Raw genomic sequence first — 72,089 nt, 5'->3', positions numbered from 1 at the left:
TTGTTTTGTTTAATTTTTAATTTTTAATTTATTTGTTTTGTATTTGATCCTGCAGGAAACTCAACGTCACCTCAGTTAACTCTTTTTGTTTGAAATTCTTTTTATTTTTGCACATAAATTCATAAGTTTGATGGAACTCTGCTTGTGGGAATGATGAATTTATTTGTGGAGCAACAAAGATGGGATGAACAAAGCTTTCTGGGGATGTTGTCCAGAAATGATTGTTTTCGAGTGTTATCTTAATTAGGGCTCAAATATGTAAAATGTTTGTTTTTAGTTTGTATGGTTTTTCGTTTTTTTTAATATTTAATTGATAGGGCACAATTACAAACTTTGTGCTAACATGGATGGGAAAGTCGTCTGACAATTTTGTCAGAACAAGGGCACAAAAATGCTCTTATTTGTGCCAAGTCTATGAGCACAAACCACTATATGGTGCCCTCTAACCAAAGGTGACGCCCATAGAGGGCACAAATATATTATAGTAGTCGTATTGTTGCTATTGGTCTATGGGCACGTATGTTAGTGCCCTTAAGCGTCATAGGGCACAAATATATTTTGGTGCACAGTGACCATTTTTCTTGTAGTGCCTATTCGTTAGAAACTGATCCTTCTTAGGCTTACATTTGTTTATTTGAGGCAAGCAAACCCTGTTGCTCATCGATTAGTTCGTTTTGCTCTTCATTGTGACAATGATTGTACTTGGCTAGATGAACTTCCGTCCATAATTAGTGATCTTCTTGTGGAGGATGTCTCATTACCTTGTGCTAATTAGCCTTTTCATGCCGTGAATGAAATATATGCCGTCTTTTATTCAAAAAAAGGCTTGCACTTGTTGAGCTACTTCATGAACTTGTCTGCTAAACATTTTACATCAATGCAGACGCTTCAACTCTAAGTTATGCGAACAACTCGAAAAGTCCAACCAACAACTTTTTTAATATACCAGTAGCAAATTAGTAACCTTTTAACTTGTGAATTACCAATTCTTTAATCACTAATTAACTTAATTATATGTCAATTTCTTCTTTTATTTACCATATCTAAAATAACTCAAATATCTGTCTTACGTCACAAGCAATGAAGACTAGTCTCCAAGAAAGATGATGATTTGTTAAGATTAATCCCGAGTCCGTCCTCAAAAGATATGGAGAAATCATGTATAACCTCAAAAACCTTCATAACATTCCACACTTTTTTTTTATTTTTAATGAAATAGTGTTCAATTTCACACTCACAAAGCAAATATACAACTTCTAAGAACATGTTTAATAGTTTTAGGAGCTATAATTGATTTATGCTAACGTAATTGCTTAGTTTTATTCATCTTTGTTGACATGATTTGTCTTCAATAATGGGTTTTGTGGATGCAAATTTTCGTCTTCTTCTTCTTCTTGGACAAAATTGCACCTACAAAACAATTAACACCTTAGGTCAAGGCCAAGAGCCTCACGCGCCCACGATGAATTTGGGGGGGGGGGGGGAGAGGCCTTGGCTAAAGAACCTCCGATGCCAAAGTTAGAATTTAGAGAGAAAAGTATTTGGAGAGTTTGGGAGTTTTGCAAGAGTATCAACTTAGCTTTTTAGAAGAAATAGGGTCATATATATAGGGAATGAGGTGTTATTTGGTGATTCAATTAGCAATTAATATATTAATTAGGTATAAATATATTAATTGGCTAATTATCATAATAAAAGAAATGTGTTGGGAGGTTTTTGGAGGTTATGGAATGAGGATGGATGAGACAAATTTGAACTTGTTACCTATTTTGGGTACTCCTGATTTGGTTGATGGATGATTCTCCACTGCTCACGTGTAAGAGACCCGGTATGCCTTGAGGGTAAATTTGTCATCATCACCCAAAAATCCACGTGTCGCTTTGTGATTATTTTTGGCTCTACAAATGCCCCCAGACCTGTTGGGCTGCTCGTAGGAAAGTGCTGCAGGCGTATAGATCTTCTTGCTCTAGGAAACTTAGGACTGCTTCCTGTTTTGATGTAGTTTCCCTCTTTAATATGAAAATAGATCATTCTAGGAAAGAGAAATAAATTTCTCTCAAAGCCTATTTAAGTCCACCTTAAGTGGGTTATGAAATCAACTTTGGAGAGTGATTTATTCTACCCTACAAGAAAGAGAGAGACAGCTTAGAGGATATTTGTTCCCCCTCCTCTAGAAATCTTCTACATCTTGCATGTGCAAAAGACTGTCTTTCGTTGCTTTCTTCGTCTTCTCTGCGCCGCATCGATGTAAGGAAAACTTAATTCTCCTTGTCTTCTTCTTGGGAGGTGCTGTCGGGGTGGTGCGGCACGTTGGCTGGTAGGGGCTAGGAGTCGGCTTGTTATGGGCCAAGGATGTGGCGTGGCATGGGCAACGATTTAGGCTGCCATGTCTGGCCTGCTTGCCAAAAATAAGGAAACTGCTTGAGATTGATTTCTCAGCTACCGTAGATGGAGCAGTCAAGGATAAAGCTGCCAAGATCGGAGCTGCTGAAGATGAAGTGTCGAATGAGTGAACTGTTAAGTGCAAAAGTGGCTGCTGCCCCTGACCATTTGTTGCCTAGTTGATCTTCATGCATTCAATCTTTTAAGTTATATGGCCTTCTCGCACTGGAGAGCTTACCCAGATGGGTGTTAGGGAATTAGTTTACCCTCTCGCACTGGAGAGCAATTAGTTTACCTTCTCGCGCTGGAGAGTAATTAGTTTGCCCTCTCACACTAAAGAGCAATTAGTTTACCCTTTCGCGCTGGAAAGTAATTAGTTTACCCTCTCGCACTGGAGAGCAATTAGTTTATCCTCTTGCACTGGAGAGTAAACCCATATGGGTGTCGAGGAATTAGTTTACCCCCTTTCACTGGAGAGCAATTAGTTTATCCTCTCGCACTGGAGAGCAAACCCATATTAGTTTACCTTCTCTCACTGGAGAGCAATTAGTTTATTCTCTCGCACTGGAGAGCAAACTCATATAGGTGTCGGGGAATTGGTTTACCCTCTCTCACCGGAGAGTAGACCATTTTGGGTGTCGGGGAATTGGTTTACCCTCTCGCACTGGAGAGCAATTAGTTTATCCTCTCGTACTGGAGAGCAAACCCATATGGGTGTCGGGGAATTAGTTTACCCTCTCACACTAGAGAGCATGGAAGTCGTTGTCGTGAGTGCAGCTGAGGAAAACTGGACTACTGGGACAACCGAAATAATCTTTAGCCTGCGAGGTCATGTTTGGCTATCTGCTTGAGACTTCAAACTGCTTGTGGATATTTCGTAAGGGTGTAAGCGCAGAAAGCTGCTCCCAGAATTATTGTGCCATCATTAGTGTTTCGTCATGTGCCTTTTTGAGGCTTGGTTGACACGAGCCACATGGCAAGATCGACATGGCTGTGAGCCATAGTGCAAGATTGGCACAGTTATGAGCTATGGTGATAGATTAATGGCTGCCGGAAGCCGTGGAGCAGGCAGGTGTAGTTGTGAAATCAGAGATGGGGCTGGCTTAGGCTAGGTTGTGCGCAGCGGGATAAATTGTCTAGAGTGTTAAGAATAAGATCTGCCCCAGGTTCTTGGTAGTCGGGCTGGTGTGTCATTCTGGTACTCGTCTTCCCCCTGCGTGCCATTTGGCTGAGCTGCTGCGTTTGTCAGAACAGAAAAAATCTTTATATCCTGCAATCTATATGGGGTAGTCCCGTCTGCTCGATTTTGTCATTGAAAGATAACTCACTTATGTTGGTCATGTCTCATCAAAGCGCTTTGTCAATAGCTTCGTTGCGCGGGAAATCACGTACTCGGTCAGGAGTATCTCTACTTCTTCCTGAATTTTCCTTTGTTGGGGTGGCACAGCCCTCGGCTGCCCCCGGTCGTGACCTGCTAGTCTAAGCTGCTCTTCTATGTGTTTGGTTCATCTATGTCGTGGCTGCGGTCGATGTGGTATGTTTCTAGCAGGAGAGTGAGTAACTCGCAGGCTGCTGGTTGAACTTGAGTCGGATTAAGTGATTGTTTATCTCCGTCCGCTATGCTGCCTACTCCGATGTGAGGTGGATGACGCTCCTTACGGGTCTTGCCGCGAATGAACATTTCGCCTAAAAGGTTGCTCATGTTGATTATCGGAGTGTGGCCCTAACCGTGAATGCATGTTCGTTTATGGGCCTAATCGAGAGTGCATGCTCCTTCGCGCGGTAAGACGAGAGTATACGTTATCTCGAGGGCCTAGTCGGGAGTGTACACTGCTCGAACGCTTGGTTCGTAACTGGTCGAGTGGCTGCTTGTCGGGATGCTGCTGGAGAGGTTCTTTGTCTGCCCTTGTCCTACTTCAGAAGACTTTGTCTCCAGCACATTGCATCTTGGTGCGCTGCGAGAGTTGGTTCACCAAAGTCGTCTGCTGTGCAAGGGCGCTCGTCAACTCTATGACTTGTCAAGACAAGTATTGTTTGCCACTTGGATTGGAAGAGCTTGGAAGGAATGAGCCTCATTGAGCAGTGGAAGGGTGGTAGACTTTGGGCGTGAGATTTGAGTTGAGAAATGTCAGATTCACGGAAAAATGTGGTGAGAATGCCCCTAGCTCGATGGTAGGTCCAGATGGTTGAGATAATCTTGGGCCGACTTGGGCTACTTGGAAAGCTACGGGAGCAGACTGGGCCGCGGGAGTAGGCTGGGCCACAAGAGCAAGCTAGGTCGCAAGAGTGGGCTGCTTGTCGAGAGTAAGCTAGGCCACGAGAGCAGGTTGCTCGGCAAGAGCAGCTTGGGCCACGAGAGCAGGTTGCTCGGCGGGAGCAGGCTGGGCCACGGGAGTGGGCTGCTCTTCGGTGGGAGCAGGCTGGGCCGCGAGAACAGGTTGCTCGGCAGGAGCAGGCTGGGCCACGAGAGCAGGTTGCTCGACAGGAGTAAGCTGGGCCACGGGAGTGGGTTGCTCGGCGGGAGCAGGCTGCTCAGTGCGTGATGCATGAGAATGTGAGGCTTGGGCTCGGGCCCGTGCAAGCTTGGATGGCACGGCTTGGCCCATGGTGGAACCTCGTAGTGGTGGTACCACTCCGCCTATGACCACATTTAGCCTCATGGATCGCCGCGGTCCCATTTCTTGAGTATTAGAATTTTCACTTGTGAAATTTTCTAAATTTCTAGCCATTATATTTTTCTTATACATTTTATCAAAGAACCTTTGCAAATAAAAAATTCTAATAATAAGAACATATGAAAAATATTCAAATGGACTAGAAAATAGAGAAAAACCTTTTTATGCGAAAGTCTTTTACGAGTATGGATCTCAACTCTCAATGAAAGCACCAATTTGTGGATGCAAATTTCCCCCTTCTTCTTCTTGGACAAAATTGCACCTACAAAACAATTAACACCTTAGGTCAAGGCCAAGAGTCTCATGCGCCCACGATGAATTGGGGGGAGGCTTTGGCCGATGAATCTCCGATGCCAAAGTTAGAATTTAGAGAGAAAAATATTTGGAGAGTTTTTGGGAGTTTTGCAAGAGTATCAACTTAGCTTTTTAGAAGAAATAGGGTCATATATATAGGGAATGGGGTGTTATTTGGTGATTCAATTAGCAATTAATATATTAATTAGGTATAAATATATTAATTGGCTAATTATCATAATAAAAGAAATGTTTTGGGAGGTTTTTGGAGGTTATGGAATGAGGATGGATGAGACAAATTTGAGCTTGTTACCTATTTTGGGTACTCCTGATTTGGTTGATGGATGATTCTCCACTGCTCGCGTGTAGGAGACCTGGTATGCCTCAAGGGTAAATTTGTCATCTTCAACCAAAAATCCACGTGTCGCTTTGTGATTATTTTTGGCTCCACAAGTTTGAATTGGGATGCCTCGTATATACAAACTATGAAGCAAGCTTTTTATATTGTTACCGAGTTTTTTATATTGTTACCAAATGAACCGAAGAGCATAAAATTTTGCAGCGTGATTTTCCTCGTGTTTCTCAACTAGAGTTCGAGTATTGTCAATGATTTATGAAATTGATAGACTAACAAGATAATATAATACTACATCAAAGTGCCATTGAATCCATCAACTAATTGCCAAATATGTTGTTCTTGACCCTTTCATATAGGTTGACATTCTTGAGAATACTTTTTGCCCGACCTGGTTAGTCAACTATTTAACTTATTGACCTGAGATTCAGTGAATAATTGACCATATTATTTTCCTGGTAATTCAGGGGGTGGATGTAGGGTTTATCATTTCTATCATTTTTATTTCTTAGTAGAAAGAGGGTTTAGGGTTTATCAGAATTGACTTATGACATTTAAACAACTGTAACCATTTATCTATTGCATGCATGATCAGTTGGGCTTCGACTTGAAACAAACCCTTTTTTTTTTTTTTCACACAGCCAGTCATATACTTGTTAAAATTTATGTGCTGATTTGGATTTTAAACTTCAAAATGCTCAAACTTTAATTCCAAAGTTGACGCGATATTGTGGTGTATATGTAAGTAGAAATTTCGGACTTTGTTGTCTTATACATCGGATGGATCTTTCAGATCTAGTCATCGTAAATAGTACTCACCATCTGCATGTCGTCATACGAGCAGGACTCGGGATTTTAATAAACTCGTAATCTTTTTTTTTATGCTGTATAATGTATGAGTCTAACCTCAATTTCCTTGTCCTAATTATGCTGCTATCTAACTTCAAGTTCCTAGTCCTAATTATGATGCTATATAATAATAGAGATGAAGCAAAACGCGAGTTGCGTACAAAAGCTGGAAATAAAAGTGGCTATAATTTAAATGTATCTGTTGTAGCCATGGTGGAGTTAGGGGTGGATTTAAAAAACTAAAAATAAAAAAAAAGGAACTGAACCCCAAAACTGAAAAAATCAAACAAAAAAATGGAACTAAATGTGAGAACTGAACTAAACCGAAATTGGTTGGTTCAGTTTCTGTTTTTATGGTTCGAAAATCAAACCAAACCGAATTAAATATATATTAATTAATTAATTTATTTATGTTGGGTATTTAATTGTGAAGGACAATGTATGTCCATAAAGCATTTTAACAAAAAAAAAAAAAAACTTTAGAGAACACTCCATGGGAAAAGCTCTGTGTTTTTGCACAACGTTTTTGGAGGCACAAGTTCACAACTTTGAGTCGATATAGTCCACAGTTGACTAGACTCCAGTAACATTTTGTAATTGATGGAACAATTCCATTACATTATTTCCTCATATACCTTTTTGGATTTTTTCTCTCATTGATCTCTGATATATACAGTTACAAAGATATATTTACGACAATCATTTCAGCCCTAGAAGAAAATGGGTCAGTGTGATACTAGTAGGAAAACAAAAAACCAGCAAAGAATGTTTACACCAAGCAAAATCCCTCTTAGTGTGCACACACACCAATTCCTTTTGTGCCCAAATAGCCTCTACTGCAGCTGCTAATGCAAAAATTTCATAATCTGAACAAGTGAAACCGTGACCATGACCACTTTCACAACACTCATCCCACCTTTGCAGCCTTCTGTTTCTCTGCCTCTTTTCCTGTTTCCACATGATCTGCTTAACCTCGAGTCTTGATTCCTACTTGCAGTTTAGGAGGTTTGACACCTTCAAGAGCGTGTGGAATCACATTTACATACATTTTGCATTGGCTTGGATAAAACAAAAACTCCGCCAGTTTTTAGATAGCCAAAATTGGCGCTTACTCAGTGTAGCGTTACCTCTAATTAATGTACGGGTAATGCATCTGTTCGGGCAGGAAATCTCACGGGGAGGGGTCCCTGACTCAAGTACACAACTCCCCGAGGAGTTGGCATTTTGGTTGATTGTTGGGCTCCGGCTTGTTGAGATGCTACAAGAGAAGGACAAATTTAGTTCTGAAATGTGCCTTTGTGGGGCCTTAAGTGTAGGTCTTGAGGCTCGCAATCAAAACTAACTAAGTGCTAAGGCGTGCCACTGCCATCTCTATATAGCAGATGTAGAACAAGTGTATTTAAGCCAATTATTTGCGCCCCAAGTTATTCTGACTTCTTGTTATCAAAGGATTGTCGTAGATGGGTTAAATCTACATTAAGTTCTTTTTTGTGCCTTGAGATCAAGGACTTTTAGTTCTTTATCTTGTATGCTTAAAGGGCAGAGATCAAGATCTGATCAAGTCATCAGTTTTAATTACTTTTAATCTTCTTGTGACCATAGAACCACTAAATGAACCAGATCTGAGAAATGATGGAACTTTGGATCACCAAAAGACTAGAAATGACTTGAATATGTACTGGGGAATACATTATAACAATAGATCTATTAATTGAAAGACAAAACAAAGAGAGGCGGCAACCTTTCACCTTGTCGGGCAAGGTTGAACGTCGTGCAATTTCTTTGTTGTAGTTCTAAAGGGTTAGATACTAAAAGAGGGATGAAAGGTAAATGGGTTTACACAAGAGAATCGATACCACAACATTTGAACAAGGTAGCATAGCTTTTACATAGACAAAAGATGTCTTTCTAAAGGAAGTCTAAAGCTAAAAGGGTGCAAAATCTTGACAAAGCACAGCTTTTTGGATATTTGCTTGACTGAGAGGCAAGTTGTATGTTTGTTTGTTTGGTTGAGTGTCTTTGTCTCTGGGCCCTCTTCCCCTATTTATAGGTGAATTAGCCCGACTGTGCTTCTTCTGCTTTTGCCTGAAAGCAACTGGAGGGTAGTGAGTCATCAACATTTTTACATGTTCTGCCATTCGGAAAAGTGCTTTTGGGCCGACAGTTGGTTGATTTCCATCGGTTGTCGCTTCCCTTGTAAGCACCTAACCTTTGAATTTAATGGGGAGCCGTCATATGGTCATGAGACAGGTATCTGGGCATGACTCTGGGCCTCGGGCAAAATCTCCTCTATTGAGCTCTTTTGGGCTTTCTTCCCTTTAAATCCAAAGTTAAATATTAACCCAAACAACATCATTTCCCGGAATTAGTTCAACTATTTTTTGTTTAGATATCCAAATATGATGCTCTCTCAAGGTCCTCACCCCTCCCCTTTTTTCCAGTTCTCTTGAAGATGCTGCTTGGTCAATGCAAATACCACATTTGTTCACTTTTGCATACAAGAGACGTTTAGATAGTGCTTTAACTTCCCGCCACCAATCTATTTATTTTCCATTAAAAAAAATCGAACTGAAACCAAATAGAAAAAATTGAATCGAAAATAAATCCAACCGAACAACAGATCAAAAAAAAAACCAAACCAAACTAAATTGAATAATAATTTTGGTTTGATTTTAAAAAAGGGAACTTTAACGAAAAGTTTCCCGTACTGTTCACTTTAACGAAAAACCACATTTTTACACTAAAAAGTCAATCCTGATACCATTCACTTTACCCTGTATTTTGTCATTTTCGTTAAAACTCAAAGTTTTCAAACTCTTTTTATTAATTTTTCTTTTAAAAAAATACCGAACTGATTGGAACTGAACTCAGGTGGAGAGCGGCTAAAAGAAGAGAAGTGGCTCAAAGCTATAGCTAGGTAGACATGCAATGCGAGCAAACGTTGGAATCTCATGACAGCTTTGTGTGTCATATGAGGTCACACCTGTTGGACATGCAAATGGTAAGTTCTCTTCAATATTAATGCCACCACTTGTGATAGGGCTTTTTCTTCAATCCATTGTAGTTCGGCTTCAAATATTTCTCTCCCCTTAGTTTGTTTAATGTAGAATATAAATATCGTTCGGAATCAATTGCTTAATGTATTTTAATACAGAGTTTTCAATATATTTTGGTCTTTGTGTACTAAACTCCCAACTGTCAAACAAAACATAAACGAAAATGAAATCCAGCACCAAGTGGTATTCCAATCAAATAAGCAAAATTGCACAGAGGCACAGACTAATTTAATATAATTTTACAACAATTGTCAGATATATAATTTAATTAGGTTTTGGATTGAAATTTTCTAGTCGTGGTTTAGTTTGATAAAATTCAGGAACTAATGGAGATCTGCTAAGCAAGATCAAGCAGATATACAGAACACAAAGTACAAGACCAAAAGCATATATTATCATTTCAGACAGACAAAAGCATACAATGTGCTAGCTATTGCGAGTTGCACTTCAATAATTCATCGAGGAAGATGAAAATTATTGAAGAAGTCATTGGATCCCATCTCATCCTGCTATTTGAGCACTAGATATATACCAATCTAATTTCACCGTCATATATGTAGTATTACACATCTCTTGCATGCTTTCTTAATCTGTCAGTTATCTTTATTTATCAACAGTTCTCTATCAGCAAGGTTATTACTTTCTGGCTTCCTAAGATAACTTGCCCCTACTTTCAAGCTAACATCAATTTCCGCTCGTTGCGTAGATGGTCGGAGTATGTGCTTGGTGGAACCGGTCCTCTATCATTCTGTGTTTATCTCCCATCTCGTATATATAAGAAATATGTTGAGGGTGAATTTCATGTCAGGAAAATAAAAGACACTGCATGTGCTTATAAGTAATTGAATTACTTTTTATATTGTCAATCGGTGATATGGTAGAATCTCAAATTTTTTATAGTATCAGAGCAGATTGTACCATGTGTAAAGCCAATGATCACCGTGCTCATGTACCAAATCTGTGTTGTTTATGTTTTAGGCTCGAAAATTCCCACACGTGATGGAATGTGTTGAGAATAAATCTCACAACAGAAAAAATAGAGACATTACATACACTTATAAATAGTTGGATTAGTCTCTATATTGTCAATAAAATTTATGATGAAATGTCAACTTCGAATGATATATAACAAAGAATCTTGTGCAGATGCTCTGCTTAAATGTTTTGATTCCCAAACCAGTCAGGGTGTACCTCCCAAAGTTCTTAGTGATTTGTAAAGGAGTTATTTTACTTCATTGATTTAAGCCCGATTTAAAGGTGCATATAATATAAGTTGAATTGTGATCAGGCGCCACAGACGTAATAACTAAGATCTTCTCCTTCCAATGTACATTAAATAATAACATAAAGTAACTCCAAACTCGGCAATGCGATGTTGTATGTGTAAGTAACTTTTAACTAAGAGTATCTCCAAAATAGATGTTAAAATGTTCAATTACTCAATAACGGTAAAAAAAGATAGCAGTAATGTTTTTCAATTGAGAAGTCAAATTTGATGTGACATGACATCGAATGACATTGCTGCCAAATTTGACAGCAGCTTCAATTTTTTTAATTAATTATTAAATGCTTATTTTTAATTTTTATTAGTTTAAAGCCTTGCCTTTTAATTTCTTTTTATTACCAATGCAATGCTTAAATACTTTTATACCTTTTAATTCATTTTCTTTCATTACCAATGCAAGGCCGACATTCACCTCTCCCAGACCTTGCGTAAAGCGGGAGCCTTGTGCACTGGGTACGACCAATGCAAAGAAAAAAAATATGAAATTTTATTTTATGTTTAAAATTTGATATATCGGATAGAGAGTAAAACTTTAAAAGATATCAAAGTGCAACATAAGTTGTCAAATTTAGCTTTATGTTTAAAATTTGACATCTCCTTTGAAGATGGTCTACTTATGCCGAAATTTGTATGCACCGCCTAAAAGTTCTTCGGTGCAATTATTTCACTATAAAATTCTATAATCACGTAATAAGAAAGATATATAATTACGTAATAAGAAATATATATAAATGTACACTGATCATGAGGAGAAATATACATATAATTGTGTACAACTGTTGATACTGCAAAATTGGTTTATTTATGATTGTATTAACTAGGGATTTTATCTCTGACACAAAATAGTTCCGTAGAACAAAGATCCATTCTATGATGGGTAATGCTAGGTAAACCAATTTTTTAAACAAAATTTATAAACTAAATAATGTGGTACCAATAAGAAATAATCACGCTAATCAACACTTAAATAATAATCCAATCATCAACAACCACATAATTTAGTTTACAATATTTGGTTTAAAATTTTGATCTACCTAGCATTGCCCTTATGTAATATATGGTTTTTCTTTTCGAGTAATGCTAGGGAGCTACTAAATGTAGGCTAAGTTTTGTAAATTAAATGACATGAAGTTGATGATTGAATTATTAAATGTTGATTAACGTGCTTATTTTTTATTGATGATACAACATTTAGTTTGCAAATTTAATCCATAAATTTAGCTACCTAGCATTTCTCTTATATAAGATCGATGTACTCTCGAGACTAATATTTTGGTATATATTATTGTATATTGCCAGAAATAAAAAACAATGTTGATATATGTTTGATTGCAAATTAAAAAAGTCGCATGCAAGAGACAACATGAAAATTAAGATCCATTGCACACAAACAATCCCTCCAAATTAAAACCGAAATAAACTATACATTTTCATCAATTTGTTACTCTTAATACAGAGGTAGAGATTAATTCAACAAAATAAAATAACAAATTATTTTTCAAACGACAAACAGAAACAACAAAAGGGTAAGATCTACATGAACTGCATGTGCTGAAGCTTGATGATATTTGATAAGATTAAAGAGGTACATCTACATGAAAAGGGTTCGAGGCCGATCTGATCCAGCAACAGAAGGGTAGCTAGAGAGAGAAACTCCCATTGGAATAGCAAATGTACTCTCCATGAAAACCCTCTGGTGGAAGATCTCCAAGCTCGCCCCAGCTTCCATGAGGTCCTTGACCGTGTTCCTGTAAGACTTCTTGAGCTTCTTCAATATGCACAAGTAGTGAAGTTTCAGCCACCTTAGTCTGATCTTCTTAAGCATTCTAGCAAACACAACGCCTGGCCTCGGCTTTGGCCCACCAAGACGGACCAAAGGGAGTTTCCGGCGCCGGATGGGGAACCCGCGTGGTATAAGCGGCTGGCTTTGGCGGTGGAGTTCATGATCTTGAGCCATGTGGTTGTGTTGGGGTGAGGGGTGTGGAAGGCGTGAGGAGCATAGAGTAGGGAGAGGTTTTGATGAGGTTATGCATATAAAAGAATGAGTTGACTAAATAAGAACAAAAGCATCCTCTTTTCGGTGGGGTATGTGGGGCCATTAAATAATTAAGGTTTGAGATTTGTTTTGGAATCAAATCTGTGAGTATTTTTATTGAGAGAAAAATGATCAATTTCATAAAAGTGATTTCTGTACATACATTTTTACGCATTTATTTGGACTTCTTGTTCTGGATTTTTTTTGGATTTGAGAAAACTATTTAAGCACACTTTTCTTTTTCTTGAACATCTATATTTATTTATGTCGATTATTTTTTGTTTTGGTCGATCTAAAGCTAAAAACAAATAGACGTGTACGTGAAGAGAAAAACAAAAGTGTACAAAATTTGAAAAAACTTGTGCGCAAGAATTAATTTCCTATATTTATGAAGTTTTGTTTTGTCAAGATATTTAAGAGGACAATATTGTCCATTACATTAGATTGAATGACTTGAACAACATGCATTGTTTATGAGATCATATGTTAACTTTTTCTTTTCTTTATTTATTTTGTACAAAGTTTTCTATTTTTATCCCTTTTTATTGTTTTTAAGAAACTTATGAAATTCTTCGTGCAGATTGAGCACTGCACTTCTATGCATGCGTCCAACACCTGTACTGGAGTAGGAGTTGAAATATGCCACAACACCAAGACTCTCTTCTTCTTTTTTTCTCCTCTTTTCCTTTTCAGATATTTCATGTGAACGAGAAACATGAACATGTAAATTACCAAGAAAATGTATGTTATAGAAGAGAGATAATGAGAGCTGAAATTCAACGACTAAAACTTCAAAGATTGAGAGGAGCATAATTAACAATTTACGAATTTCAGTTGACAAATTCTGGTTTTATTAAAGAATAGCATAGAGATCGACAAGAATGAGTACTAATTAATTTTAACAAGCTTAACTATAGGTCAAAAGGCGCACATACGTATTTTTCCAAAAAAAAAAATAGGGTACATAAATATTTAGGTAGTAGGTAATTTGCAACCCAAAAAAAAACTAAAACCTTTTCTCCTCTAGTTGTTGGCCCTTTGACAGGGTTTGGGGTCGGCGGCAATCCTTTTCTCTACAATTTTTTTCTCCTTCATGCCTTATCCCGCGCCTCCCCCTTCTCCATCTCTTCACCCATTGTTTTGGAGCAACCCTCCATAATTTAATGGAGCTCCATCTCAAACCCTCTTGTTTGGGTTAATATTTGAACTTTGGACTTAAAGGAAAGAAAGCCCAAAAGAACTAACATGAGGAGACTTGCCCGAGGCCCAACACCAAGCCCAGCCATCCATCTCAAGACAATATGACGGCTCCTCATTAATGCAAAGGCTATGTGCTTACAAGAGAAGTGACAAATGATGGAAATCAACCTACTCTCAGCCCAAAGACACTTTCTAATGGAAGGACATGTAAAAAAGATGATGACTCACTGAAGTGCTTTAAGGTAAGGCCTGCAACAGCCAAGACAAAATGCCTATAAAAGGGAAGACAGGGCCTAGAGACAAGGACACTTAACCAATCAAACAAACAAGCATACAAACTCTGCTCTCAAGCCAGTTCGTAACTTCCAAACCCTGTTTAGCAATAGTTCCCTTAGGAGAACATCTTTTGTCTAGTGTAAAAGCTCTGCTACCTTCTTTAGAGGCCATAGTATCGATCCCCTCATGAAAACTTGTTTACCATCTGTCCATTTTTAGCACATGACCCTCTGTAATCACAAAGAAAAGAGGCTGCAAGATGTTCAACCTTGCCCGACAAGGTGAAATCTTGCCCGACTCTCTTTGTCTTGTCTTTCAATTAATAGATATGGTATTATGATGTGTTCTCCAGTATGTATTCAAGTCATTTCTAGTCATTTAATGATAAAAAGTTCCATTAATTCTCAGATCTGGTTCACTTAGTGGTTTTACTATCATAAAAAACTGAATGGGAACTAAACCGATGGCTTAGTCAGATCTGAACTTCCACCCTTTAAAAGCATACAAGATAACGAACTAAAAGTCCTTGATCTCAAGGCACAGAAAATAACTTAATGTATACTTAACCCATATATGACAATCTTTTGATAACAAGAAGTTAGAATAACTTGGGGCGCAATTAATCGACTTAAATACACTTGTTCTACATCTGCCATACTGAGATGGTAGTGGCACGTCTAAGCACTTAGTTAGTTTTGATTGCGAGCCTCAAGGCCTACACCTAAGGCCATACAAAGGCACCTTTCAGAACTAACCATGTCATCCTTTTGCAGTCTCTCAACAAGCAAGAGCCCGACAACCAACCAAAGTACCAACTCCTCGGGGAGTTGCGTGCTCGAACCATGGATCATCTCCAACGAAATTCTTGCCCAAACATACTTTTGCCACGCTCAGTGGGACCACAAGTCTTGTATGCCAAAAAGACGAAGGAAAGAGCAAACCTTCAGGTGGAAAACAGAACAAAAACCACCCCAGTATATACTAAGATCAAACATGGCTAATCTTCTCAAAGATCTACAAGGACTTGTCTTGATGGAAAGCCCGATGCCTTCTGAGAAATCAGGAGCAAAGGTCACAAATGAAGACCTGCAGGCTACCATGGTAGATGTGTCTCTCTAGAAACCAGAGGGGAAGTAAGCAGACTCTGTTCCTAACAGGGAATCTGCAAAGAAGGCTAGATCTAGTGTACTATACCCCATAAAATAATTGTACTAGAGAGATAATGAAAGAAGCCAGCCATGTGATGGAGCAAGTATTCCTATGTTTCCTTTACTTGAGGAAAAAGGGAATAAAGGAAAGAACAAGGAAGGATCTATAATTATTCAGCTGGTGTTGGAAGAAATTATGGAAGTAGAATTGCTCGACCCTCTATTTTCACTAAACAGTAGATGGCAAAGCGGGCAAGAAAGAATGAAGTATGGGATTCCCTAGTTGATTGGGGAATCCAGCGGGAAAGGAGAGCCTACCAAGGTAAACAAGCCTCATCTTTAGAGGCCACCACCATTGGCCTCTAAATAAGGAGAGGCCAAATGGATGAAGCCCGAAGCAAGAAATGAGATTAACTCGGGCAACGATCGTAGCCCGAAGGGGGAACTTCCTCACACCCCACCTAATAATACAACCAATTAGCAACTCAGAGATGAGTTGGCTGAGTTAAGAAGGATGGTGGTGAGAAATCCTCAGCCACAAGCTCGCCTGCTGTTTAGGGTCACCTATCAGAAGCCTTACCTGGAGTTCGTTGATGAGCAAAATCATTTTCCTCTTAACTTCAAGATGCCCGCATTCCCAACATTCAGCAAAGAAGATAACAATATGTCCTCAAGGGATCACATCTTCAAGTTCTCCAACTATTGTGTGGCATTTGAAGATAATTCTAACTATAAGTTAAGGTTGTTTGGGAATTCATTGACAGGGTTAGCATCTCAATGATATTATCTTTTACCCCCAAATTCTATTGCTAACTGGGGGCAAATGGAGATGGCTTTCCACGAGTAGTTTTACAGGATGAAGCCAGAGATGACCATCAATGATCTGGTTGAGGTGAAGCAATACGAGCATGAATATACCGATAACTTCATGATGAGGTTTAGGAAGACAAGGATGAGATGCCAGTTTCCTATCAACCATGTCCAGCTTATAGCTATTGCTCATAATGTCTTGAGGCTGCCCTTAAAGAAGAAGTTTTATGATGTGCAGTTTAATGAGTTGTAAGAACTGGTGATTGCTGCCACCAAGTATGAGAAATTGTTTATCGAGGAACAGCAATTAAAACATTCCTCCAAAGCACCCCCATTCTACAAAAACAAGGTTGTCATTCATCAAATGGAGTTCGAAAGGATGGAGCCAAAAGAGAATGATGGTTGTGGAAGAGATAGAATTGATATGTGTGCAGCGTAGATAACCACTCCCTTCAAGCCTTTGATAATGAAATGATTGATCAAGCCGGTTAAAGACTAGAAGATGGTTATGAATGACGATGGATTTGTACCAATGAAACCCCACAAGTATCAAAGTTATTCCTTTGATCTAACCAAGGCATCACAGATTTATGAAGAATTGGTGCAGGCAAGAGTGATTGTGCCCGACAGCACCAAAAAACTACTTAAGCCCGAGGAATTAAGGGGAAAAAAGTATTGCAAGCTGCACTACACCTTCAACAACTTCATTACCAACTGTGTCTAGTTCAGAGACTGGATATAAGACCTTATTGTCAAAGGAAAGTTGTTGCTGGCAAAATTGTAGGCTAATATGATAGTTGATACTGATCATTTTCCAGAAGGCCCAATAAACATGATCAACTTGACATGGGCCGAGAATGGGAAATGGAAAGCCACTTGAGAGGTGAAGGCATAAATGAGGCAAGGCCAACTAAAGGAGCTATCAAGTTGCCCGAGAAGCCTAAAGCAACCATAATCAAATTAGTGTTGTTGTGTAGTAAATGCCAATGTAAGTGTGAGTTGGAAGTACCAGCAGCAGAAGCCATCATTGATCAAAAGTTGATCAAAAGAAGAGAGAAAGAAGAACTAGAAGCCCACATAAGTATATTGCTGACAGATGAAAAATAGACCTCAATGAATGTCTTCCAAAGGTTGGGATGAGACTCTCAACCAAAGGGCTTATCATAAGTGTTTAGAAATTACGAAGCTTTTGAAGAAGTGGAAGACATGGAGGCCAAGATACCAAGATGGGTAGATGTGAAGCTACCCCAGCCAAGTTATACCAGTGGAGATATTAGAATGAAATGGAAGACAGTGAACTAGGTCACGAAGAAGAAACCTACCCGACTCTGGCGGAAATGGTATATAGTTTGAAAGGATATGAGGTTCATCAAAGAAATGGGAGCTTCTATGATCAGAAGGGTCCAAAGGCAGCATAAGACCCACATGAACTCATTGAAAGTCCCAACTGCTTCAGAAACCTCAGAGAATGTCAAGTTCAAGAGTGTGCCACATGGATGGAGAAATCAACTTCATTGGAGGAGTAAAAAACAGGTGAAGAAGGGCAATAGCAAGACCGAAGGGGAATGAGAACATGTGCCACAAACTCCTTATCCTGGGAAATACAGAATTCTAAGAAGGGCTCAAGAGGATATGGTGATGATACCAACCCCGAGGTAGAGCCCAGAGCCAATTTGTTTTGGAACCATCTCACCCGGAAGGGGGATACTCTCACCATTATTGGTTGATACCCTTTGTGAAGATATAGCCCAAGTACAGAATTTTGGTACAACTCAGGAATGAGGTTTGCCAGAACTAGTGCTACCAAAAAAAGCACAAAATTGGTTAGATGAGTTCATAGAGCATATCCGAGGCAAGAGAGAGGATTTACCTAGGCCTAGCAACTTCTACGTAAATATGACACATGTTTTATCTTCCATGTTTTGCGATGAGCATGATTAACCCGCCACAACGGAGGGTGATTACTTGACGACAGAACCTATGATGGCATATGTTAGTGTTGAAGAAGCAAGATAAGAAGAACTCAGCCAGACGGGTTTGCTCGAGCAATTAAGGAAGAACTCAATAAGGTATATTCTAACATAATGGTTTTCAGCCGCTCGAATTTGGCCCTAACCAACCATCTCAAACCCATATATGTAACTGCTCATCTGGAGGGAGTACCCTTTAAAAGGATCTTGATTGATGGTGGAGCTGCGGTTAATATGCTGCCATACAAGCAGATGAATAAAGTGTGCAGAAGTGAGAATGATCTCATCCCTACAAATCTTACAGTTTCCAGTTTCTTGAGAGCCATCACTAGGACTCATGGGATACTGCTATTAGAAGTTGACTTGGGTTGTAAACAAATCATGCTGGCTTTTTTTGTTGTAGACAGTACTTCTACTTATGAAGCTTTACTGGGCAGAGATTGGATTCATCAGAGTCTCTCTGTGCCATCTACCTTACACCAACAAGTGGCTGTTTACCATGAAGAAGGGGAAGCAAAACTTGGATTTTGGGAGATAGTGGAAGTCGAATCACGACCATTCCTCCCTACAACCAACGTTGCAGAAGCCAACTTCTACAATCCCAGTGTTGGGATTCTTCAATGTTCAGGAGCTGATGAGAACGACCACTCGACTAAGGTGACGGCCCAAAAACTCCTAGAGCAAGGATTATCTCTTACAAGGGAAGAATGGAATCGGCCCCATATCATCCCAACTTTCCGACACCAGTAATGTCATAATAGAAAATGAAGGACCAAGTGGTTGCAGTCAGGTCCTTAATAAAAAGACTATTGGTGTATGGGAGAAAGAGAAAACAAGATAAGGATAACTCAGCCAAGGAAGAAAAAGATTGGAACAAAGAAGCTTCAAGCAGCCAGAGTAGAGAAGAGTTTTTTTTTTTAAAAGAGTTAGAAACGGCCATACAAATGGCTGAATGTATATATGATCTGAATGGGTCATAGGATCTGCCCGAGAGTCCAGAGTTGGTTGAATTTTTGTGTGCAAATTAGTGGTTTGTTGGAAACCAAAGATCGGGCAAAGATTGTCCGTCTTCTGCATGAATTTAAAGACTGTTTTGCTTGGCATTACACCGAAATGTCAGGTTTAGATCCAACATTAGTAGAACACATGATGCCTATTAAGGAGGGGTTTAAACCTGTCAAGCAAGCACTATGGAGGATGTCAAAAGAGATAAAAGAAAAGGTCAAAGAAAAGATCGAGATGCTAGTGAATGCTGGATTTATTAAGCCTGCCAAATATGTCGAGTGGTTGGCCAACATTGTACCTGTATTAAAAGTTATAACTAATGCAGTTAGATGCTGTGTTGACTATAGAAACATTAATGGAGCCACGTCTAAAGATGAATACCCCATATCCATGGCTGACTTATCCATAAATGCAGTTGTCAAACACAAAGTCTTATATTTCATGGATGGGAATGCCAGTTATAATCAAATAAAGATGGCCGAAGAAGATATACATAAAACAACTTTTAGGTGTCCGGGTCATGTTGGAACATATGAATACTTGGTAATGCCATTCGGGCTCAAAAATGCCGGTGCAACCTATCAAAGAGCAATGAATGCCATTTTTCATGACTTAATTGGCCATATCATGGAAGTATACATTGATGACATCGTGGTAAAATCTAAAATTGAAGAACAACACTTGGTAGACCTCAGACAAGCCTGAACGAGAATAAGGATCCATAGGTTGAAGATGAATCCTAAGAAATATGCTTTTGAGGTAAGGTCGGGCAACTTTTTAGGATTCCTTGTTCATTAAAGAGGGGTGAAGGTCGATAAAAACAGAGTTCGGGTAATAATGAAGATACCTCCTCCTACCAATAAAGTGCAATTGCAGAGGTTGCTGGGTAAAATCAACTTCTTAAGGAGATTCATTGCTAACTTGGTGGGCAAGTTTCAGCCGCTAACTCCTCTATTAAGATTGAAGGACAAAGAGGAATTTGAGTGGGGCCCACCATATCAAAAGGCATTCGACAGCATAAAGACTTACTTGACTTCTCCACCAGTGCTCATGCTGCCTCAAAGAAGGAAACCTTTAGGGGGCGTTTGTTGCGCCGAACTATCTCGGACTGGACTAGCTTCAAGGACTAAGCTGGACTGGCTTAGATTAGACTAAGCTGGACTAACTTAGTGAAGCGTTTGGTGCAGTGTTGGACTAAGAAGCTGGATAATAACAAATTCTAATATTATATTATTTAATATATAAATTATTAATATTTTATTATGATCTAGGTGACCGGAGATGACGAGGAGTTTATCGGGAGTGGTTGTTAAGCATGACGATGACGAGAGATGATAGTCTTAGCTAGTCCTATGGTTATTGGGGGGTCTCGCTAAGACCTCTTAGTGAAGGGTTTTGTCCATGCTAGTCCCCTTTAGTCTCATTAATGTTAGTCCCAGCATGGAACAAACATAGTATTGGACTAACAGCTAGTGCAGTCCAGTCCAGTCCCACTTAGTGAGGGCAAACAAACGCCCCCTTAAAGCTTTATATTTTTGCTTCAGAGAAGTCAATAGGAAGCTTGCTGGCCCAAAACAATGAGGGTGGGAAGGAACAAGCCATATAGTACCTTAGTAGGATCCTTATTGAGGTAGAAACAAGATATACTCCGATAAAAAGGTTATGTTTGGCTTTATATTTCACTGCCTGCAAGCTAAGACATTATATGTTACCTTGCCATATCCACATTATTGCCAAGACTGATGTGATCAAATACATGCTGTCAAAACCAATGCTAATTGGAAGGATTGGAAAATGGATTCTAACATTATCCGAGTTCAGTTTTCAGTATGTGCCTCAAAGAGCAATCAAGGGACAAGCAATTGCATACTTCTTAGCTGAGCACCAGGAGTCCCAAAAAGAGATTATCAACGTCCCAGGAACTCTGAAAGTGGCCAGCGTGTGGATCTCGCCAAGCAAAGCCTTCTCGGGCAAGGAAGAATGGATCCAGCAAGTGATAAAAAGGATAACTAGCCTTTGGATTACTCCTTGGAGACTGTATTTTGATGGTTCTTGCACTTAGAATGCTGCTGGAGTTGGGATTGTCATCATTGATCCCAGAGGTACTCACCACTGTTATTCATTCATCCTAGATTATCAAGAGACTACCAACAATCAGGCAAAGTATGAGGCATTGATAATTAGCCTAGAGATCTTGATAGATTTGGGGGCAACTGAAGTTGAGGTATTTGGTGATTCAGAGCTGGTGATCAATCAGTTAAATGGAGAATACAAATGCAGACACATCGTCATGGCCGGTTATTACTTAGCGGCCACTCAGTTGTTAAGTTATTAGGGCACTGAAATATTAGTCAGCTACATCCCTAGAGAATCAAATGCAATTGCCAATGAAATGGCACAATTAGCTTCTAGAGCACAAATCCAAGAAAGGAAGTTTGAAGGGGATATAGAAGTTCAGAAAAGAAATCTCCCTTCTATTTTTGAAAGAGGATTCAGCCTGGATGTAATGACTGAAGAAATGGAGATGGAGGATTGGAGGACACCTATTATTCAGTATTTAAAAGATCCATCCTTCCCTACAAGCAAGAAAAATATACGACAAGCGATTAAGTATGTCATGTGGGATAAAATGATGTTAAGAAGGACTCCAGATGGACTTCTACTGAAGTGCTTAGGCCAGGATGAATCAATGAGGGTAATGGCCGAAATACATGAAGAAATCTATGGTGCACATCAAGCTGGAACTAAAATGAGATGGTAGCTTAGAAGATATGGCTATTTTTTGGCTCGAGATGGAAAAGAATTGCAAAGCTTATGAAGAATGCCAGAGACATGAACCTCTCCAACATGTGCCCTCGGTACCCTTAAACCCCGTTGGCAAGCCTTGGCCCTTCAAAGGATGGGCAATGGACTTCATTGGGCAATTTTACCTAGCTTCTAGCAAAGGACACACGTTCATAATCATGGCAATGGATTACTTTACCAAGTAGGTAGAAGCTTCAGCTGTGAAGACTATCACTTCAACTGCAGTCAAGAAGTTCATTGAAACTAAGATCTTACACATATTTGGGGTGTTCGAGACAATTGTCACAGACTGCAGACCATCTTTTATTTCAAAAGAAGTGGAAAAGTTTGCAAGTAAGTTTAAGATAAAGATGGTTTAGTCTAGTCCTTACTAGCCCCAGTCAAACGGTCAATCGGAAGCCAGCAACAAGATCTTGGTGAACATTCTTAAAAGAATGGTGGCCAAGAGTCCAGAGAAATGGTATGAGAAGTTGGGAGATACTTTGTGGGCTTATAGGACTTCCAAGAGGGCAGCAACTGGACCTACCTTATGTCCTAACCTTCGGGCAAGATATTGTGCTCCCCATGGAGATTAATGTAAGTTCTGTTAGAATTCGGAATCAATTCAGGCTACACAGTGAATAGTACATTCAAGCTATGTGTCAAGGAGTTGAAGATTTAGATATAGCCCGAATTGAAGCTCTAAATAAAATTCAAGATGGGAAGATGGTTGTTACCCGAGTATACAATAAAAAGGTGAAGTTGAAGAATTTCAAAGAATGAGAGTTAGTATGGAAGGCAATTCTGCCTTTGGGAGCTCAAGTTATAGGCTTTGGGAAGTAGAGCCTGTCTTGGGAAAGTCCTTTCATTATTCACTAAGCACTGGATAAAGGGGGATATTACTTAGCAGATTTGGAGGGAAGCTTACAGAGGCATCCAATTAATACTAAATTCTTGAAGAAGTATCACCCAACCTTGTGGGATGTTAGAGATTGTTACATTAAAGAAGTACAAGCATTACATAAAATCTAAAGGCAATTTTGTGTTCATCATATTTGGGTCTCAAGAAAAGAAGGCAAGCCAAAAGGAATTGAAGAAGTCATTTTCATTTTAGTAAACGTTGAAAGTTACATCAAAATTAGCTCAATAGTTTTACATCCTTGACTAGGGCAGTTATCATACAATGGTGGGTCTACATTTCACCCGACTCCTCCTAAACAATGTTATTATTAGCTAAATATGTTCCAGCGTATCCAAATTCCATTTGTTGTCTTAACTTCTTCAAATCTTCTGAGCCTTTGTCCACAAGCTCAACCGAGGTTTTTTGGCCGACAAAGTCATGGTAATTGATCCCGAAGCATACACCTATGATGATGAAGTGATCAAGAAAGCAGAACTTACGGGGAAGTTTAGGTGTGTGAATATCGACACAAGTGGAATCTACCAGTGCGACTAAAGCTGCATAGCTACTCCTCAATGTCATAAAAGCCCTGAAACAAAAGCTGGATGCAGTATGCCTTTCTAAAGATACTATGGAGACCAATTACCTGTCATGGGTAACATCTATGGCCCTGCCCAATGGCCTTGGTCCCAAGAAATGAACTCATCTTTTCTCAAGGGAGAGCTCAATGTGCAGATCGGCCTAAAGGTGATGAAAACCGTTGAACAAACAACGTATGGTGGAAATTCCCTCAGCAATCCTGTAGGGAAATTAAGTGAAGATAGTTTTTAGCGTCATCTAAGAAAGTTGGAGGAGTAAGCAGAAGAATAAAAGAGTAAAAGAATGGGAAATTTCTGGAAATGGTGAAAGACTTGTGAATACTAGGAATTCGAAGGTTTAAAATTGCTATGGTGCTTTGCCAAGAGAGTTAAACGGGGATTATATAATGAACATATAATTAATGGCAAAGTTCGTGGGTTAGTGCAAATGTCCTTGTTAACCAACGGTTGCTTTGAAACGGTGCGAGTCCCGAGTAAAGGCGTGGACGGCTATTTAATCATTATTAGCGTATTGGGCCAAAAACTCAACAATGATTAAAGAGGGCACTATTTGGGTTAATATTTGAACTTTGGACTTAAAGGAAAGAAAGCCCAAATGAACTAACATGAGGAGACTTGCCCGAGGCCCAGCACCAAGCCTAGTCATCCATCTCAGGACAATATGATGACTCCTCATTAATACAAAGGCTATGTGCTTACAAGAGAAGTGACAACCGATGGAAATCAACCTACTCTCAGCCCAAAAACACTTTCTAATGGCAGGACATGTAAAAAAAATGATGACTCACTGAAGTGCTTTCGGGCAAGGCCTGCAACAGCCAAGACAAAATGCCTATAAAAGGGAAGACAGGGTCCAGAGACAAGGACACTCAACCAATCAAACAAACAAGCATACAAACTCTGCTCTCAAGCCAGTTCGTACCTACCAACCCCTATTTAGCAATAGTTCCCTTAGTAGGACATCTTTTGTCCGGTGCAAAAGCTCTGCTACCTTATCTAGATGTTGTAGTATTGATCCCCTCGTGTAAACTTGTTTGCCATCCGTCCCCTTTTAGCACACGACCCTCTGTAACCACAAAGAAAAGAGGCTGCAAGACGTTCAACCTTGCCCGACAAGGTGAAATCTTGCCCGACTCTCTTTGTCTTGTTTTCAATTAATAGATCTGGTATTATTATGTGTTCTCCAGTATGTATTCAAGTCATTTCCAGTCATTTGATAATCAAAAGTTCTATTAGTTCTCAGATCTGGTTCACTTAGTGGTTTTACTGTCACAAAAGACTGAATGGAAACTAAACTGATGGCTTAGTCAGATTATGACTTCCACCCTTTAAAACCATACAAGATAACGAACTAAAAGTCCTTAATCTCAAGGCATAGAAAAGAATTTAATGTAGACTTAACTTATCTACGACAATCCTTTGATAACAAGAAGTCAGAATAACTTGGAGCGCAAGTAATCGACTTAAATACTCTTGTTCTACATCTGCCATACTGAGATGGCAGTGGCAAGCCTAAGCACTTAGTTAGTTTTGATTGCGAGTCTCAAGGCCTACACCTAAGGCCCCACAAAGGCACATTTCAGAACTAACTATGTCCTCCACTTGCAATCTCTCAACAAGCAGGAGCCCGACAACCAACCAAAGTGCCAACTCCTCGTGGAGCTGTGTGCTCAAGCCAGGGATCCTCTTAGCCGAAATTCCTGCTCGAACACCTCATTTACGCTCTCTTCCAAATTTAGATTAATTCATGGGGTTTTATGTGGTATTATGGTTGTGGTGGCGTGAGCCCATGGCGGAATTATGGCTTGATTTATGGCTATGAAGCCTTCCATGGCAGGAATGGCAATGGGTTTCCTTGCTTTGGTCGTGGTAATGCGGATTGTTTGAGGTACGGTGATGTTGTTGATGGTCCAAACACGCTACCTTGTTTTTAACTATGGAGATGAATTGGTGGTTTTGTAATTGGTGTTTGATTGTGCCGCCAAGCTGTTGTCTAGTGTCACTTCCGTCATGGTTCTGTGTTCCTCGATCTCGAATCTTGCATCATTGATCTATAATGGCAAATTTGCACCTCTTGTTCTTGTGTATTGTGTTATTTGTGGGGCCATATAAAAGATTTATTATGTTCTTTGTTGTGCTTTACTCCCTTCAGATCGAAGTTTTGATCACTAGAAAAAATGCATCCAATATGTCATGCTTTATGTAATCATGTTGTAACTTTTAACGAAACATCGCTATCACTTGGGATAGAAAAAAAGGTAGTAGGTAATTTGAGTTCATATCCACAAGCAGAAGTCGGTATTAATTTTATTTTTTGGAATTGGACAATGTCAACCAATGTCAACCAATGTTATAATTTTATTTTATTTTTTGGGATAGAAAAGAAGGTAGTAGGTAATTTGAGTTCATATCCACAAGCAGAAGTCGGTATTAATTTTATTTTTTGGAATTGGACAATGTCAACCAATGTGAACTTTTAATTTATAATTTTATATATATGGGGTTGTAAATCTTAAGCGATAGCAACTTGAAGAATTTGAGATCAAAATATAAGATACGAACAAATTAAATCGACCATTGAATAACAAAAACTATTTTTAAATTTTACCACTGTTTAAAAAACTCCTTTGTATAATATAATGTGTAATGCCTGCACATATACTAATGTAACCTCCTAATAATACAATGACTCTCACGTAGGTCATTACTATGGTCCGCAGTATCATATTATATTATTATCATCACATTTCTATTAAGGATGAGAAGATTACAATATATGCTTATTTTTTGGGAAACTTTAATGAAAAACTTTCCGTACTTTTCACTTATTTTTACACTAAAAAGTTAATCCTGGTACTATTCACTTTACCCTTTATTTTATCTTTATCATTAAAACTCAAAGTTTTCAAGCATTTTTCATTAGTTTTCTTTATTTTTTGTTATGCCCGTTGAAACTCTACTTCAAATTCACTTTATTTTATAAAACTCAATTCCCGTCAATTTATAAAAGTTCTGTTAAGTTTGATGATGTGGCAAAATTGGTGCCCACTTATTTTAGCGTGATTCCATGTCATTGCCATGTGTGCAGAATAACATTAAAAATATTTTAATATTTTAAAAAGTAAAAAAGAAAAATGAAAATTCACTCTTTCTTCCCCTCCATTGTCGCATCTGCCTACAGTATCTTAGGCCTAATCCAAACCCCCCACTCACCCATCCAGGGGATTCCTATTCACTACTATTTTTTTCTTTTTTAGATTTATTAGAGCATTTTCAAAAGATATGTCAAATATAGTATGTTAAAATTTTATTTAATGGCTGATGTAACAAATTGAATACAAGTGCTAAATCTTTTTCTTTTTCAATAGATGTGTCAAATATTTATTTTATTGGGCCTAGAGTTACACTAACTATTAAAAATAATCAAAATTAGTTTTGGTTTGTATTCTATTGGTTGTTAATGGGACTTATGCATTAAAAAATTAAATTAAATATATATGACTCTTTTTTTGTTTGCTGTAAAAAAAAGCAGCTAGAAAGTAAGAAGTCAAATGACTCACATGCCACATCATATATGGCATATCTATTGGAGAACACTTGAATGTCTTTTAATCCTATTTGGTATATTTGACATCTCCTTTGGAAATGGTCTTATGCAGCCAAAGAAATCAAACTTTTTCAATTACAGTTTATCTTAATATACTTTCCGCTATTATCATGTCTCCCTACACTGTATACATACACATTCCTCACACTCTTCACATACCGGAGTCGGAAAGGGAAGCTTGTTGAAGCTATATATCGATTGTGAGCTCGGGATCACATTGGCCAATGTAAAGGAGAGTAGGGAAGTGCTTATGCTCACCTCATCCCAACGGAGGTTTGTGGGCCGGGTTTGCTATCCCACTTATTTGAATATTACAAGGGACATATAGTGTAAGAGAGAGGTTGCAACATCCTCCTAGAACCACCACAACAACGATTATCGTCACAAAATACGGTTATTTTCCTTTTTGTTGTTTTTTGTGTGTTGGGCTTCAAAATTGTTTTTGGGCCCTTTTTTGTTTTATGGTCCATCTTATGCTTACTTTGTTTTTGGACCATACTTTGTTTATAATATGTGTTCTTGGTAATAAATTATCCACTTTAATCCAAAAAAAAAAAGGACATAGTGTGTAAAAAATTGTAACTTAGAGTAGTAATTGTCAAATTTTAATAAATATGGTACTAACTTTTACAAATCATAAACTAGATGGATGCTATGTGTAATAAACCTAATCTTTTTTTATGCAAACCATGTGGCATATAAATATGATGTGTCAATTTGGTTCATGAATTATTACCTGAGTACAAATTAAGTTTTTAAACTATTTTTTTTCTTTCTAAATAAGTCCTTAAACTTATTAGGACTTGTCAATTTTATCCTTGCTATAATACTCAAAGCTATTCTATTTAAATATTAATTAATCAATTAAGTCAAGTCACTTGAATGTGATACTTTTTTAATGGTAATTTGGCTATTTTTAATGAGTTTAAAAACTTAACTTTACGAGAAAATAGTGAATGGAGTTAAAACTTGAAAAGTAAATTAAAAGCTAGATTCGCAATCTATATACAGATATTAAGAGTTTATGGACGAGAAAATGACGATATTATTAAGAGTTTATGGACGAGAAAATGACGATATTACCACTTGCAAGTCACATGACTTATATTGACTGAAAAAGAAATAGAATATTAAAGATGAAATTGATAGTTTCTAATGACTTTAAGGACTTAATTCAACGAAAAATAGTTTAGGAACGTTTTCACTCACATGATAATTAAGTAGAAAATCGACAATATACTCTAATAATTTTTAAGTTGAGTGGTTCTTTGTACACCTTTTTTTTTTATGGGCCACAAGTTTTTCTTTATTTTAAGGGAAAACTAATGAAAATAGCTTGAAAACTTTGAATTTTAATGAAAATGACAAAATAAAGGGTAAAGTGAATAATAACATAATTGACTTTTTAGTATAAAAATAAGGTTTTTCGTTAAAGTGAACAGTATCGAGAACTTTTCATTGAAGTTCTCTTATTCTAAAAACCATTGTATCCATCATAAAATTACCAAAATACCCAACTAAATTTTAGGTAATAGTTATTAGCAGTTTAAAAATAAAATAAAATAATGAACGGAGAAAGGATGTTGCAGCCACCACCCATCTCTCTCTCTCTCTCTCTCTCGGAGTCAACCGTCCACGGTGTTTTCATCTTCCCTAGGAAGCTATGCAACGTCGCCACTCTTGCTCCGTGTTGTTCCTCTCTCCTGGGTACAGAAAGAGAGACCTCACGTGTAAAATCTTTAAAACCCAGTTCCCACTTTGGCCGTCCGACGCCGTGGTCGCACTATGGACTATGGTGCTCCTCCTCCTTCTCCTTCTCCTCCTTAGAGGGCAAGGGGACGGCATCGTCAAGAGCCATCCCATTGTAGGTGGGTCCACCACCTCCTCTTGGTGCTCCAAGCCATAAGGATTTCAGAGGGTGCTTGAATGAGAGTCTAGAAAATGGCGTCGTCCTTTTCTAAGCAGCGGTTGCTGTGGATCTTGTCAACCCCAGATGCAGTGGAGCCCCTAATGGCGCTCACCAGAGATGGACATGGGGTATGGACTGGACTGAGATTTTCTGTTTTTGATAAAGAATGATGAGATGCAGAAGAAGAAGAAAGAGAAAGGGTACGGCAGAGCAGGTTGAATGGTTGTGCCAATTTTTTTTCTCTATTTTCTATAAAAAGGTTTGAAAACTTTGAGTTTTAATGATAAGGATAAAATAAAGGGTAAAGTGAATAGTACCAGGATTGACTTTTTAGTGTAAAAATGTGATTTTTCGTTAAAGTGAACAGTACCGGTTGCTTTTCGTTAAAGTTCCCTTAAAAATATTATAAATTTACATGAGTATCCAAAACCATAAGTTGGTAGCTAGTGGTAAAAGGCGAATTGTAAGGCTTCATTCAAACTAAAAAGTGGAGGTTTCAAGTTCGAAACCTGATGTTGATATGGAAGCCAAATTAGTAGCTAGAGAAAAGCTGAAATGCCTCTGTAAGTCTTCTCAAATTTCGGCCATGAAAGAGGTGGACAACGTGGTTTACTACTAATTGTCTCCCTTAAAAAAATATTTAGGTATCTAAAGGAATAAGGTGTTCAAAGATAAAAATTAGATATACAAAGCCCACTTTTTAAGATTCATGGACTAGCTATTGGTTTTTGGGCTTGATAACCCGGCTAAGGTTCTATTTTAACAAGAATGAACAAATAAATTTGACTGAAAAAAAGAAGAAAAAACTGGAAAAAGATTGACGACGCCTGAGAGATTCGAACTCTCGCGGGGAAACCCCATGTACTTAGCAGGCACACGCCTTAACCACTCGGCCAAAGCGTCGTTCCTGTTAGCCACTCCTCACCTAGTATATATATGACATTCACTGACAAATATGTTCTGCTTATGTTGCAATTTATCTGTTTGAGTGTTTTGTATTATCAATGGCACCCCCTATACTTTATTTGCACGTTATTTAGACGTTGTATTATTACAAACTGTACACATGCAACACGTTGAGTCTTTCCCTTACCAATTCATTAATTGAGTTTCTAAAAAATTGTAATCTATCACTATCGATTCTCTTATAAAATTTGATTAGTTCAATTGAAGTTGCATGTTAACTAATTGATAATACAATGAAGGGCAACATAGTTCTTTTTTTATGATAAAAGACGAGATATTTCATTCCAAGGCCATAAACTAGGCTAAACAGTACAAGGAAAAATGAGGTCCTCTCGTAGAATATCACATATAAATAAAGGAAGATGACCAAACTAAGTACAATTACCCTCCGAATGAAGAGCAAACCTAGCAATTCTATGGACTATAGAGTTGGCATCTTGGCGAACATGGGTAATAGAATCTTCAACAATCATTTCCATAAAGGGTTTGACATCTTCTATGATAGGTCCAACAGTCGGCAAATCAGTAAAAGAATCATTCAATGCAGAAACAATCTGAAGTGAATCACTCTCAAAAACTATATTTTGTAAACCCCCTTCGATAACCAGTTCTAAACCAACTCTAATCGTCAACACTTTGATTTGAGCAGGAGAGAACACCTTCTGGAAAACAAATGAAGCAACCCTAATAAAGCTTCCATTAGAGTCGCAGATTACAACACCCATACCACCAACAGTTGAGTTTGGAACCCGCACCTCATGCAACATGGTTGTTGTGCCCACCAAGAAACAAAGGCGAGCATGTTGCTTCTCAAGCATAACAAATTAAGATTGTGCATGTGCATATCAAGTGGGGGTTTGCAAATGGACATACTGTTTTTTTTTTTTTTTGGTAAACTGGAACTACACTAGGGCAAAGCCAAGAACAAAAGGAAAGCCCACATCAAGGACTAACAAAAAACTAACCAAAAAAGAAAAGAGGAACAAAGCCAGGGAACGACACAAGTAACAACATTATGTCACCCTAACTCCCTCCATCCAGACTCGACTTAATGTGGGCAAGGTAGACCATCCTTGTTCAGAATATATACAATCAAAGATTGGGGGGGGGGGTCTGTCGACCCAAGTATAGTTGCTCATCTTCGAAATCCTTACAGATATAAGTCTGTCAGCCACCAAATTAGCGGATCTAGGAATCCAAGACCATTTGTACTGTTGGAAGGCACCTTTCAGCTGCAAAGCTTGACTATGCTTTGACGGTTAAGACCTTTAATTTGATAGGGTGTGTACTCAGGATTATGATATGTGTTATTGTGTTATTGATGTTGAGAGTGAATCTCATATTGGGGAAATGAGGGACCTTGTATGTGCTTATATGTAGTTGGGCTACTCTCCATATTGCCAATTGGTTTTATGATGGAACCTCAACTTTCTTCATGGTATCAAAGCATATTATCCATGTATGAAGCCCAATGGTCACACGTGTTTCACGTCACCTTATTTGTGTTGTGCATAGTTATGCTTGAAAATTCCTTGTATGTGATGGGGCATATTGAGAGTCCCATATCGAGGAAACGAGGGACCTTGCATGTGCTTATAAATAGTTGGGCTACTCCCATATTGCCAATTGATTTTATTGTGGAACCTCAACTTTCTTCATGGTATTAAAGCAAGTGTTCCATGTATGAAGCTCAACGACCACCCGTGTTCCAAGTCACCCTATTTATGTTGTCCATAGTTATGATTGAAAATTCGTCACACGTGAAGGGCGTGTTGAGAGTGAATTCCATATCGGGGAAATGAGAAATCTTGCATGTGCTTATAAATAGTTGGGCTACTCCCTATATTGTCCTTTTTTTTTTATGTTAGAACCTCAATTTTCTCCAATTAGATGTGTCTTAATGTAATTATATGAGTGTATACTGTTGCAATTTATAAATACTCTCAGTTGTAAATTGTAATTATAGCACCATTAATTGAGTGAAAATGAAAAACGGTTATTCATTTTCTTCTCTCTATTCGACTTTTGTGATTTCTTCAACTTCTCTCAAAGATTACTTAGTACAGTTGACATGATTAAATGGATTGGGTTTTGATCTGAATTCGATGTAGGAGATGAATTGAGATTATGTGCTCGACAATTAGATTCTGATCAATTTTGATACTTCGATTATAATGGATTTGGAACAGAGATTAGATAGAGATTTCAACCATAGAATACAAGCTGGATGAATAAAATGGAAGAGTGCATTGGTTATGATGTGTGATCATCGTATGCCACTAAAACTCAAGAAGAATGATAGGACGGCAATATAGCCATCGATGTTCATGACACGAAATGTTGGGCGTTCAAAAAGCAACACATGCAAAAAATGAATGTAGCGGATATGAGAATGCTTCATTGGATGTGTGGGCACACAAGAAATTATATGATTAAGAACGAGTATATCCGAATTAAAGTGGGAGTGGCCATAATTGAAGATAAGATGAAAGAAAATCAGCTAAGATGATTTGGACACGTGAACCGAAGACCTACTGATAATTCGGTTAGAAGATATGACTATGAGGCGAAAGCTCATGGAAAAAAAAAAGTGGATGAAGACTTAGAAAGACTTTGAAATATATTATAAGAAAAGATATAGAGTACTTAGAGCTAGTAGAAGCCTTGCGCAAAACCATGCATAATAGTGTTATAGAATAATACAGTTGACCTTACTTCCACTAAAAAAACTTAATGAGATAAGACATGGTTGTTGTTGACTATAATGGGGTTCAAATTTGTATCAAATCTGAGCATATTATATTTATATATATTAAAACCTAAACACAATGTTACAATTCATTAACAATAAAGTGGCAAAATTGCCCTTCAAAATTCTTTTTCCGTTGCTTTTGGTACCGTTTGGTATGTGGGACGGAACGAAACGAAGTGGGACGAGACGTTCCATCTCACGTTTGGTGCACCTAAAATGGGTGGAACGCGCTGTTCCACGGAACGAATTTTGCGTGAATTTTCGCTCCGCCTTACCCTGGGAACGACGTGGAACACAAAATTATAACTTTTCCGTTTCCTTCTTCTTCTTCCTTGTTTCCATCCGAGGGTTTGCTCCCTCTCCATTCTGTTCCGTCCCGTCTCATTCCATCCCGTCCCGTCCCATCCCGTCTGCATACCAAAAAGATAGCTTTCTTTCCTGCTTTCTGCAGTGACAAGAAGGTTATGCCCTTGGCGTCCATGCGTCTGTCGCCGTGTTCTCTTTGTGTTTCAGTTCCTTTTCACTACTTTTGGTCGATTTTTTTCTCATTTCTTTTGGTTATCTTCTTTCATAGTCGTCTGCTCTCCCTTCTTTTCGCCTCTGTTGGTCTCAAAGTGGATAGTTTTGTGGTGAGTTCTTCTAATCTTGCATCTACAACTTTTTTATGCAACTGAATGGATTGTGTTCTGTCGGTCTCCAACCTCGCTTTCTTTGGCTCCCAAATCGGCTTTTCTCCAACCTCTCTTTTTTTATACAACTTTTTTAGATCATTCAACAGGGAGATGGTATTCTCCATGACAACTGCTCCAAAACCAGTCTCTCATGTTCCCCTAGATTGACCAAAATATCAACTTCAAAGCAAGTTGTGTCAGGTGTAATGACATTTATAGGGCAACAAACATTTAACTAATTAGATTTAATTTAGGGAAATTTTGGATTTGCCTTCATTTGTTTTGATTTGTAATTTTATAAGCAATTTTGAGTTTGTGTGAAAAATAATATTGTTTTTTATTCTCTCTCCTCTCTCACACACACACACACACACACTCTCTCTCTCTCTCTCTCTCTCTCTCTCTCTCTCTCTCTCTCTCTCTCTCTCTCTCTCTCTCTCTCTCTCTCTCTCTCTCATGTTTTTGAGGAGTTTTGAGTCCTAATTGTGTTTCTGTTTTTGGGTTTTGAGTGTTTTGTTGTTTTCTTTTGGTAAAGTATTGTTCTTGCTCTAAAAGTGGCAATCAGTGCTTTGCGCATGATAATACTTATAAGTGTAGTATTGTGGTGCTCATTTTTTGGTTAAAAGTTAAAAGAGTCTCTTATTAAGATTTTGGTCGATTTTTATCCAACTTAGACCAAACTTCAACATATACGATCAAGAAACATGTTATCACATCACTGAAATCATCTATTTACATCAATAAACATTCAATTACGACATGATTGATATGGATATATAGACCCAATAGCTTTAGCTATATTTTATAGTTTTACACATAAAAATTGAGTGTATCAATTTTAAAATCTTTCAACCATGTTATTCAACAGATGCCATAAACTGTCATATATTTAACTCTGTAGAAAAGGAATTTATATGCAACATGATCAGAATGACTACATGAACTGCTTATAAAATATCTTTTCAAATACATAAGGAGAAAGAGTGATGGTGTCAACGCATCTTTATTGTTGCCCAAGTTTTTGCTAATTTTGAAAGCTATGAATTGCTAATGGATTTACCTTTCTTTGTGTGTGGAATTTTCAGAGTTTTGGGTCGTCGGAGGAAGAACTTAGTTGCTTGACATTTTGAGGTCTATAATTTACTGTACTTTTGTTTTAGTTTCTTCAATTAGATACAGTTAATTCACACCAATGCTTTTGTTTATGTTGGGTTTTTTAGTTTAAACTTTATCTTGAATCATTTGGTGGGTGTTTGTAACTTTGGAATTAGATTTTTAATTGGTTTTGTGAAGTCCTAACTTTTGATTTCATTTGGGTCTGACCTTGAGTTTAAAACTTTATCTTGAATCATTTGGTGGGTGTTTGTAACTTTGGAATTAGATTTTTAATTGGTTTTGTGAAGTCCTAACTTTTATTTTCATTTGGATCTGACCTTTTAGCTATCATTGAAAATAATCATAAAAGTAAAGTTGTGCATTCCTTAATTCAGTCTTTGACAAGCCATCATGCATGATAACCAAGTAATTGGTTTTTAGTAAATGTTGATTTTGGAAAGTTTTTTGTTTAAATTTCTAGGTTCTGATGAATTCTTCATTTAGAGTTGGTGACCAACAATCGACCCACCACCAATTTAAGATCTAGATTCGAGCATGCCTTAAAAGTGTTAGTCATTTTTCCATTCTATTTTGTTGATTTTGTCATCTGGGTTTCTTAGAAAGCTCGCACCTCGGTTCAGTTCTGACTAGGGTGCTACCTTTTTTTCTATATTGTTTGGAAAATTTCAGAAAGCTTGCATTCAAGTTTGGCTCTTTGAGTAGGGCTTCAGGATTGAAGGCTGAATTATTATAAGTTTGTTTTTTTTATTCTTTTGTTTTTGCAAATGAAATTTGAATTATGTTCAGTTCAACTATGGTTTATAGTTATTTTGTTGATGTTGTTACAGTACTCATGATTGCTAATCTTATACCAATCGTCTTTGATGCATTTTGCAAAATGACATTTGTGGAATAATTTCTCAAAACTCATTTGTTATTTGTCATTTATGCTTCCACGACTTCACAACTTTATAGGCGACCTTGCTATCCCACAGTTCAATCTGATTAATTTGTCAAAAAATTTCCAAGTTATGAAGTTTACGTATTCTGGAACCTAGTTTTATATATATCATTCCATAACATAATGCATGAAGATAGAACAAAATTTACCATATTTTGTATCTGGATTGTATCGTAAAATCTTTTATAAGTAAAAGTTTTTCCAATTTTTTCAATGTAAATAGTATTAATCTTCAATCACACAATCTATTATATTTCAAAGATAATTTTTCATACCAATTTCAAATCCCGCAGCAACGCGTGGGTAAAATTTTCTAGTACATACTGAAAGAGAAAAACGTGGTACTGTTCCTTCGCCAGCGTTATGCCTTTTTGGCCCTCGAGTTGCTCTGTAAATTTAGCTTTTTGTATGCATTATACGGTAAAATGGCATTTTCCCCCTACTGTGCAATAGAAATCTCTCGATTTCTTCGGGAACCCGCACTCAGCTTCGCCATCTCTCTCCATCTCTACTATCTTCGATCTCTACTTCGCGCTCTTCAATCGTTGCTTCGTCATCTCTTCCTCCGTGCTTCCTCCGTGATTTCTTCACCAGCAACTTTGCTCCAGATCTTTCCAACTGAAAAAACCCAGATCATCATCATCTATTCCTCATCACCACAGGTACCTTCTACACCTATTATATGTCAAAATCTGCTTCGTGTTCTCTTTGTGTTTCAGTTCCTATTTCAACTGTATCCTCGCAATTTTTGTCTCTGTCTCAGTTTCCACCGGACCGCTGATTCCGGTTGTGTGTGAACCGATCAAACTGCAGAAAACACCTCAAGTCAATTTTCTGAGGCTTGGGTTCAATTTCGTTAGGCTTAATTCCTTTCCTCGGTGTGCTGGTCAGAATATCAAATTCTTCAGGTTCAAAACCAAAAAGCATATTACAAATGGATTCCCTCGCTTTTACAGATTAGTTTTGTGTTTGATGCATGTTGATTTTTTTTTATTTTTAGTAATTTTGGTTATCTAATTTGTAATCTTTGTTCTTCATTTTTATTAGATTTTCAAGTTTTTGGTTTTGGAGTTTTTTTGTTCTGTTGAAAAAAGCTACTTCATTTTATTGGTGTTTCTTTGGTTTGTGTGGTTTACTCAGAAGGAATCTAATTTTGAGTTTTGTTAATCTGAATAGTTTGTGCAGACCAAGTGTTTGTTCTTCTACTTTCCGTTTTCTGGGATGGCTTCTCAACACTGGAAGAAGCTCAATTCTGGTGGAAATTGGAAAACTTTGTGGGGGATTTCAAGGTGTTTCTGAGAGGTGAATGTTTTGGAAGGTAATATTTTGTGTGTATTTATATATTCTCATTGGCATGTAATATTTTTTGTTTAATACTTCTGATTCTCCTTTATTTTTTTAGTTGATTCTTACCCACTGTCACTCTGCTTCAAACTTAAAATGCCTAAAATCGGGTCAAAAGTTACGAAAACTCACATATATCACTATCTTTTTTGCTATGTTAATACCAATCTGTAAGCATTCAACAGATACCTTCCTCGCTGCCACTTTTGCTATGTTAATACCAATCTGGTTAAAATTTAAATATCTTAACCAGAGGCATCCAAGGTATGATGGGTGCATAACTCAAGATTTAAAATCATAAATAAGGGAGAGTGGGGAAAAGAGAGGGTGTATATCAAGTTGAAAAGGGTCGACAAAATATAATGCACTAGTTACCAGGGTTGTGACATGAGTAAACTTAAAGCCAAATTTATTACCATAGAAGTTTAGTAAATATTAAATAAACATGCTCATAAAAAGATCAGTCCATTACCAAATATATATCTTAAGCGTCAAAATTTAGGAATTTAAGCATCGACATACTGTACATTTTTTACATGACATGCAATCCAGAAGGACCATAACCAATCAAACACACACTTAATTTAGATGCAATAGTCAAAATTAGCAACCAAAAAATGCTCTCCTGTTAAGGATATTTTCTGAAATAAGCAATATCATTACTTGATTGCACCCAAAAATTGACACACTCATCATGTACAATTCCAAACACATTCTGACAAACACATAATCATCTTTATATTTGATGCAACACATCAATAGATAATAGCGCAATCAGTTGGGGTATGATTCAAGTAAGATAAACTGTTTTATCATATCTCACTAACAGGCATAGAATTAAAGGAGAAAGACACTTTCCACAAAAGAAGGAACTGAATAGGAGTAAAAAGATTCAAAAGCAAATCGCTTCCAATAATGATATTACAACAATATGAACAGCTGAAATGAAATCATATTGTTGTCAGCAAATACAATCCTAAAAAGTTTTTGGGAGGGCTCACCATCTTCCCAGATGCAAAAATCAAAGCTGTAGTTTAGGCTCCCTTATTCTCATAATTACAGCAGCAAAACGCTGAAAGACATTGAATTAAAAATAAGTTAGTATCCAGTACTCCAGATGTTGGGTTTGATGACAATTTTTGGGAATTTAAGGATGCATTTTCCGAATCTGGATCAAAGTTTGAGGAACTGGAATAGACTTATAAATATTTTTGGTGTAGGGGGAGTTAGTGGTTGGCAGTAATCCTCCCACCGCCTCTTTCTACAACCAAAAATTAAGTCACTTTCACCACAAACGCTAAGTCACAAACCATAAATTTTTGGTGTAGGGGGAGTTAGTGGTTGGCGGTAATCCTCCCACCTCCTCTTCCTACAACCAAAAATTAAGTCACTTTCACCACAAACACTAAGTCACAAACCATACCCAAGGATATAAGCAACCTAGATACTTGAAATCATTATACAATCCATACTTGAGGGGAAAGAGGGCAAGTTCTCTCTTTTTTTTATATATATATTTTTATTTAGTGTGGATTCTCTCATTCTTTTTTCTTACAATTGTACTGATATCCACGTATTTTTTGAAGGTTGTGATGCACTCATAGAAAGGATACGATTTCTTTAGAAAATTGACAATTGACTCATCAGTAAGTCTTTCTATTTCTCTCTCTCTCTCTCTCTCTCTCTCTCTCTTCTGTTGGATTTACGTTAGCTTGTGTTGTAGATCGTACCCAGTGCTCAAGGCTCCCGCTTTACGCAGGGTCTGAGAGAGGTGAACGTCGGCTAGCTTTACCCCCATTTTACGTTAGCTTGTGTGAAAAAAAAAATGAAAACCCGAGATATCAGGTTTGTAATTAATTTCATTTCTTGAGTCTCAACCTTTATTTTTATCCCTGAAACGAAAAAAGACATTGATTTATTTTATTTATCAAAAGTTAATCCCTATTGCATCTTAATATGTATCTAAATCTTGCAAATATCTTTACCTACACTTGATAATGATATTGGTGTTGTAGAGGCATGCAATTTTGAACTATGAACTATATTTCTTTTATGGATTTTTGAACAGGTGTTCTGTTGCTTCATTCCTTCTCATTGGCTCTTCATAAGAGGTCAGTTTTCATTTTTGGCTTTTAAAGATCGTTTAAAAGAATTTTTATGTGATTGATTTTTTGTAATAGCGTGTTTTGGAAATCCTAATTCATGTATTCTTCGTTTGCATTTATTTTACTTGGTTGGATTATAAATATAGTTGTACATATATTTTTGTTTCTCCTCAACTACTAATTCGTTGCTTGGGGTTATTAATTTGCAAGTACAATGCAGAAAACAACTAGGAACATCAGGAGAAGCTTGACTATACAAGGAAGCTCCAGTTCCTTTGATGCAAGCGAAATAAAAATGTCTAACAAAAAATATTGTCGCGCAAACAATGAACATGAACATTGTGACTCTAATTTGTTTCCTAAAAAGACTACACCAACCAATAGAAAAAAATTAAGCCGCGATGATGAAGAAAATTGTTAGAGTCTAAATAAACGATAGAAAACAATTAAAAATAAACCTTTGCAGGAAGAAAGCATGGCTGATATAACCAGAGATGATACTACTTCTCATGAAATTACTAGGGGTCAAGCGTTTTATCAAAGGAAGAGACGAAGTACTTATTCAAAATTTTAATAAATTGTATTAACACTACCTACTTGAGTCCCTTTTATTCTCATTATGTATTTTTTTTCCTTCTCATAGGAATTTTCGAAGAGTATATGGATTTGGGAGATAAAAATTATAAATGTATTTACTGTGGTGCATTATTTTGGTTTCAAAAATCTATTACAAGAAAATCTACAAATAATGAGCCTCTTTTTACACTTTGTTGTCATAAAGGGAAAATTAAACTTATTATTCAAAAGCCAACGCCTCTTTTGTTATATAATTTACTTGATCCAAGTAAGGGTTTCTTGGAGGAGAAACTATGTTTAATGATGGTACCAACAGGTAGACTATGGTTGTCTTTTGAGATTTTCATGTTTGTTGTTATAGGAGGTGGATTGTCTGCCCTCCCATTTCCATAATCTTCTCATTCCTCCTGTTTGTGTGGTTACGGTTAAACCATGTCAACATTTTATATTGATTTTTTTTATAAAAATAATAAAACAAAAAGTAAAAGGAATATAAAATGTTGTTTAACCGTGACCACACAAAACAGGAGGGGATGAGAAGAGTATGGAAATGGGAGGGCAGACAATCCACCTCCTTTCTCCGTTGTTATAACTGGCATTACCCCTTGGCCAATCATTTGATAATCATAACCTATCCAATCTCCCTGTATATAAACTTCTGATGCTCGTGTTTTCCCTTATTTGCCTTTCCCATGCCATCCAAACAGCTCAGTTCTATGAAGCCTGAAGCTAGCCTACTGTCTGCCTAAACCGAAAGATGAACCAGCATATGACATAGTCATGGCCCACCTTGACGAATCTACTTAATAAGTCCAAGAAACCAAAATTACCAAGCTTCCCTAGAACCTATATACCAGCATGCCCGCCCATGTTGCTGTTTTTCCTGTTACACTTTAACGTTATGAAGCCATGTTACTTCAATGTTTGCTACGCAAAATTTGGAAACTCAAAAATTGTGGCGACCATTTCTCTGACTTGAACATCATATTGGTTGATGCAAAGGTAACCAAATTACTTTCTTATGCTATTTTCATTAAAAATAGAATGTATATATATTAGGTTTAACATTAATGTTTATTTGTTTACATTTTCATTTTAAGAAAAAAATTGACAAAAGTTGATCAATATGAATAATATATAATTGCAGTTACCAATTTTATATATCTTTTTTCATATATATTTTTAAAAAAATCCTGATAAATGAAATGCCAGATTTGCCCTATATAAAATATAAATGTCTTCTAATATTTGAACAACATGTTTAATCCGAAATGGTTTCTCCTCTCTTTAACCAAGGGTATTAATAACTTTTCATACGCATCAATTGCTCACGTTGTTTTGCTATTCTTTTCGTCGCATCGATTTCTAAACTGAAAAACAGAAGCTTGAGAGATGGATTGCCACACATTTTTTCTTCAATAGGGGAACAATTTTCAGGGAGTTGTCAGATTTTCATGCACACATTCAGTGATATTTCTCGATTATTCCAATTGTTCTTTCGCATTTTTCACAGGTAATAGTTTATATATCCATGACAAATATGCATTTATGTATAATATTTATATATCAACATTTTTTACGCATTTTAATAATTTTACAATGCTCCTGATTGAATTTGAAACTCTTGATTTTCCATTCAGTTTCTGAACAAAAATTCTCCACAATGCTGCTGATTTGCTTATGGCGGTGTTAAGGTAAATTTTGCTCCCATCCAGAAATTTTTTCAATGAATTATGTCTTCTGAGTAGTATTGAAGCCGGACATTGTATCTTTGAGAAAGTTTATGTATAGTTTCTGCAAAAGTGAAATCAAACCCCTTTATCCAGTCTCTTACATTCTTGATATGCTCATCCCCCGAAATCTTCCTTTCTCATCTAAAGGCAGATCAGAGAAATCAACATTCTCAGTGGTCAAAAATGTTACCCGAGGTGTTTATGGGTCTCGAGTCAATCAGTGGTGTGCCTTCAGCTTTGTGACTGAGAGCTTTGGCATGTGCTCGGGATCTAGATGAAAGGTTGTGACAGTTCGTGCTGGCCTAGCTGAAATTTTTGTGATCATAAAACTGTCATGTGATATTACTGTTGTGAATGTTATGCAAGGAATAAAGTTTGTACAAGGTTGCTGATCGACCTTTGCTGCCACCAACATAATGTATGTAAAAAGTTGTTGATCAACGATAATAGGTAGCTTGCAAATTTTTCTTAATGTATCCTATTAAATGGATTTGAGGAGCTGCGATATTGCTTAATTATTTTAACAATGTACATTAGTAGCTTTTATTTTTTCACATTGTAACCGAGAAGCATGTATATCATGAAAAATGAAAGTAGTTCTCAAGTGACGATCGGAGATCACAAAAACTACCTAAGTGGAATGTGTTGATCTAATATTTTAAGTGCATAGATGGCCAAAACTTTTACGATTTTTACGTGGAGTATCAATTAAATATAGCAATGAATTGTATTAATCTTTTATAATACAATCTTTTATATCTTTCGAACATAATGCTTTTTACAATTTTTAATCCCGCAACAGCGTACGGGCAATAATTTCTAGTATAGGCCTATTGAGACATTTCGAATTACTTCCCCTAAGAAAACTTTATTTTGGTTGCCAATGCATGAGCTTTATTAAAGGTCGTACCCAGTGCACAAGGCTCCCGCTTTACGCAGGGTCAGGGAGAGGTGAATGTCGGCTAGCCTTACCCCCATTTATGGAGAGGCTGCTCCCAAGTCTCGAACCCGAGACCTACCGCTCATGAGCTTTATTGATTAAGCAAAATTTACATCAACGTAGGATTCGAGAAGGCCCTCCAGCCAAGGCATACAACGCCATACACACATCCCCAGCCCTTCATGTATGCATACAAGTGGGCTAACCGATAACTTACAAATTGCACAAAACAAAGCAAAGTGATCACCCAAACGCTAGCCTAACAACCTTAATGCTAAATCTCACATGGAAGCTGTATACCGAGTGCTGCTCCACCTCACAGCAACCGGACTCCTCACCAGATGGCTACCGTCTGTCCACTCAATAGACCCGTATCGCTCTCCGCCATCATACCCAACTCCTCTCCTGAATGTAACCTCATAGCTCAGACTCTGGTTTTCTTCACTGAACTCCAGCTTGCTCGGGGAAACGCTGATCTCAACACCAGCCGGAGCAGTAACATTCACCTTATAAACCGCATCCACATTGCCCCCCACATTCGTAGCGACTCTCTTGTACTTAACCAGGCTTTGATCCGAGCTCAAGATGACGGAAAGTGAAGGGTAATTCAGATCACCAGGACTAGCCAAACTGTTCTTTGTGCATATATCAGAACCAGTAGGCTTTCCTAAGAAAACAGCGATTTGCCTTGGACTGTACCCGATTGAGCACAAAAATGCAACATAGTCATTCACATTGAGATCGTAAATCAACCCGGGATTGAGAGCTCTGTTGGGATCAACATGTCCTGCTCCATGAACAAAAGGAGTCGACTCTTTCCCTGTTGCAAGATCCCTGATTTTCTTACCTGAATCGTCTAAAGTGTAAGCTGTTGTGATCAAAGCAGATTTTATAGCAGCAATCGACCAATTCGGATAGGCCTTTCGAAGCAATGCAGCAATGCCGCTCACATGCGGGCACGACATAGATGTCCCCGAAATTATATTGAACTCGGTTCTTCTAGGATCAATGTCCAAATCTGTGGGGGCAGACGCCCCAGTCCAACCCGCCAAAATGTTCACTCCAGGAGCAATCACATCGGGCTTGAGAATCTCTGGTGTTAGAGAATTCGGTCCTCTGCTCGAAAAAGCTGCGACCTTTGGGGCCGCCGGCGAAGTCCCAACTACAGTTCCTCGGAAAACAATTGTGGCCGTCGGGTATTGGCTCAATCTGATGTATTCCCTTATCTGATCGGCGGCGATTTCACCCACCTCTGTTGCTGGGATAAGGTGTGCATCAGCGAGAAGCTCTTCTCCGCTGTCGGCTGTGTTGGCCAAGATAAACCCGAGCCCGCCGGCTAGCTTCACCGCGCTTCCCTTTCCGACTCTCGCATTGCCGCCGCGATCACAGACGACAATTTTTCCCTGGACTTTCGATGGCTTGAGAGCCCCTGCGTAACAGTACCTGCTTCCGGCGTCTCCGCCGTATATTAATGGAAGCTGGTGATCGACTAGAGGCTCACCGGAGTACAATGAAACACCTCCGAAAACCCGGTTATCGCCGAGGATAACATCGGCTGGGAACTCTCTGTCAACGGTGGAAGCGCCGACTGTGAGAATCCATGGAGCTATGTTGGTGGCCGTAAATGGGTTGGGCCCAGAATTACCGGCGGAGGCGGAGACGAGAACACCATGCTGGGCAGCCCCGAAGGATCCGATGGCTATGGAGTCTCGATCGTACGCTGGAGAACGACCGCTGGCTCCGACGGAGAGCGAAATTATGTCAACGCCGTCGGCAATTGCTTGATCCATAGCGGCCAAAATGTCGGAATCAAAACACCCAAATGACCAGCAGATTTTATAGACGGCGATTCTCGCCTTGGTGGCCATGCCTCTGGCTTCGCCGCGAGCGTACGAGAACAAGCTGGCGTTAGCGACCGGGGAGCCGGCGGCGGTGGAGGCCGTGTGTGTCCCATGGCCTTCGGTGTCTCTGGGCGATTTCGACTCATTCGATTCGTCCATTAATCGTCCGATGTAGGCTTCGTAGCCGTCGAAGTAGGCTCTGGCGCCGATGATCTTGCGGTTGCAGGAGGAGGACGGGAAGTCCGGGGCACTGACGCAGGTGCCCTTCCATCGGGACGGAACCGGGCCGAGACCGGAGTCCGAGAAGCTCGGGCGCTCCGGCCAGATCCCGGTGTCGAGGACGCCGACTATGACGTCGTCGGCGTAGTCGGAGTTGGGCCATAAGCCGAAGGATTCAGCGAGGCCGAGGAAGCTGGGGGTGTGAGTGGTGTGGAGCTGACGTGGCTGGTCGGGCGTGACGGAGAGGACGGCGGGGTGGGAGAGGAGCTGGGTGGCCTGAGAGGATGTGAGGGCGGCGGAGAAGCCGTGGACGGCGCGGTCGTATGTGTAGAGGAGTTTGGTGGGGTGGGGGGACGGGAGGGATTGGATGATGGAGGTGTACCAGCTCCGGTGAGAGGAGAAGAGGGCGGGCTTGTCTGATTTGGACACGTGGACGATGAAGGTTTTTGGACGGTCGGATAGGTCAGGCGGGATCGAGAGCGCAGCAGGAACAAGAAAACAGAGGAGGAAAAGGAAGGGAAGGAGGTTGGAACCGGCCATTGCTACCGAGTGTTTGGTTCCCGAGAAAGTGGAGGAAAATCAACAAATGGGTTTGTCTGCAGAACTGCGAAACTGGGTGTGGGGCTTTCTAATTACCACGTGGCTCCATAGTTTTTGTTCCGAATTTGGGCAGGTTCATCCGATTGCCGTAGGTGATCATCTATCGGTTGGATTTTGGATTCCGAATTTTGGAGGATGCGAACGAATAATGTTGTCGCGATGATTGGCCTGCCACAGTACAAAGGGTGGGACCGGCAGTAAAACGACGTCGAATGGGGGAATAAAATGGAGTTAGGGGGGCTGTAAATCGACTGGAACAATTTTAGTTTGCCTAGGTTTGTTGTAAAGTTTGGCTGATAAATGTTTTACGTTAGGGAGATTATATTTACACTTTTAAATTACTTCTTTTATAATTTTTTAATATTTTTCTATCAAGTATTAGTTATGTGTAGAAAATATTAAAAAAATTAAAAAAATGTAGAAGAAGTAATTTGGGGTATGTGAATATAATCTCTCTTTACGTTATTACTAAACCAACAATCTTTCTCCTTGCAACATAGTCCAAAAATTCATATCATTCAAGTTTGTTTAAAAAATGATTGAGTCAAGCAAACTACAAGCTCGAGTTTGCATTTGTGTTTACAAAGAGCTTCGAGCTTGAAAAAAGTTATTTGTAACTTGAGCACACGGCTGACCCTGAGGGTGTGTATCTAGTGCCACTGCACTGGACTACTGATTTTTTTCTCTTCTCTGATTGCTTGTGCAAAATAACAAGAATGCGCCTATGGTGCAAACGTCCCGTTTATATTGTAAGATTGTAACAAAAACGACCTTAAACAAGCTTTCGCAAGGTCAGAGACAAACTCGAAATCAGAAAAGGAAAAAAAAATTCCCAGGACCAAAAGGTAAGAACACCAAAAATTTAGGGAACATATATGATATTAACAATACTCGTAAGAATTAGATGACACTGAGTTTTATCAAAATTCGGTCTCTTCTTGGTTGCTGATTCTCTTCCCACCATAGTCGAGTGGGCAAAGGCTGTTCTAGTTTCTTCTTAGTTGCTTGATGACCTCACAACATAACACAACACATCAAAGCTACCCAACAGTGGTGCAGAGACGAGAACACCTTTGCCCACTCGACTTGGGATTCATCACACAACCAGTAACCTTAACACCATGCTTAGTTGCAGCCGACGCTACAAGACTCGACAGCTCTTCTACATCGGTTGAATTGTTTCTTACCAGATAGTTGCCCTCGACGAGTGTTAGAACCAGAACCATATGATGTATTTTCTCTTACAAAGAAGCTATTCCCTTTCACCCTTCTAAACAAAGAACAAGATAAATTACATACCAAATTTCAACTCCGACGAAGCAACAAAACATGGTAACTTTTAAGAACCAGAATTGTTGCTCAATAACAATAAGATGAGGTCAGGGAAGAAGGAAAGCAAAAATTCAACACAGCATGCAGGAACATTGTTACTTGTTCAAACAAACAAAAAACATTCTCAGACAATTTAGTTTAGAACGATTCCGTAACAAAATCTCAATGACAAAAATTAGGTCTATGATGCTAGAAATACCCAGAATTGGCAAAACAACAGTCATTCCCCAACAAACAGAGACATAGGAGCTTCGATAAACAAGACAATCTCTGATTGATCACCGCAACCTTCTTGCCTCCCTCTCGGACTCAAGCAAGGTAAGGATATCCCCCTCCCTCACTGGTCCCTTGACATTCCTCATGATAAAACGGTTCTGGTCATCCAGAAACTTGACTCTCACCTGAGTCACCTGCCCACGAGATCCAGTCCGTCCCATAACCTTGATCACAACAGCATGCTTAATCGTGGATTCCATTCTTCGCGGAAAACAAAATAAGAAAGAAAAATTTAGAATACACAAATATTTGATTTAGTTTCAAACCCTACAATCTAGTACATCAGAGTTAGCGAAATCCCGCCGTACTCAGGGAGGATACAACGGTATCCAAAGCATAACGAATTTACGAAATAAGTAAAACACAAGTTAAAATTCAAGAACCACGACGAAACAGAGCAAAAAACTCAATAGGGCTTCAAAATCTCATGGTATTTGGTAATAGCTGCCACTAAGAAGTGAGCACCAAGCTTCAAAGCAACTTCTTGAAGATTAAATTTCCTTTGAAACAGAATATACAGTCATATAAACCCTAGAAAATGAGATTACAGAAAATTTAATCATTATTCAACAGCTCCTCACATTTTACGATATTAATAAATTAACATACGATTTACATTATGCGAAAAACCTAACCTGGAGGCTGGATGTCCAGATGAGAGCAATCGAGGTCGGAGAAGACGGGAAAGTGGCGGCGCGGAAGGGGAGGCTGAATCGCAAGACGAGTGAACGACGCAGTGCAAATTAGGAGAAAGGAGAGGAAATAGCTTTTTGTATCAACTAGGGTTTGGCTTTTTATGTTAGGTTTACAATTTTACCCTTCATTCATTTTATCATGGGAACTTTAATGAAAAGTACCCGTACTGTTCACTTTAACGAAAAACCACATTTTTACATTAAAAAGTCAATCCTGGTACTATTCATTTTACCCTTGATTTTGTCCTTATCATTAAAACTCAAAGTTTTCAAGCCCTTTTCATTAGTTTTCTTTTTTATTATTTCATATCAACCGATAATTTTTACGGTCCGTTTGGTAAGAAGAGGACTCAAATTTTTGATTTTTTTTCTTTCTAAAACACATGTTTCGATTTAAAATTTTTAAATCCAAAACCTTATTTGAAACTGCTCAAAACTAATCCAAAACAACAAAAGTCAAGGCCCAGGCCCAAAACCAATTTCCACACCATTGCATCCCTCCGCTCCCTAGCGGCAACTCCTTTGGAAATTCAGTGACTTCTTACCTCCAACTTGCGCTAACAAGACACATGCTGGTCAGGTCGACGGTCTCAAATTTGAGATCCAACAACCTCCGAAACTAGTGGCCATTCGTTGTTGTCGATTTATCTCGGCCGAAGTGGGCATCGTAGGCACCCCATGTCATGCTCAACTGCATCCACACCACTCCGATGCCAATCAATCATGTCCCATCCGAAAAACAAGTAAATGTTTTTAAGGCTCAGCGCATTAGTCTTGCAATGCTTGCGGACCAAAACATTCTTTCATTTTCTGCTCATCACATTAATGTCGGAGCAATGACATATAGTTCGTTTGGAAGTTTTTTTATAAATGACTAAAAGAGTTTTTGGGAAAAATATTTTTTTTTGTTCCAAAAGCACTTTAAGCGCATTTTCAGAATTCATATGTGCTTTTACTAAGGATTGATTTTAAAACTTTTTCATTAAAACTGTTTTCAGTAATTTTAAAAACACTTCTAAACAAGCGACCATATGTTTCGCCAGAAAACTAATTAATCCCTATTGATACAAAGACAAGAAAGAATGAATCATGTGACCATTAATTATAATACCATATAAAATAAGAGATGATGATTGAGTGAAATGTATTATCTTATTATTGGATTAGGTAAATGAGATATTAAATAATTGAGGAATCTGTATTTTCTCAGAAGTTAGCCACCATTTCATAGGAAAAAAGACACTTAATTTCTTCATATTATATTTTCTGTCAGTCTAGTTGGCAAGTTTATCTAATTTTGACCCGCTGAATTCAAAGTTAATGAGTAATTTGGATATGCTTAATGAGATATACGAAGATACGAGATGATTGTTGATGTTATTGTGTTGGTATTACTTGACTTTTGGTATGATCAATCTAAATCATACTAAAAATCTTTAAATGTATCATGGGAGATTACAATAAAAGTCATCGTGTATCAAGATTGATAATTTATTTCTTTGAAATTTCAAATTTATTTCCTTTCAAGTTTCTAGCAAAAAGGGGCACTACAAATTTTATTTCAAAACGGCATATTTTCCATGAAAATACTTAAGACCAAAGAAATCAATGTGAATGATTGTCAATCTTTGATAAATGTAAGATCTATTTCAATCAACAATTGACATTCAATTATGCAGGTGAGTGACCCTCCCTAACAAAACCAATAAATTTTGGAATGGCTAAAGCCTAGGAAACAAATATTCTTCATACCAAGTTGCCATGTTGCGTTACACGTTTGAAGGCTTGAAGCTCAAGCACTAGATAAGTAAAGATCTACTGGTAATCAATGATTGAGTTACAGATACTGAAGAATATATCTAACGGACATAAAACTTGGTGTGGGTCCAAATCTGATAAAACTAGTATAATTGTATTGTGGCCATTCATGCAGTGCATCAGATCCGATTCCCATATCCTTCCCTTGTTCTATCCACCGTCCAGCAGTCACGGAAATAGTGCCTCTGTGGCTCTGATACTGGTGTTATTTTCTTAGTTGTCACTGCATTTCTGTGTTGTGTTTGTGTTGTGCCAGCCACTATGATTTATAAAACGGATAAGGATTTTCTCTCCTCTTTTTTTATTTCTTTCATTTTCTGTTTGAAAGCTCAAGATTTCATCTTTGTAGGGAGAGAAAGAAGAAAAAAAAAATGTTAGAGGAGGAGAGGGAGGGGAGTAGGGATGGCAACGGTTCGGTTTAAGGACGGAAATGCTATATTCATCCCCATAACCATAAAAATTAACCATATCCATAACCGCAAATTAACCATCGGGGATTATCCATAACCATATCCACCAGGTAACGGATTTTCAATTGGTTATCGGTTATGTCCATCTTCGTCAAAAAATTAAAAAAAAATTATATTCATCCAATTGATGCACTATAAATTTTAGTAGATACTAATTCTATCATTAAATAGCAACATCCAATTACAAAAAACATAACAATATATTTGAAGCTATTTATGATAAGCCAATATGATAAATTGGTCCAATAAAAAAAAAGGACAAAAGCAAATCCGAAAGGAAGACAAAACAAATTGATTCAATGAATTAATTTCTTGACAGTCAGACTCTTGAAGAGAGATGAATCTGATAAACTTGGAACATTTGATAATTGATATATAAAATGATTCAATGAATTAATTTGGTTGAGTATAACAATAAGAGTATTGAATTGATGAGGTTGTTGGTATGCCCCATCCATGATGTTTGGTGCATAATAAAGATAGTATAGGGTTTGATGCATGCATAATGAATTAGTATATGGAGGGTTCGCTAATTGAATAAAATTATATTATATATCAAATATATATATACACAAACACAATATATTCGGATTGGATTCAGGGACGGATATGGATTGGGGACCCCTATAACCATATCCAAAGCTATAACCAAATAAAGTTCACGGTTTTTCCCCATATCCATACCATACCCGAATTTTCATATCCAAATCCAATCCATTCGGACTGTTATCTGCGGTTATTGAGTTTAACGGTTAGAATTGACATCTCTAGAGGGGAGGTAAAAAAAGGAGGGGAGGGAATCTCCATCCTTATAAAACCTCTTTGTTTACCTTTCATAGTCATCTTTGGTTTCAATTCTTTCTAATTTAGGTTGAATTGATAGACCTCTTATTGTTTCACTTCCATCTTTCTTAACATTAAATGTAACCGGCATTAGATGGTCTAAATTCACGGGTTCACAATAAACATAGTAATCTAAATCAATGTATGTTATCTAATGCTCGTAGCATTTAACAGTAGGAAAAAGTTGTAGAGGGGTGGGTATTTTCCATGTTGCATGCAGGCCATGTGTAGGTTTCCACATTTCTCTTGATTCCATTGCAGAATAATCCTTCCATTATCATAAACTTATATATATATATATATATATATCATGTAGACAAGTTCACCTTCAAGTTTCATAAATATCAAAATTCTAGCAACATAACCAAAAGAAAATTAAAGGAAAAAAAGGTTCTGTATTTCAATACTAATTAATTAAATTACGACTAAAATTAAACATCTACCCTTAACATTTAAATTCCTTGCTTTTCCTTTCTGGGTTTTTATTTTCAGCAAATAAAATTGCAAATTCGCCAAACTTTTTCCCAACTTTTGATCCTTATTCCCAATATATTCTCCAGTAATCAAATATCCTCAACCAGTCAGAGTCGGGAAGCAACTCTCAGACCTTGTGAGCCCTTTGCCTGCATTTATCTTTGTAGGACTACTTGGAGTTGATCTCAAACCCCCCCTCGGAGAATCCAAACTGCGCCGGAGAATCTGTCTCATGGCGGATATCAAGTGAATGGTAGGGTTTGGAGGAGGCCCTGAGTCCTTAAACTTTTTGCAGAAGTTCATGTGTGTGGCCATGGCTTCTTCCGTGCTGATCAGCCTCTTCTGCGACCTAACAATCTCATCTTTTATAGCTTCTGCACACAACCCACAAATCCAATGGCCCTGATATCTCTCCCTCACGTGCTCAATGTACGCAGGTGTGCACTCTTCTGTTAATCCACAGCAGTCGCATTGTACGAACTCGATTTCGATGGGGGAAACGAGTTTTGTTGTGGTTTGTTGTGGCTGAGTTTCCGCGGCCGCGGCCGGTAGAACAATCGTGTCGGTGCTGACGATAGTTGCGGACATTGCCATTATTGTTAAACCTGCAAACAATGCGAGCAATGCAAATATGATTCCTAGAATCATGAGCAATGTGTAACATCTGATGGGAATCATGGGAAGTTATGTGTGTGTTTTTTTTTATAAGAAAAACAGAATTCTTCTTTGGATAACAAAAAACGTTGAGCTTCTTAGCAAAAAATAAACAAGGTTTGAACTGGAAATCCCAACTATGTTCTTGAAATAGCTTTGTTAGTTTCCTTCTTCCTCAAAAGATAGAAAAATAAAATCATGGGTTTTGCAGATTAATTCCAATCCTACATGAATCAAAAGAAAAGAAGAAATCTTGCACCATTTTTACTTCTAAAAATAAAATAAAAAACATACTTGCAGTGACATGTAAATTGGTTAAAAACGTTTTCCTTTGAACTCAACGTATCACGAGTTCAGTTCCCCATCCAATATCGCTTGTATCAAAACAAAAATGAAAAACATGTTTTTGAAAATGAGCTTCTCATTGAAAAGTGAAAACAGAGAAATATCTAGTTGCAATTCAAATGAAACAAGTTCAAGTTAAAAAGACGTGAAGAATTACCCGCAGAAACTGCAGAAGCAGATCAAAAACTAAACCCAAGATTTCCTTTTTGGTTATTTTCTTCTTCTGAATTTCTTCTAATTTGGGTTTTTTTTTTTGTTGTGCGTATCCTCTATCGCTCTTTCTCCCAATCTCCTTCTTCAACCTTCTCTTCCGCAGCCATTTCCAAAAGAAAAAAATATTCAAACCTCAAAACGCTTTTTATCCAAGCAGAGCCTTAATTTTCAGCTTTCACAAACTTTGCTAGCTGAATTCTCTTCCTCTTCCTGATGCTAGACTCAAACTTTGGTCTCTTTTTTTTTTTCTCTCTCTCTGATCTCCTTTCTCTGTTTTTGGAAAGAACCAACTCTTAATATTACGAGCAAACAATAAGAGATTGCTTTTTGTTTCTCCTCCAAAAAATCTTCAACTCAACAATATATGAATAGTAGAGAAGTAGAGATACAGAGAGGAAAACACAACACACGTTCTAGAGAGAGAGAGAGAGAGAGAGAAGACACAATGATTGAAGGCTTAAGGTGGCTTAAGGTGCTGGACTACTCCTACAAGTATATTCGACCTCAACAACAGCATTTGCTGTCAGGGAATTCTGACCGTTGATTTATTTGATTGCCAGCTAAGCATTATCATGTTTTCAGACTGTTCTTACCCAATATGTGCTGTTTGTGGGAAGAGGATCCTCTCCTGAGCTTAGGATGAGGATCCTCCTGATCAGCTTATCTATACCATTCAAATGTAATCTAACGGTTGTAATTATTATAATTTTTAGAATATCTTCTTGTTTGTAATCGTTGGATTAAATTTGAACGATCCAGATGGGCTAATCAGGAGGATCCCTATCCTGAGCTTCCCTGCGGGGGAGGTTTTTCCATTTTCTTTGTTATTTAAACCAATGAATTGCATCCACGTGTAAACCAAAAACGTGTAAGCTACGGGTTTAATTGCTTGCTTTGCTTCCACAAGTCTTTTGTTTTTTTTTGTTTTTTTTTTTTTTTTTGTGAAGCAGTCTTTTGTTTTTTAATAACTAGGCAAACAAACAAAACAAAGAGACTTCCAAAAGTCCTTTTTTTCCCAATCAAATTACTGCTAAGCTTTCAACTGATATGTACTACACAAGCCCTAACTAGGTCTTCCCCAGGCTGCTTATAAATGGTAATCTCTATATTTCCACTGCTTTTTGTCATTTCACAATGGAGCCATCCAACAATTTTAAAGAGCCACAGTTCTTCTGTTTGCATTACTGGTAGTGTATACTGTAGAATGCAGATGTTTTAGTATGGAAATAAAACATATATGAATGAATTACAAATACACAATACAAGAATGAAAGAGATTGGTAATGCCAAGGGAAATAAATTGCTTGCAACTACTTGTATACACTCCCTTAGTCAGCTTTCTATCTCTTGCTTAAGAATAGATTGGTGTCAAACCACTGTCTTTCATATGTCAGTTATGGAGAGAAATAGTAAGTATATAGTGAGATGTGAGCTTATGCTTGTTGTATACAACTTAATACTATTGCGTTTACAAAATTGGTGTTTTGTTTGATAAATTTTCAGGATATGCTCACTGTATATTACGACATGCACATGCATTCTCACATATCTAAACTCAACCCAAAAACTCAAAGCTCATACCTCTTTCTTCGAAATCAGGAAAATAACGTCATCACATGTGAGTTTTTACAATTTATATGTGGGTATTTCTGTCATTTCAGTTTTGTGCATGGTATGCATGGCTTGTCAATGGCCGGTTTGTCCTATTTTAGTCCAATGATTAAGAAAATTGGTCATTTTTTAAAGTTTCCCTTCTATTTTTCATGTGGGCCCCATATTGTCATGATTCCTCCATATCTTAGTAAACACAATAATGATTCGTAATCACAATCTGACTCCTTATTTTCATTCTGATTGCAAGTGCGTAAACACGCTTAATGTATTTACAAGTAATTAAACTGCTTTGCTTGAAGCTATTGTCATATCTCATGCTCGACTCCGCCGTAGCACAATATTATCCGCTCTAGGCATACCATTCTCTCATGGATTTGTTTCTAGGAACTTAGACGAGAACTTCCCAATGGGTCACCCATCCTAGAATTGCTCTCGTCCGAACTCGCTTAACTTCAAAGTTTCGTGAGTTCCCAAAAGGCCTCATGCTATATAGAGGTGGGCATGTACATATAAGGCACATCACCCCCTCTCTATTGGTCAATATGGGATGTTATCCACCCCCCTTAGGGGCTCGACGTCCTCGTTGGCACACTTGCACCACACGGTAGAGTGGCTCTAATACCATTCTGACACATCTCAGTCTCGACTCTGCCGTAACACAATATTGTAGACTTTAGGCTCCAGCCACGCCTTCATGGTTTTGTTTCTGGGAGCTCAAACGAGAACTTCCAAGTGGGTCATCCATCCTGGGAATGCTCTCGCCCGAACTCGCTTAACTTCGGAGTTCCGATGGAATCCGAAGCCAATGAGTTCCCAAAAGGCCTCGTGCTATATGGAGGTGGGCATGTACATATAAGGCACATCACCCCCTCTCCGTGGGTGGCGGTAGGTCATCCCGGCTCGCCGGAAAATTTAACTATTTCAAAAAATTCTCAAATGAAGATCTCAAATAGTAGAACAAACTTTATACATGTGGCTAAGTCTAATTTGGTTAGGAAAAGCCCCAATTTCATCCAAACCCACTGGAACCCTAGAAATTGGGTGACTTCGATTTGGCTTATCCAGTGCTCCACCGCCTCTAAGGTTGTTTGGGCTTTGTTCCTGAGCTCAAAGAAAGTCTAATGGTGGTGGAGATCATCAGAATTTCATTCAAAATTGGTGGATTTTCACCAAGCACCTCACGGTGCCATCGCCACCGTATACCCCAAAACAGGCCTAATCCTGTCAAATATTTGATAATCAATAAAGGAGAAGGAATGGGATGGTGTTTACAGGTGATGACAAGGTGTGGGTCGTCGGGAAACCGACAAAAAATGGTTAGAAATCACGCAGGTTCAATGGGGAATGCGGGTCAACCCGTTTTCCCCCTTTTCTTTTTCTCTCATTTCCTCTCCTTTCCTTCCTTCTGATTAGGCAGCCTATTCCCCCTATCTCTTCTTTCTCTCCTTCCCTTTTCATCTCGGCCACACACGTGGCACTCCCATTGCTCTAGATTTTCTAGAGCCTTCCAAATTAATGGGAAAATATCTATTTTGCCCTCGACTTCGATCGTTAATAACTTCTTCGTTATAACTCCGTTTCACTAACGGTTTTCACCTACGCGCTCGTAGGATCGAAATCTATCCAAATATGTCAAGAAACATGACAAAATATATGAGGATAAAATACGTCCTCGTCAAATTATGTTTATTCAAAGAGGGACAAGGAATTATCGCCAATTCCCCCATTCCATGTATAGTGAATAAAATCATAACCTCAGTCTACGATTTTATTCAAGCCCCAGAAATAAATAATTCAACGAAGTAATCATCTATACTCAGATTTTCTGCCACCCTCATTGGTAGAATAAATATCAGAAATTCTAGCAATACACATTGGCAAAATAAATATCAAACATCAAGCCATAATTCTCATTGACTAAATAAATACCATAATATCAAGCCACATCTACCATTTTGGTAAAACTACTTACCATCACTGGCTATACGCAGCCATTATCACGATTCTTCATCAAAATTTCTAGCCATAATCACTAGCAATATCAAACATCAAAAAATTTTGCCATATTCATCTTTGGCAAAACAAATATCATAAATTCTAGTCATAACCCTCATTGGCCAAATTAATATCAGAATTTCAAGCCACATCTACTATTGGTAAAACCACTTACCATTATTGCCATTTTCATCCGTGGCAAAACAAATATCATAAGTTCGAGCCGTAAAGATCATCGGCTAAATAAATACCAAAATACCAAGTCATAATCATCAATGGCTAGGCAAAAATCACAATTTCAAGCCAAACCATTTAAATTGGCAAATCAAATATAAGAAATTCCAGCCAAACCCATTGGAATTTCAAATCACAATCACTGGTAAAATCACTTACCATTATTGGTTATACACAGTCGTCACCACGATTCACTGCCAGAACTCATGTGCCAACATAATCCAATCTGATGATCGGTCTCGTGGCCGATTACCCTCACTTCAATTTGACCATAACATGACGAAGTAGGGTAACGAGAATGTCCATTTAATCCTACACCCCAGAACTAAGGACCCTCCCCACGGGATATGTTACAAGTCCGGCCATGGAGGCCTCGAGAGGTTTAGGGGATCGAAACCCAGGGCAGCGCGCGGTGCCCATCACTCCTAGTAACTGTCAATCCAAGAGTGTCCATTTCCAATGGCCATACCATATGGACTATCCCTCAGGTGTAGCCCGACTGTATAACACCCTCTGAAGGTTTAAGGGATCAAAACCCAGGGGAACCTCATAGTCCCTTCCACTCTAAGGTCATCAAAATCATACAAGGAAACTGCATTTACAATCCACAGGAACTTGTACTCACAACATCACACATGAGCAATCCACAATACATATAGGTATCTCACATATTCATAGAAATTATGAAATAGTGCAACCATAATGCAAATCATAATTTCCACTTACAAAACTCCATAGTTGCCATGGAAATTGCACATGCCACATACGTGAGTGGTCCTCAATAAATATGTCACCCGGATGCCACTTTATTCACAAAATTTTGAAATAATGCATTCACAATTCATATGCATTTCACATAAATGCCTCATGATTCATAAAACTTGTGAAATATAACAATATCACCACAATCATAGTTCACATTATCAAAACAAAAGAATATAAATATAAATTCACTCTCCTGTCAGTGCGAGATTCATAAAACATATGTATTTGATGAGGACATATTTTATCCTCATATATTTTTTCATTTTTCTTGCTATATTCGGATAGAGTTCGATCCTATGAGCGCGTAGGCGAAAACCGTTCATTATAACAAAGAAGTTATTAACGATTGAAGTCGAGGGCAAAATAGATATTTTCCCATTAATTCGGAAGGCTCTAGAAAATCTGGAGCAATGGGAGTGCCATGTGTATGGCTGAGATGAAGAGGGAATGAGAGAAAGGAGAGGTAGGGGGAATAGGCTGCCCAATCAGAAGGAAGGAAATGAGGGGAGAAAACGAAAATGAGGAAAACGGGTTGACCTTCATTCCCCATCGAACCCGTGTGATTTCTAACCATTTTTCGTCGTTTTTCTGGTGACCCACACCTTGTTATCACCTGAAAACACCATCCTGCTCCTTCTCCTTCATTGATTATCAAATATTCGACGGGATTAGGCCTATTTTAGGGTATACGGTGGCGACGGCACTGTGAGGTGCTTGGTGAAAATCCACCAATTTTGAATGAAATTTTATCGATCTCCACCACCATTATACTCTCCTTGGGCTCAAAAATAAAGCCCAAACAACCTTGGAGGCGGTGGAGCACCGGAGAAGCAGAATAGAAGTCACCCAATTTCTAGGGTTCCGGCGGGTTTGGATGAAATTAGGGATTTTCCCAACCAAATTAGACTTGGCCACATGTATAAAGTTTGCTCTACTCTTTGAGATCTTCATTTCTGTAAAATTTGAGAATTTTTGGAAATTGTTGAATTTTTCGATGAGCCAGGGCAGCCGACCGCCACCCACGGCAGCACGGGTGGCGGCGCGCGGACTGAGGGCCATTAATGCTATTTTTAGGCTAAATTAGATGTCATGAATTCATTTTTGAGATTCGTATGACGTAGGTTGATTGTTTGGACCTAAATTCACTACTATACATTACTTGGTCAATATAGGAATCGATGATCCGACCGTTGAATCGTCACCAAACTTTGAGACATTATAATACATAATATTTGGGGACCTTGGGAACTTATGGATCGGGAATCCAACATATGGCTCTTCCCGAATTAGATTTCTATGTTCATAAAATAAAACGTCCACCACCACTTAAATTGTGATTGGTGGAGATGGATCGTAATGAAATTTTAGTATGTTGTTCTAGAAGTGTAATGTGAACTACGAATGTCTTGATCCCTTCGTAGGGTACGAGGAAGTCTAACGAGAATGTTAGATGCAACCATAAAATAATCCAAATTTATTATTGTGTTGGATTTCTTCTAGGAAAGAAATTATTATGGTTAATAGTATGGAAATTGGTCATGAATTTATTTTGGCCTATCACAGGATTTTAGCTTCCAAATAAGAATTTTTGGGTCGTTACAGGTATAAACTCCTTCAAATAATTTGTTTAAATAAATTATATATAGTAACAATTAGTATTATCATATTGGAATGTCTACTTAATCCTATATCAAATTAATTAGCTAGAGAGTAAAAGTAAAATATATTATGTATATTAGTTCAATTGAAGAACCTTAATTAAACCAGTCTTGCTATCCTAATGCCCTCATTTTGAGGACTTGTGAGGATTAAATGCATATTAACCACAAGATTATATTAGTTTAGATCCAAAGGCTTAAAATATTTTACAACTTAATATAGCAAAACAAGAAAATGAGTTTTTTTATGGTTTGTGGATTTTAAGTTGACTAATATAATCTTGTGGCTAATATGCATTTAGTCCTCACAGATCCTCAAAAAATCAAGACCTTAGGAGAGCAAGACTTTATTTAAACTAGAGTATGGTATTTAATTGTTTTGTAAATTTTAATTTAGTGTGTTGAAATGAAACTTGTAGGGTTCGTTTGATATTATTTTGTTTTCGATTTTTATTAGTTTTTATTTTTCTTGAGATAAGGATTAAGAATGCAAGAGAAATGAAGAATGATGGAGGAGAGGTGGTGGAAGAAATTACGTAAAAGAATGGAACATAATGCAAATCAAAACTAAAAATCAAAACCTAAACAATTTTAATTTATTTTGTATTAAGGCGTATTTTATTTGACAAGGGGAAGGGGGCCAGCAGCATAGAAAGAGAAAATAGAGAGAGATGTGTTTGTAGGGTTGTGTAGAGGAATGTGTGTTATCCCCCCTATGCAGTGCCTTTATTTATAGTAATAAGAGAGAGAAGAAATTCTTATCTTCCAAGGAATACAAGTCCATATAGGAAAAAAAATAAGTAGAATCAAATCTAATCTAGGATTTGCACAATCACATTTAAACTAGAAGTTTATAACACTCCCATTTGAGTGTGTAAATACTCAAGTACATCATGTAGAGGTTGAGGAAGTCAACTCGTTGGCACTGATTTTATTCTCAATAAGACATGAACTTGCATAAGAAAGTAAGTCTCACAAACAATCCTATGGCTATGGTAAAAACCCGAGTAGGGACAAAACTCATAGTCTAAGGAAAAATGCATGAGAAATGCAAAGTCAAATGAAACGTCTACAGGACGTATCAGGTATATGATCAACCTAAAGTGGGTGCCTCGTTAGGTAGCAAAAACTCAATGGGAAAAATGCTCCTAATCGTAGGGAAAAAGAGTACATTAAGATCAAACAAATATACTTTAGGACACTCCCCCTGAGTTTGATACAACTCCAAAGAGAACTAGCAATGTTACAACTCAGAAAATTTACGCATTCCAATTCCTTGAACAAGCTTTTGAAACGTCGCCTTCAGTAGTGATTTGGTGAAGAGGTCGGCTAGATTGTCTTGTGAATGGATTTGCGTGACTTCAATCTTCTAATGCTCTTGTTGTTGATGTGAGAATAAGAACTTTGGCGTAATGTGCTTGGTGTTGTCTCATTTGATGTAACCCTTCTTGAGCTATTCGATGCATGATGCGTTGTTTTCATGAATCATCGTCGGGACATCAACGATAGGGTAAAGATCGCAGGAGCTTCGATTACGGCCCACAGTTGCTCTCAACCAAAAGCATTCCCGAGTTGCTTCATGTAAGGTGAGAATTTCAGCATGGTTAGATGAAGTGGCAACTAAGATCTGTTTAGTTGACCTCCAAAAGATTGCGGTGCCTCCAATGGTAAAGACATAACCCATTTGAGAGTGCGCCTTGTGCGGATCATATAAGTATTATGCGTCATCATAACCGATAAGCCAAGAATCGACTTGAGATAAGGGTGTGCGACATCACTCGCGGATTCGTAAAGATAGAACAAGCCCAAATCCATAGTACCCTTAAGGTAGTGGAAAATGTCTTTAACACCAGTCCAGTGTCTGTGTGTTGGTGCATTACTGTATAGATTAACAGCGAAGGAGATGTCGGGTCTGGTGCATTGAGCTAAGTACAATAAAGCGCCTATCGCACTTAGATAAGGAACATCAGGTTCCAAAATTTCTTCATCATCCTCCTTCGGACGGAAGGGATCTCATTTTGCATTTAATGATTGAACAACCATAGGAGTACTCGAAGGCTTCGCTCTATCCTCATTAACGCGGCGTAACAACTTCTGGGTATAGTTCATTTTATGTACTAAGATTCCATCCAAATGGTGCTCTATCTCGAGACCGAGATAATATAGTCTTTCCTAAATCTTTCATCTCAAATTCTGACTTTAGGTGCACGGCAGTTCTCGCAAGCTCTCAGGAGTTCCAATGAGGTTCATGTCATCGACATAAATTGCAACTATCGCAAAATCGGAATATGACTTCTTAATGAACACACAAAGGCATAGTTCATTATTCACATATCCCTGACAAGTCAAATACTCACTCAGACGATTATACCACATTTTTTTTTATTGATTCAAACTGTATAGTGAACGCCTCAACCAAATTGAGAGCATGTTCTAGGGTTTGGAAATATTTGATCCAATCAATGTAAGTCATTCGGGAACTTTCATATAAGTTTCCGTATCAAGATCCCTATAGAGATACGCAATTACTACGTCCATCAGCTGCATACTTAGTTTTTTGGAAACTACCAAATTGATAAGGTACCGAAAAGTATGAATAAGTTTCATCATAGTTAATTTCGGGGCGTTGTGAGAAGCCTTGCATAGCAAGACGAGCTTTGTAACGCATAATTTCATTTTTCTCATTACGCTTACAAATGAAAACCTACTTGTTGCCAACGAGCTTCACTTTTGGATGAGTATGAGCTACAGGTCCAAACACCTTACGCTTTGCAAGCGAATCAAGTTCAACTTGGATTGCTTATTTCTAGTATGACCAATAGGTTTTACGTCGACATTCACCAACAGAACGAGGTTTAATGTCATTGCTCAACATGATCTCAGTAGCTACTGCATATGCTAATGCATTCATCTTATTTCTACACCAAACATCATCTAAGCTAGCATAATAGACCGAAATCTTACGATTCTCAAGAGGTGGATTCACCTATTTAAGGACGCTTCCATAATCTAGAATTTCATCATGAATGAGTAAGCGATAATCGAATTCATGATAAGCTCTTCACGTGCTTATGTCATGGGTTTCCTCTTCCCGGGGTGTGAATCATTTGAACCAAGAGGTCTGCCACGCTTTTGTGTAGGGACAAATGATTGGCTAGCCGCTAATGTATGTGGATCTGCCAAAGTGGCATCCCGAGCCTCTAGGAGAGAAGTCCGTCGTACATTTAGTACATCCATCTTTGCAGGCACATTTGCAACTGAAATATGGGATCTTATCACTCGCACTAGACCGGTAAAAGCATCTGGCATGCTCTGAGCTATGCTCTAAATATCTAATATGCGTTGTATTTTAGTCTCAGACTGAGCGGTACAGAGATCTAAATGAGATAAAGTGCGAGTCGTCCATGATAATTTGAGTCATTCTTTAGGAATGTTGACGTTCTTATCTCCCCTTAACGACGAGAAAAATGTCTTATAGAAGTGACAATCCGCGAAACGAGTGGTAAACATATCGCTTGTCAAATGTTCTAAGTAACGAATAATCAAAGGAGAATCATATCCGACATAAATTTTCATCCTTCGCTGAGGCCCTATTTTTGTAAGTAAAGGCGGCGAAATTGGCACATACATCGCACAACCAAAAAGGCGCAGATGCGATATTTCGGGTTCGTATCTGGTAACCAACTGAAAGGTGCTATATGGTTGGGTCGCAACAGGCCTCAGGCGAACCAACATAGCTATGTGCAATATTGTTAGGCCTCAAGCAACGATCGAGAGCTTGGTACATATGACCAACGGTTGAGCAATCATTTGTAAGCGTTTAATGAATGCCTCTGCCAGGCCGTTTTGGGTGCGAACATAAGGTACATGATGTTCAACTTCAACCTCAACCGACATGCAATAGTCATCAAAAGTTTTAAATGTGAATTCTCCAGCATTATCTAATCAAATAAATTTGATCGGATAATCAGGTTGGTGAGCCATCAGCTTGATAACATGAGCCAATAGTTTGGATAACGCAACGTTCCTTGTGGACAACAAGCATAAGTATGACCAACGTGTGGAAGCGTCAACCAAAACCATAAAATATCTAAATGGTCCGCATGGATGGTGAATCGGTCCATAAATGCCCCCCTGAATCCTTTGTAGAAAAAATAGGACGATTCGAACGAATCTTGTCATAAGAAGACTTAATAATAAGTTTTCCCATGGAGCAGGTTTCACATGCAATTTCTTGAATTGAACCTAAACTTCGTGTTATTGGATACCCGTGTGAAGATTTAAGGATACAACGCATCGCTGTTTGTCCAGGGTGTCCTAAACGATCATGCCAAAGTGTAATTTTGTGCATGGTCCCAGAGGTAGGGCCGACCACATAATGGCTTTCTACGGGACGTATGGTCGTAGTATACGAACCACTCAGGATACGCTTTATCTTCTCTAGAATACGCTTCTAGCCATATTCGTATGAAGTTATGTACAGAAATTCAACTCCATTTTCTACATAGGATTCAGTATTGTAATTATTACTCTAATCTCCCTGAAACTCAACAACGTTCTTCCGGAACGCGGAGAATAAAGTGTCTCATCAATGGTCAAACTTGTACCATTGGACAACATTATACGTGCATTACCGTATCCTTCAATCAGGTTGGAAGGGCCTGAGAGGGTTGTCAGATGTGCATTCTTAGGTATGAAGTTAGTGAAATAGATGTGTTCACGAAAAACGATGTGCGTGGTTGCATTATCTGCCAAACAACTAAATTCCCCACTAGTCATACCAAGAATGAAAATTAATTTGAATTGACCACATGCATAAAAGTTCTAAAAACAAATATCCATTCAAAATAATTTGAAGTGTTCAAGGATGGTAATTAATTAAAAACTTAATATCCAAAAAAAAAAAAATCACCAACAAATAATCCAAACATAAAGGAAAATTGTTCAAAATTAAATAAAAAAACAAGAGGGGGTTGGGCCACTAGGTGGATTTCGGCCCCAATGTCTAAATTTCAACTAGAAAAATAGTTTTATGTCTAAGATTCTAATCTTCCATAGGGGTGATAACCTCTTGAAAGTCAAAAACCTTCATCTTAGCACTCTCATATTCGTCCACTTGCACAAAGTTTGATTTAAACTTCTTACGATTAGAATGATATTCAGCTACAACCTTTTGTAGAGCTCGGCAAAAACGGGACCAATAGTCATTTGAACCATAGTGATAGCACATATCTGTATCCATGGTTTCAGGTGTTTTGTCCTTATTCTTGAAGTTTGGGACCTTAGGAGCAATGTTATGGCACTTCTGGGATTTGTTTTCTCCCTTAGATGGGCCTTGGCTCTATTGACCTTGACAGGGTGGCTTCTGGCTAACCCAACCATGCCTATGTTGGTGATTTGGGCATTTGTTTATGCTATAATGTGTTTCAGGCACAGCAGTCGCCCTACTAGGTCGAGCTTGATGATTTTTCATCAACAGCTGATTCTGCTTTTTAGTGAAAAGTAAAACAGAGATCAAATCCGAAAACTTAGTCAACTTCTAAACTCTATATTGTTGCTGCATGACAATATTAGTAACAGAGAAGGTCGAATTAGTCTTCTACAGGAGATCATCTTCGGTCAAGGTCATGTTACAAAACTTGAGAATTGATCGGATTCGACAAACTTCAGAATTATACTCATTCACAGACTTAAAGTCTTGGAAGCGCAAATTCTGCTAGTCATGTCTTGCTTTAAGCAAGAAGATGTCATTTTGGTGATCAAAACGATCAGCCAAAGCAACCCACAGTGCTCGTGGATCCTCATCAGCAAGGTACTCGGTTTGCAGTGCATCATGAATATGTCTTCGGATGAAGATCATGGTAGTGGCTTTCTCAACCGCCAACCAAATTGTCCCTCATCTTCAATGGTAGGACGCAAATTCTTTGCAGTGAGGTGGAGCTTCACATCTTGGACCCACTTGAGGTAGTTCCTTCCAGAGACCTCCAAGGCGGTGAAGTCGAGTTTGTTCAAATTCGACATGTTCCTATCACAAAATAAATGGACAAGATGTTATTAGTGTAATGGAGAAGAATATCAATCCATTCACATATGAGTATAACATTCAGGTTCTAATAGACATGTATTGGTTTAAATTCGCATGAAAAAGCTTTGGGTTTTCATGGGTGATGTTTTTAAGGAAAACTTCAGGTTTTCAAACAAGGCATGTTTTTAGAAACTTCATGTTCCGAAATAATTATGAACTTTAGGTTCATATGTTCCTGCAAACAAACACAAATATATATACAGAAATATGCAACAACAAAACATGCAAATAGAACTTCATGTCTATAATTATAATTGAATTAATTATTTGAACTTCAGGCCAAATTTAAAGTGTGGGTGAAAAAATTATAAAACCCAAAAGTACTTAAAAAAATAGGCAATAAACACTTACGGCCCAAAATGATAGGCTACAAAAAATTAAGCCATGAGGTCCAGGCCCAAACTTGGGCTGGAATGGGCGGATCAGGCCAAAGGGTTTCAGGCCCAAGGCAACAAACATGCTATCAAGGAAAGCTGGGCCCAAAATAGGCCTAGACGAGGCCACTGATCCAATGCGACGGGAAGTATAGATGCACCATCGAGGCTGAGATTCGATGTGTTGCAGCGTATGAAGTCCACAATAGTCGCGTGGGCTGGGTTCCACTGTAGCGGAGACACGGGGACACGAGGCCCAATTGGGCTGGTGTCGCGAGTGGGCCGAGAGAGTGAGGTTTGCAGTGGGCCGCGACATGCAAACCCAAAACCCAAAACCTAATGCTAGGTTTTAAATTGGGCCGAGAATAGCCAAAGCCCAAGATGGCTGGGTTTTTGGGCTAGAAAAACATCCCAGCAGTATGCTGGATGTGCTCGCCAGGGAAGAACACCGAACCTGTCGCTTGTGGTAGCAGTTTGGGGTTATGGTTCACCATAGAACAATTTTCTAGGTGACAGAGAGTGAAATCTAGACGTTGATGAACCAAGAAACCCTCAAGTTCGAGTTAGGGTTTTCAAATTCCGACAAGATTACAAAAATCTCGGCCACGATTTTGATGGGGATGACTTCAGGTCGTCAGGAAAGGCATTCGTGGTTGCTGAGCATGGCTACAGGCCATGATTTTGTTAGAAAATCAGCGGTGACGTAGGTGATGGCGTCGGGTTCTAGGTTTGGAGACTAGGGGGCTCCATGGTCTCGGCTTGCTCGCGGGTGTGGGTTCGAAGAACCCTAGAAAAAAAATTTCTTATTTTTTCTTGATTTCCATATTATAATTCAATGCATATTGACAAATAATTTAATGCATGAGCAGATATAGGATGCAATTCATGGCAAATATCAAATTCACATAATTCAACAATTATGGATATAATGCATACACAATTTATGTAGAATCTAAAATTCGAAAAACGTAAAGTTGGGTCATGCATTATTGTAAATGTTAATGCTATCAGGACTGCAAAAATATCAAGATAAAAACCGTTGTTTTGGAAGAACCTGATTGCGTGATGACATTGGTGAACTGGTTTGATGCAGAAAACTTCCACGTCAGATTCCCAAGCGCAGCGGTAGGAGTATGTTGATAACGTATTGTGGCCTATTTTATTTGACAAGGGGAAGGGGGCCAGTGGCATAGAAAGAGAAAATAGAGAGAGATGTGTTTGTAGGGTTGTGTAGAGGAATGTGTGTTATCCCCCTACGCAATGCCTTTATTTATAGTAATAAGAGAGAGAAGAAATCATTCTCTTCCAAGGAATACAAGTCCATATGGGAAAGAATAACTAGAATCAAATCTAATCTAGGATTTACACAATCACACTTAAACTAGAAGTTTATAACATTTTGAGTACTTTCCTTCATCCTTATATATATATACACACACACACACTACTTGTTTCCCACATACACATTCCCCTTCTTCTACCACAAAAATATAATACTTATAAAGTAAAAATAGAATAGTTATCAAACTAACTAACTAGGTCTTATATTTTTATGGGGTGCTGAGGGCCTTTTGATCCAATGAGCATAAAATAATATGGAAAACGATCACGGTGATTCCCCTCTAAATCATTGATCAACGTACAAAATAATCGATTGTTCATTTTTAAATCATATGAGCGTAAGACGTATTTTTTATTGACAATCGTCTAAGTCTACATGTATCCATTAATTCGTTTATTCGAGCGCGTGAGCACTCACATGTTTAAATTGTGAAGGAATAAACAATTAAAAGGGTGGGACTTCTGAATATGATCTGTGCATTCGATCACGATTCACGCCTTTAATAATTGAAGTTTCACATTAGAACATAAGTACGTCTTACGCAACCCTCTTTAGTCCCCACGATCCATTCATTTTTGAGGCAAGAGGATATGCCAATTACCTGGTTGACCATTAATCCTCATGACTAGCAATTCCACAATTTGGTTGTTTTGGTAATCAATACCAACCAATCACAATCAAAATTACATAAATATATAATTTTGCTTTCACTATTAACGAAGGGACCAGGCTTCCCCAGACCCTAAAAAATAAATTAAAAGAGGCTGAAATTATTGCAGATATCGATCAAGAAAAAGACCTTTTTTTCCTCTTTTTTTCCAAATGATTATTGTGAAAAGAGATTAGCAGTCGGCCACAGCTAGCGAGAATAGATAGGCAACCCACCTAAGCTGAGCAATTGTTCCTATCACAAAAACAAGGACCAAATTTGTTGTTCCTTTTAATGCGTCTCTTGAAGTACACTGAATTGGAACCATGCATGCCCACAAGTTCACATGGACATGGGCAGAGATACTCCAAATGATCGTGATCACGCTCGTGTTTTTATCTTACTTATATGCATGCATGCTTCACATGCAACTTAACTAGCAAGGACAGTTTGTCTTCAATATGTGTTTATGCAAACTAGGGATGATATCGTGCAAGCTAGGTTATAAGGGATTTGGAATGGAAAACGTGGCCATAAAAGTGGTTGTTTGGTTCAACATTTTCTGCGTGCATGTAGGTGAATCACTATTATAAACAGGTGCACATAATTATTCTACCGACATTCAATTTTTACTTATAATTTGTGGAGCAAGTTAGTTTAAACTTCATGATGACCACTGTTGATAAAAAGAAAAAAAACTACGAAAGGATTTAATTGAAGTTCTGCCATACATATGGGAGCAGAGGCATATGAACCCAGGTGGTCTCGGGACCACTCAAAAGTCCAAAGAAGTGTCAGTGAAGACCTTTGATGACCACCCAACGGTCTGAACATGTGGTGAAAGAAAGAAGACCACCATGGTTGTGCAAATGTGGTGCAACATAAGCTTTGAACCAATAAGAAAGACCAACATAGCTTTGTTGTTCTTGGACCTAAAGAAAGACTCTCTCCCCCTTTCCCACTTGACCAATTCCCCTTTTTTTTTTATTGTTTTCCATTCAAGTTATGCCACCTAGGATTTTAATTAACAAAGGGATGGTGTATTACTCAATCAATACTTTTTCTACCATTTGTTCGACACCATTAATTCTTTTAAAATTCATTATAATTAAATACGATCTTTGAAAAATATTTCGTAAAGTACTACAAACTCGTAATCACTTGAACTTTCACCTCATACCATCAAATTCGCTAAAGTACTAAAGCAAAAGTTATAATATTTTTATATGTTATATGTTAAATAGTAAACCAAATTAAAATAACAAACTCAATTTCTCAATTTCAATATAGTTTTTAAGCATAAATAGATACTTATTTATATGATATATAATAAATTTACGTAAATTTGTTTAGTCCGCCTAGACCCCGTCTAGGCACATAAGCGCTAGGTCCTAGCCCGTCACCCGAACGCCTAGCGTACCTTGATTATGACAACCTAATATATTAGAATTCTGGATCTGCTAATTAGTAAAAAGAAGAGTTTATTAATTTGATTTCTTTCTTAAAGAATGTTAAGGTTATTATCAGCATATATTTCATATTTGAATCTCTTTCGGTTTTGATGAATGGACACATTCTGTTCAATTAGGTCAACCAAAAGCCAACTGGCATCCCTATCTCCTGTGGATGACGTGGTGATTACTTAATATGAAATCGTGACATGGCATCATAGTCAGCACTTACGTGTTGCACACTAATCATGTTGGTAAATTATCCAGGTGGGTCATAGTTATCATTTTAATTGGAAAGGGATGATCCCTTCCACCTAATTCTGCTCATCAAATAATTCAGGTTTTTGAAATTTGATCCAATGATTAAAATTATTATAACTTTAAAAGTTGGCTCATATTTTTAATTGTTTGATCAAATTTCAAAGATCTAGATTATTTGACGAGGAAGATTAGGTGGAATGGGTCCTGAGAGGATCCCTTCCCATTTTAATTGCCAATTTTTCTTAACTAATTATATTAACACCCCACAAATTGTTGAATATACCCCACACACTTAATACACCCCACATTTTCTTTTTCACTTAAAAATTATATTAATACACTTCACTTACTTTCTCATAATACCCCCACACCCTACATTCTCAATATACATCTTATATTTTGTACATGCATCTCACATTTTCTTTACACCCCACATTTCTCAAATCTTATAACACTCATTTTTAATTTTCAGGGATTGAATCTGACCATATGAACACTAAAAGATGAATATGAATATAGAAGTTTAAATAATGCAGCAAACGCAAGACTAAATAATTATCGATGTCATCGAAATCACTAAAACAATGAAAACTATGAAGTCTTACCTCATGTGAAGCTCCTAAAACATTGATTTCGTGTTCCATTCGTCAAAAACTATTTTTCTTAATCAACATGTTTGATAGTTGAGAAAATAAATAATACGCTAAAAGTGATTTTGGGTGTATTTATAAATCTTTAATTTTTTTAAAACCTAATAAGATCAAAATTGTCATTACATAGTGGAGTAAATAAGTCATTTAATATTAAATTTTAATATGAGGTGTATTCAACATTTTGTGGGATGTTAATATAAAAACCCTTTTTCTTTTGTTGATTGCTCATGATCACCATTTTAATATGTATTTCTTCGGTTGAGATATCATCAATTTACCATTTATAATTTTTTGTTATTGCATGATTTTGTTTTTAATTTTTGAGGTCGTTGTCTCCCATGTGTCGTGGCTCTTTGACCCGGTTTAATATGGACTATTAATTTGAATAAGACTATTCATTACATTAAAGACATTTTGAAGGTTACTCGAAGAAAAAATATCATTACTAGTTCTCTTAAAAATGAGTAATTTTCAACTTGAGCAAAATAAAAAAATTATCATCCATTTTTCTCGTCAAAATGCTTTAAAATTGTAAATAGTCTTATCAAAGATAGAAGCCTTTAAGTACTGTTTGGTAAAATCATTACTCTTGTGAAATTTCTCTTCTTCATGAATCATGATCTTTTGCTTTTCCTTTGGTGTAGTTAAAATATTTTTAATTGGATTGCTTTAACCTATCATATTGGTGGATTATAAAGGAAAGCAAATGTGGTATTAGATGCATGCAGCAATTAGGGGTGGGCACGGTGCGGTTCGGTGCAGTTTCGAATGAAACCGCAACCGAAATCGAAACTTTTTGTCGGGCGGTTCGGTGCGGTTTTAAAGCCAAAACCGAAATGAACGGTTTGGTTTGGTGCGGTTTCAAACGGTTTCGGTTTAGTTTTTGAGAAAAAAAATGTACAATTGAAAATATACACTTATTTATGCATAAGACGGTCTTATTTTCCTCATATATTAATTAATGAATATGCAGCAAAGCCAAAAATAGCGACAACAATGCAGCAAAACTGCAGCAACAAACAGCGGCAAAACTGCAAAAAAAGAGGAAACATAAAATCTAGCACCATCTAGATGTCAATCTTCCTCAAATTAAGGGATTAGACTTAATAGAGAATCTCATGGAAAGAGGAAACATAAAATCTGACAGCATCAGTCACCTCATATCATCTAATATCCATATGCAGCATCAGTTAGGGTTGGATTCGGTTCAAATTGGTTTGGTTTTTTGCCAAAACCGAAATTGAACAAAAAATTTGGTTCGGTTCAGTTTGGTCCATTTTTTTTTCGGTTTTGATTTTTTTCAGTTCAGTTTCAGTTTTTTTAGTTTTCAAAACAACAACAACAACAACAACAACAAAAAAGCCTTTTCCCACTAAGTGGGGTCGGCTATATGAATCCTAGAACGCCATTGCGCTCGGTTTTGTGTCATGTCCTCCGTTAGATCCAAGTAATCAAGTCTTTTCTTAGGGTCTCTTCCAAAGTTTTCCTAGGTCTTCCTCTACCCCTTCGGCCCTGAACTTCTGTCCCGTAGTCACATTTTCGAACCGGAGCGTCAGTAGGCCTTCTTTGCACATGTCCAAACCACCGGAACCGATTTTCTCTCATATTTCCTTCAATTTTGGCTACTCCTACTTTACCTTGGATATCCTCATTCCCAATCTTATCCTTTCTCGTGTGCCCATACATCCCACAAAGCATCCTCATCTCCGCTACACCCATTTTGTGTACGTGTTGATGCTTCACCGCCCAACATTCTGTGCCATACAACATCGTTGGCCTTATTGCCGTCCTATAAAATTTTCCCTTGAGCTTCAGTGGCCTACGACGATCACACAACACGCCGGATACACTCTTACACTTCATCCATCCAACTTGTATTCTATGGTTGAGATCTCCATCTAATTCTCCGTTCTCTTGCAAAATAGATCCTAGGTAGCGAAAACGGTCACTTTTTGTGATCTTCGCTAGATTGCTCCGGTCATTAGTGTGGATAAGTATATAAATGGATAGAGATAGGAAAGCAAACACAAGATGTACGTGATTCACCCAGATTGGCTACGTCCACGGAATAGAGGAGTTCTCATTAATTGTGAAGGGTTTACAGAAGTACATAAGTTCAAGCTCTCCTTTAGGGAGTACAAGTGAATGATTTAGTACAAATGACATTAGGAAATATTGTGGGAGAATGATCTCGTAACCACGAAACTTCTAAGTCCCGAAGTGTGGTATCGGCTTGACTTTCCTTATCTGTCTCATAGGTAGATGTGGAATCTTCTCTGGAAGTACTCTTCCTCCATCCAGGGGTGGTATCAGTAACTGGTGGAGATGCACAAGGTAATGTATCAATGTCACTTGAAGCTTACTTGTAGTTTCAGGCTTGATCAAGCGCGATACAAACCATGTAGTAGGAGTCCCCCAAGTCGCCGAGCTAGGGGATCTGCTGAAAGAGGTAACAGACAAGGTAAGCAATCAGAGCTCCGGCTGATTGTTCACATTCTCCCTATCTTGCAGGCAGCATGAAGGATAAAGAGAAGAAAAATGAGAAGAGATGATATGGGATACTTTTGCTTTTGAAGAAGTAACTTTTCACAGGCTTATTCTTGAACTGGGCTGGAGGGTTTTCTGGTTTCCTCCAAAGTATAAAGCCGACTGAAGAATTTGAGGGTCAAAACAAGTCCATCAAATTTAGAGTACGTTCGACCCTGCTGATATGGGATACTTTTGCTTTTGACAGAGTAGTGGATGTATCGGCACGTGTGCTGTTACGCTTGTCTCCACATGCTTCCTTGTATCATTCTCACTTGCCCTATCTGTTCCTCAGGCAGATGCGGTATCTTCCTTGGAAGCATAAGATGTTGAAGATGAGTACTCGAGAGCAATGCCAGGGTAAGGGTTCCAGGCAGTCAGTTCCTGGCTGGAAGCTTGATTCCAAGTGCTGACTGATT

At 38.1% G+C, this 72,089-nt stretch overlaps 4 protein-coding genes, 4 long non-coding RNA genes and 1 other non-coding gene across 15 annotated transcripts in view; 4 read left to right on the top strand and 5 right to left on the bottom strand.

Moving 5' to 3' along the window:
- The window catches only part of LOC139188274 (uncharacterized), a 966-nt gene extending 702 nt beyond the window's left edge, over positions 1-264 (top strand). The window contains exon 2 of the long non-coding RNA XR_011571621.1: positions 56-264. This is a non-coding gene — a long non-coding RNA (uncharacterized lncRNA). The remainder of the gene's footprint in view (positions 1-55) is intronic.
- Positions 265-12,487: 12,223 nt separating this feature from the next.
- On the bottom strand, positions 12,488-12,853 carry LOC103453628 (uncharacterized). The gene has a single exon (XM_008393184.4). The coding sequence runs from the start codon at positions 12,851-12,853 to the stop codon at positions 12,488-12,490; it is 366 nt and encodes a 121-aa protein (XP_008391406.1).
- Positions 12,854-21,096: 8,243 nt separating this feature from the next.
- On the top strand, positions 21,097-22,101 carry LOC139187791 (uncharacterized). The gene is made up of 3 exons (XM_070804385.1): positions 21,097-21,333; positions 21,403-21,585; positions 21,676-22,101. Exons 1-3 carry the CDS (start codon positions 21,097-21,099, stop codon positions 22,099-22,101), a joined length of 846 nt encoding a protein of 281 aa, XP_070660486.1.
- Positions 22,102-29,961: 7,860 nt separating this feature from the next.
- Positions 29,962-30,043, bottom strand: TRNAS-GCU (transfer RNA serine (anticodon GCU)). The gene has a single exon. It is a non-coding gene; the product is annotated as a tRNA-Ser (tRNA).
- Positions 30,044-34,569: 4,526 nt separating this feature from the next.
- LOC139188289 (uncharacterized) lies at positions 34,570-35,377 on the top strand. Its single transcript, XR_011571644.1, has 3 exons — positions 34,570-34,660; positions 35,106-35,192; positions 35,315-35,377. It is a non-coding gene; the product is annotated as an uncharacterized lncRNA (long non-coding RNA).
- Positions 35,378-36,005: 628 nt separating this feature from the next.
- Positions 36,006-41,861, top strand: LOC103453632 (uncharacterized). 7 transcript variants are annotated; one of them, XR_011571641.1, is made up of 10 exons: positions 36,006-36,247; positions 36,349-36,493; positions 36,762-36,903; positions 38,516-38,575; positions 38,689-38,774; positions 38,998-39,040; positions 40,318-40,612; positions 41,033-41,123; positions 41,251-41,304; positions 41,491-41,861. It is a non-coding gene; the product is annotated as an uncharacterized lncRNA (long non-coding RNA). The 7 variants fall into 7 exon arrangements; XR_011571640.1 differs by having other exon boundaries at positions 40,992-41,123; XR_011571642.1 differs by lacking the exon at positions 38,689-38,774.
- A 498-nt stretch (positions 41,862-42,359) lies between these two features.
- Positions 42,360-45,064, bottom strand: LOC103453633 (subtilisin-like protease SBT1.4). Its single transcript, XM_008393188.4, has one exon. It carries the CDS (start codon positions 44,881-44,883, stop codon positions 42,565-42,567), a length of 2,319 nt encoding a protein of 772 aa, XP_008391410.1. The 5' UTR covers positions 44,884-45,064; the 3' UTR covers positions 42,360-42,564.
- Positions 45,065-46,345: 1,281 nt separating this feature from the next.
- Positions 46,346-47,322, bottom strand: LOC103453631 (small ribosomal subunit protein eS28). The gene is made up of 2 exons (XM_008393187.4): positions 47,187-47,322; positions 46,346-46,752 (listed from the first exon to the last, which is right to left on the bottom strand). The coding sequence occupies exon 2, from the start codon at positions 46,749-46,751 to the stop codon at positions 46,554-46,556; it is 198 nt and encodes a 65-aa protein (XP_008391409.1). The 5' UTR covers position 46,752; positions 47,187-47,322; the 3' UTR covers positions 46,346-46,553.
- Positions 47,323-50,690: 3,368 nt separating this feature from the next.
- LOC103453630 (uncharacterized) lies at positions 50,691-52,578 on the bottom strand. Its single transcript, XR_001791999.3, has 2 exons — positions 52,008-52,578; positions 50,691-51,456 (listed from the first exon to the last, which is right to left on the bottom strand). It is a non-coding gene; the product is annotated as an uncharacterized lncRNA (long non-coding RNA).
- Positions 52,579-72,089: the final 19,511 nt, after the last annotated feature.

The sequence above is a fragment of the Malus domestica genome, chromosome 09 (genome assembly GCF_042453785.1).
Source record: "Malus domestica chromosome 09, GDT2T_hap1".
NCBI classification, from domain to species: Eukaryota; Viridiplantae; Streptophyta; class Magnoliopsida; order Rosales; family Rosaceae; genus Malus; species Malus domestica.
Note: the sequence above shows the minus strand (reverse complement) of the source record. Positions and strands in the feature narration are given on the sequence as shown.

Excerpts from the sequence above, each read along its gene's own strand:
- LOC139187791 (XM_070804385.1), top strand. The coding sequence starts at position 21,097 with ATGCTGTCAAAACCAATGCTAATTGGAAGGATTGGAAAATGGATTCTA. Across the intron at positions 21,334-21,402 it reads AGGAAGAATGGATCCAGCAA|AATGCTGCTGGAGTTGGGAT; the intron begins GTGATAAAAAGG and ends TCTTGCACTTAG. Across the intron at positions 21,586-21,675 it reads TATTTGGTGATTCAGAGCTG|GGCACTGAAATATTAGTCAG; the intron begins GTGATCAATCAG and ends TTAAGTTATTAG.
- LOC103453628 (XM_008393184.4), bottom strand. The coding sequence starts at position 12,853 with ATGGCTCAAGATCATGAACTCCACCGCCAAAGCCAGCCGCTTATACCA.
- LOC103453631 (XM_008393187.4), bottom strand. The coding sequence starts at position 46,751 with ATGGAATCCACGATTAAGCATGCTGTTGTGATCAAGGTTATGGGACGG.
- LOC103453633 (XM_008393188.4), bottom strand. The coding sequence starts at position 44,883 with ATGGCCGGTTCCAACCTCCTTCCCTTCCTTTTCCTCCTCTGTTTTCTT.